Source organism: Hydra vulgaris, chromosome 06 (assembly GCF_038396675.1).
Source record: "Hydra vulgaris chromosome 06, alternate assembly HydraT2T_AEP".
In the NCBI taxonomy this organism is placed as follows: domain Eukaryota; kingdom Metazoa; phylum Cnidaria; class Hydrozoa; order Anthoathecata; family Hydridae; genus Hydra; species Hydra vulgaris.
Window position 1 is genome coordinate 7,531,031 of NC_088925.1, and position 72,089 is coordinate 7,603,119.

The 72,089-nt window shown below is 28.5% G+C and overlaps 2 protein-coding genes across 4 annotated transcripts; both read right to left on the reverse strand.

Moving 5' to 3' along the window:
• Nucleotides 1-5,222: 5,222 nt before the first annotated feature.
• On the reverse strand, nucleotides 5,223-16,490 carry LOC100203992 (Golgi SNAP receptor complex member 2). Its single transcript, XM_065799108.1, has 8 exons — nucleotides 16,367-16,490; nucleotides 14,476-14,540; nucleotides 14,299-14,407; nucleotides 14,142-14,220; nucleotides 13,987-14,040; nucleotides 6,616-6,762; nucleotides 5,447-5,533; nucleotides 5,223-5,377 (listed from the first exon to the last, which is right to left on the reverse strand). The coding sequence occupies exons 1-8, from the start codon at nucleotides 16,393-16,395 to the stop codon at nucleotides 5,303-5,305; spliced, it is 645 nt and encodes a 214-aa protein (XP_065655180.1). The 5' UTR covers nucleotides 16,396-16,490; the 3' UTR covers nucleotides 5,223-5,302.
• A 6,911-nt stretch (nucleotides 16,491-23,401) lies between these two features.
• LOC101236216 (histamine H2 receptor) lies at nucleotides 23,402-49,243 on the reverse strand. 3 transcript variants are annotated; one of them, XM_065799111.1, is made up of 4 exons: nucleotides 49,106-49,243; nucleotides 31,225-31,555; nucleotides 24,886-25,054; nucleotides 23,402-24,364 (listed from the first exon to the last, which is right to left on the reverse strand). In XM_065799111.1, the coding sequence occupies exons 2-4, from the start codon at nucleotides 31,460-31,462 to the stop codon at nucleotides 23,581-23,583; spliced, it is 1,191 nt and encodes a 396-aa protein (XP_065655183.1). In that variant the 5' UTR covers nucleotides 31,463-31,555; nucleotides 49,106-49,243; the 3' UTR covers nucleotides 23,402-23,580. The 3 variants fall into 3 exon arrangements, with proteins under 3 accessions (XP_065655183.1, XP_065655182.1, XP_065655181.1); XM_065799110.1 differs by lacking the exon at nucleotides 49,106-49,243 and adding an exon at nucleotides 44,079-44,296; XM_065799109.1 differs by lacking the exon at nucleotides 49,106-49,243 and adding an exon at nucleotides 43,122-43,228.
• Nucleotides 49,244-72,089: the final 22,846 nt, after the last annotated feature.

Consider the following 72,089-nt stretch of genomic DNA (forward strand, 5'->3'; position numbering starts at 1 on the left):
ATGAAAAGTATATTTTGAAAAATATTTATTTGAAATATATTTCGTGCGTTCATTTGTTCCAGTAAGGATTGAGCGTAGTAAAGTAAAGTGGTTGTAATTTAGATTTGTGAGTACTGCCCCATGCTATAATGGCATACATGAGATAGCTATGTATGAATGAAAAGCAGAAAAGTTTTAGACTTTTTTGTGACAAAAATGGTCTAGCCTTGTAAAGTAAACCTATGTTCTTTGATATTTTTGTGTTTATGTAGTTTATGTGGGGTTTCCAGGAGATTCACAGCTCTTTTGATGGTTATATTTTTTATATTAATTGTTGGTAGGTTCAGGGGTATTTTTTTAATTTGTTGATTAAAGTGGAATAGTATATACTTAGTTTTTTCTATATTGAGTGACAGTTTAAACCATATAATAATTTTTTTTAGTTTAGCATTTGTTTTTTCAAAAAAGTCTTTGATTGTCTTTGACGAGTAAAAATGTCAATCTATCGAAAGCCTTTGATACGATAGACTATGTGATTCTTATTATAAAACTTAAAAATTATGGAATCTGTGGTAATTTTCTAAAATTACTAAAGAGCTATTTAAGCAATCGTAAACAGTTTGTGCAAATTGGTGAATCCTCTACAACAAATTTACTAGATATAACATGTGGTGTCCCCCAAGGGTCTATACTAGGAACACTTCTTTTTCTCATTTATATTAATGATTTTTATAATGCCTCCAATTTTAAGACAGTAATGTTTGCAGTTGACACAAATTTTTTTCTGTCTGGTAATAATATCATAACACTATTTAATGACATGAACATGGAGCAAATTAAAATTTCAAAATGGTTCAAATCAAATAAGTTATCAATTAACATAGAAAAAATAAAATGAACAATATTTCATCCAAAAATCCAAAAAATATCTTTTTCCAAATGATATACCTTAAATATATATATAGATGATATTCGAATAAAACAAACACGAGTTATACTTTTTCTTGGTGTTCTTATTGATGAAAATCTTCCCTGGAAAAATCCAATTAAAACCTAGCGCATCAAAGTCTTAAAAAATTTTGGAACATTATACAAAGTGAAATATGTAAATTATGCAAATATCGTATGAAGTATTTGGACAAACAAAAGTCAATAAAATCCTCTTTATTGGCAACAGAAGTATCTAGCACGACTAATAAACTTTATAGTTCGTTTTACTCACGCAAAACCACTTTAGTTCAAAATAAATATTCTTAATATTTACCAACTGTTTTTAATGTTCTTTTCTTTATATTAAAATGTAAGATAAAAGTGTTATCTAAATGTAATTTAAAATATTTAATTGTATTTTTTATCGTGCTGTTAAAGGGTGTTTTATATCTGAAATACCTAATTTTATTTGTATTGTTTTCTTATACGGTATTTACTTTTCATTTTTTTTGTTGTAGAAGCAATTGGTTTATCATTATTGTATTATTTAACAGTTCTCGGTGACAGGATCTTACGATCCTCTTCAAGTTTCTGTATTCTTTTATATTATGTACAAATGCATTTACTTAATATATATATATATATGAATATATATATATATATATGTATATATATATATATATATATGTATATATATATATATATATATATATATATATATATATATATATATATATATATATATATATATATATATATGTATGTATAGATACATATATATATATATACATATATATATATATATATATATATATATATATATATATATATATATATATATATATATATATATATATATATATATATATATATATATATATATATATGTATATATATATATATATATATATATATATATATATATATATATATATATATATATATATATATATATATATATATATATATATATATATATATATATATATTTGATCTTGTTATGAAGTTTTATGTTATCTTTTGATGAACACTTAGTATTGTTTTTTTCTTTAGTTTACTTAATTTGACAAGGGTCAGGGCCAACGACAACGGCGGATGCGAAGAAGGCGGGGTAAAGTTGTCAATTTCGATTTAAAAAAAAATAGGTCCTTGCTCACTGTTTATATCAGTTATGCAGCATAACAATCTTTCTTTGTACTCTGGATGATTATTTTTTTGTTTATACTTTAACCAATTTTTATAAAAGTCTTAATTAGCAGTTTGGACAGATTGCTCACTAAAGAGCCCCAAAGGGGATCCTTTACGACTGTTGAAATCTTTGATGTGGTAGAAGACGGTGTTAATTTTGGGTAGTTACGCTTGCACCAGTTATCATCAGGTAAGACTTTTTGAAAATTTTAATTATTTAAAGAATATCCGCCTGAAGGATAAATCCAAAGCTTTTGTAAGTTAAACCTTTTGAATGCTTTAATTATGTGAAGTTGGAAAGTTTAATTCAGCAAGTTGCTGGAGCTCATACACATATTAAAGAAGCTTCCTTCCTTTGAACTGGCCCCCAAGATACGGGCTTAGTTAAATGTGGAGAGCAGCTGTCTACTTAACACCTTCTATCCAAGCAGTTTTGAGTACCTTAAAAAGATTATTGAAAATTCCTATAAGGACTTGCAATTCCAGCTGTGAATTTATTTCCAAAATAAGAACATTGTCAGGTCCACAGATGATTGACTTTCGAATGGCATTGCCAAACAACGTTACACGAACAACAATCCCACCAGATTGCTGAAAAGGCTAAATTTGATTGAGCCCAGTATTCGCAAGTTTTGGCAAGACACAAGTTAATTCGCAAGATTTGACAAGACACTTAGATTTGATGTCACATCATGTACAAGGGTGCATAGTTGAATGGGTTTGAAGACCACAAATTACATTTGCAACTCTCATATTGCAAACTAAAGTTAGTTTAACTTCATTTGCATTAGTCAGTGACCAGCTTTGTTGCTGCTTCCGCAACAAGATTTTGTCTCTTAACATCTGTGTCTTTACCAGCCCCTTGAGTGAGAGTTTGTTTTCGAGAAGGTGAGCTGGTATCAACCCTTAAAGCAGTGTCAATAATGCTTTGACAGAACGTGACAAAACCTTTACCACCATTAATTTCTAGCTTAACAAAATATCCACCAGAAATTTTTTCGAGATTGAAGAACAAGATTCACAAGACTTGATAAATCATTGGAGTGAGTAACAACTTAAACTGTATTAGAATCTTGTTTTCTATCCGTAATTTTTAATTCACAGCAGGTGAAGAAATCACTCAATCGTTGACCTGGTTTCAAGAAATTCTTATAAAAATTTGGCTCTACATCTTGCTGCTTGAGGTTTGGTTTACAACTCTGACCAGTTTTTTAAATCCGCTGTTTAATATTATCGTATCGTACATTTACAAGAGCTAGAGTGGTCAATTTTGGAGCACTTGATAGTGGCTGGGCACTACTTTGATTTGAAACCAAAAATACATATTTTATCTTTATATTAAACTTTGTTCAGAAAGTTCGTTTAAAACTTTCTAGTTATTCGTTTTTAAATTGATTAGAAACTTGTTAAAATATACATTCCAAAACCTTGTCTTCCCAAAATCTTGTCTCTTATTTTAAAGATTTTATTTGAATATATATGTATAAATTATTCAAGTATAAATATTAACCTGGGATAATTGTAAGTAAAGGCCCGCCCGTTGCTTTAGCAAGTCGAATAGTTGGGGATAATTCTTTCTTGGAAATGACTCAAGATGCAATTTTTTTGACTGCTCTGGCATCTTTTGCAGCTAAAGATTGAGGGTTTCCCTGAACTTTATTTAAGAGCATTGGTGGAGCAAACCTTTTTCTAACGGGCAGAGGCATGTGTTGCAAAGTACCTTTGGTTCTTTCTCAATGGTGGTTAGCTCTTCAAGAGGATATTTTTCTTGCAGCTTTTAATAACTAATATAGTAGATTAGGCAATAACACGTTATGCCTCTTGTTTCAGGTCTCACTTGTATTGAATTAAGATTAAACAAAGGAGGTCAAGAGGAGGACACGATTCGCAGAGTCCCTTTGGTACCCGAGAATCACTGATATTATCTGATATTGATCTTTGTCTCTTACAGTTAGGATATTCAATATGCTTGGAAAGCAGTAAACTGTTTTAAACATTTTTTCTGACAGAGCAAGCACATAAATTTTTAATTTATTTTTATGAAATTTGTGTATTTGATGACGCATTCCTACAAAAGATTTTTACTGCTCTTCAAAGGACTATTCTCAAGGGTCAGTTAAAATTTTTTGTTGTTAAGTCAGGAAAGCAAATTTAACATTCCTATTTCATTTCTAAATTATTTCAGGTGTTGACGTCACTAACGAATGCATATATCGCACTGATAACAACTACGCTATCGATGATAAGCCAAGATCAGGTTACGGATGCAGCGCTCAAAACCGCGTCATCTTGATTATGGCTTTGCGAATTGTAAGTGCGCTTTCCTTTAGAATTGATAAACGAACGGTGTGTCTTTATGAAATACTTTTATATCAAGATTTTTATCGGACACAGTTTGAAAGAGATAAAAATTTAAAAACTTTTTTGATATATGCATAGCTAAACGTAAAATGCACACCTAAGATACTTTCAAATTAGGTAATAATCTCATATAAACATATACATGTGTACATGCGCGTGAGTTGATGTGTGTGTGTGTTTATCACAGATTTTTAGTGTAAGAAGTAAGGTTTCCTTCTAGAAAAAAGGTAAATTCAGGAAATTTTTTGTTTATACTTGTGTGGTGTGAAGATGTTATACTCAAAGTATTGCGCTTATCAAAGCATGGAAACAACGTTACGCAAGAAAGTATAAACATTATAAGGAGTCTTCCTTAAAGTACGTTCGCAGGTATATTACTCACAAACGTAAGAATGCGTACTAAGGGAAGGGAGTGTATTTGCTGTCTTTAACACTCCCTGTATCTTTTGTTCTCTATCTCTTCTAAGACTTGATTTTTTTTTTAAAACAAAGCATTAAATTTCACGAGCTTAAAAAGTCAATATTATGTTATTGTAACAGAAAAATGTTGATTTGACTAAAATTTATGTTGTTTTTAATGTTTTTTAAAACTATATAATAATATATAACAATATATAAGCGCGCAAAACTTTAAAACGCCATTAAATATTTTCCATACATTATCAAGATTGATACACAAGTTTTTATTATATTAATTGGATTGATACAAGTTTTTTGAAAACTAAAAGTAATTAAGTTTAAATTAAATACGGAAAATACAAACCTGACACCAAAGAATTTTTATTTTTTAAATCTACAAGTATAATATATTTCATTACAAATTTAAATAAAAATGCATCAGTTTTTATGTAAGGTATTTTAACGTCAAAAAGATTATAATCAAAGTGACTACAATGCAACCATAAACAATCCATTTATCCTAAAGGCACACAAAATTATTTCAATAGCGAGTAATAATAAAATATTTAAAAGAGGTTTAAAAAATCACCTGCGTTCCACGTTTATCAATCATCCGCATAACTGTGTTAGACAAACCTAATGTATTACCAATATCAAGAATTCTCTTTCGGACACCCTAAATTAAACAAACAAGCAACCTCTTGAACAAGTTAAAACAAAAGTTTGATAAATTGTCTGCACCTTGCAAAATCTCATTTTACACAATTAATAAAGTTAACTTTATTAATTACTATTACAAACTAAAACTATATTAAAAAGTTTATATATAATAAAACAGGTCAACAAAAAAAAATTTTTTTTCTGGTGCCGAGCAAACAATTTGTTTTTTGTATAGCATTTCTTATTTTGATTTCAAATATGTAACTCTTTTTTTACCATCACGTCAAGTTGTAAAGATATTTAGGTTCAAATCTTAAGTATTTAGGGTAAAGTCCCTAATATTGTCGAAAAAAAAGTTATTCAAAAGTATGTCAACCTGGGTCTCAAAAGAAGCGTATTTTCATAGAGATTTTAGAAAACATAAATATTTTTCCTTAAAATTTATTGACAAAAAAATTATGTGAAAAAATGCTAAAGACTCTTAAAAAAAAGTCAACAGAATGTTATTCACCAAAAATACACAAAATACTTATTTTTATTACAAATGAATAACATTTTTAAAATCTCTATGAAAATACGCTTCTTTTGAGACCCAGGTTGACATACTTTTGAATAACTTTTTTTTCGACAATATTAGGGACTTTACCCTAAATACTTAAGATTTGAACCTAAATATCTTTACAACTTGACCTGATGGTAAAAAAAGAGTTGCATATTTGAAATCAAAATGAGAAATGCTATACAAAAAACAAATTGTTTGCTCGGCACCAGAAAAAAAAAATTTTTTTGTTGACCTGTGTAAATAATTACACTATTATAATTATATAATTAGACTATTACAATAACAAATAAACTTAATGCTCCTGCTAATTACTAAACTATCTCTGCAATATTAAAAAATAATACAGATATCATTGTTATAAAGTACATTAAAAAACTTAAAAAACAACAAGTTTTTTTTTTTTAAATATAATTAGTGATTTTTAACAACTTTTAAACATGTATTTGATAACATGTATATAGTTTCCAAATCCCTTAATAAAAAAAAGACATTTAGTGTACCTAAAATCTTTAAAAACAAAAGTAAATTTTTTTTACCTTTAATGACATTCGCTGGTTTCTCATCTGATCTAGCGCAGCACTACCAGTGTAAAGCATCTGTCCAATATTTTTATCCGCACTTTGCAAGGCATCATGATGTTGTAAAGCATAATCCAAAGCAATTTTTGTATCATTACTTTCTGCCTTAAAAAAATAGTTCAGTAGAGTTTAGTCTAAACCCAGAAAAACATGCTATAAATCATTAGATAGATTACACTTTAAAAATAAGTAATAAGTTGTTTTCTATTAGAGGGAAAAATAGTAGTGAAGTCACAACGATTTAGAGGTTTGGACACCAACAGAATATTATGTATTTCAGCAAGTATTCTAAAAATTTCATATAAAGTAGAATGTATCAAATTTTTCATTATTTTACTAATTTTAAATGGAATTGTTTATAACAAATAAAGAATTTTAGAAAAATTTTTTTTTTTAATTCTGAACATAATTTTTTCTGCATAAATTTAAATGAGCCTTTACACCCACTTCAAAAAACTTTAAGGATATCCTCAGGACCTAGTTTTTTGCTTGTTGCGATTGGTGAAAATATAACATCAATTAATTTCCATCCCCAAATTAGTGATCAGTGTTTCTACGACTTAAAGATCTCTAGATACACACTTAGCGAAACACTCCCAATCTTTGATAGAAGGGAGCTTTAGTAGATAGTGAAAAAATAGAAGTATTCTAGCTTCTATCTAAAAACTGAGGTTTTTCTGAGATTGTGCATAGTTGATGCCTTATCAAAAGTGTGCATGCAAAATAAATGTTATTAATATGTTTAACAAGATTGCCAGCTCTTTGATGTTATAAAATTTATACTGGCAGTTCTGTTAATGATTAAGTCTAAAAACATTTAAGTCTCAAAGTCAAACTTTGAGACTGTTAAAAGTTAAAGGTTACTTTAAAAGTTTTAGGCTTAATCATTAACACTTTTTAGCATTTTTAGAAATGGCACTATCTCTATTATAAATTATACCATACTTTATTTTTTTTTTTGTAATTATAAAGGTGCTCCCACAGTTCTAACGGTCTTTCCACAGAACACTGCAAAAGTGCATTTAACAAGGAATTTCATGCCTCCTTCCTTACCAATGTCGCTTATTCTGCTAGAGTCAGTGTCAAACCTTGGACCTCGTGGTTCTGAACCAGAACTCTAACCACTGCGCCATAGATATTTAACATCAATATTTTTACATTCAATAACCAACATTATTTACAAATCCAAGGTAATTTCAACTGGTAACACTAATTGCTTTATAGATGTTTTGATTCTATAATCAAGTCATACACACATACAAACTTCATGAACATATTATTAACAAAATTCAACATTATTATTAATTTGAACATTTTATTAACAAAATTCAACATTATTATGAACTTGAACATTTTATGAACAAAATTCAACATTATTATGAACTTGAACATTTTATTAACAAAATTCAACATTATTATCAACTTGAACATTTTATTAACAAAATTCAACATTATTATCAACTTGAACATTTTATGAACAAAATTCAACATTATTATCATCTTGAACATTTTATGAACAAAATTCAACATTATTATGAACTTGAACATTTTATGAACAAAATTCAACATTATTATCAACTTGAACATTTTATTAACAACATTTTAATCATTATCTTAATATAGAAACTTCCAAAGAAATTATTATCTCCATAATATAGAAACTTTCAAAGAAATTATTATCTCCATAAGGAAACTTCATTCTGTTAAAAAATGAACGACCTTCATCGTGCTATCAAGTTTATTTTTAATCATTTAAATTGCATCATTTACTTTTAACAAATTTAAAAAATTCAGAAAGAATTTTTTAAATTTGTAAAAAAGACACGATCTTATTACAAAACCCAAGCCACTCACAAAAGCGCTGATTCTTTGGAGGATTTTGCTCATCATCAATAAGAACATTTATAGATGAAAAATAGCAACACATAATCTTAGCTTATTAAATTAAATTAAAAAACTTTGTCCAGATTTCTATGAAATTATGATCCACCATATGTAAGCAATGGCATATACAGTATGTGCTAATTAATTGCATCAAAAAAAAAAATTTTTTATTTATTATTTTTATTATTAAAATTTACATTTTCTCTAATTTAACTTAATTTAAAAGGATAAGTAAACTTAAAAAAAGTAAATAAATAAAGATGGACACAACACCAAGAAAAAGATCTAAAATATTAACTTTACTTCAGTATTCTGAAAAATCTCAATGGGAAATAGCCACATTATGTTGAGTAAACCGATCTAAAGTTAGCCGGGTCAAGAAGCATTACTTCGCAATAGGCAACTTATTACCATTAAGACAAGAAAAATGTGGTTGAAAACGAAAGGCCTCAGTGAGAGATGACCAATATCTGATGCTGGAGAGTATCAAAAATCCAAAGAAGACAAGTGAGCAAATAATTAATGATTTAGTTACACATGACATCCATATCTGCTCGAATACTGTGCGGAGAAGGTTGGTAGCTGATAAAGAGTTTGCCAAAACCTTTTAAAAAATCATTACTTACAGATGTCATGCAGAAGAAGCGTATTTTATGGGCAAAGGAATACAGAAAGTGGACTAAAGAACAATGGAGAAGGGTACAACAAATGTAGTTGTTAAATTTACTGCTACTTTATTTACTATATTTTAATAATCATACAATTTTTAAAAACTGAATTTATTAAATTGAAGAGAATTGATAACAGTATTTTAGATTTGATAATTTTCTTTAACAACAGACTTGATAATTGTTAACTTGTTTATTTATTGATTGTAGGTTTTATTATTGGATGAATCATATTTCAAAGTGAAAGACCAGGAATCAAAGTTTGTTTGTCACTCTGATGGTGAGCTTATAAGACCCGGACACATTAAACTAAATGCTAGGTGTCCAGAAAAGATGTTTTGGTGTTATTTATATGCTGTTGGACCAGGAGCACTCTACCCTACATGCCACACATCCAAAAATGTCAAGAAATTCATGGTAGAAAATAATATTAAAACACTTAAATAGCCCGTCAACTCCCCAGATCTCAATCAATTTGAGAATCTCTGGGCAATCGTAAAAAAAAGACTGCACTACTAAAACTAAGCTTACCACCACTATTCTTCAGATTTGGTTTGAAGACCCAGAAATCTAAAACATTTGTGAAAATTTGGTAGATTCTATGCTAAATCTGGTGCAGAAAGTTATAGCAACATTAGAAGAACACACAAAATGTGTCCACGTTTTTATTATATTGGAGAAATTTTTTTCTAAAAAAACTGTTTGGATTAAAGTCAATATTTTTAAACTTTAAGTGTGTCAAATTCTTTTTTTCATTTTTTTGTTAACCACCTCCAAAGCTAAAAGGGCCACTACAGTTGAGGAGGTTACTTGCAGTTACAACCCTCTCTCAACTCTATTACTCCAAAACACAAACCTTGACAAACAAGGTTGCTGCACGGTGAGACAAGCATTAAGAAACATTAAGAGTGCTAATTTACATTAGTTAGGATAGCAATATATACATTTTTTCCTGACTTAAACTTATACAGATATTTCGTCTATTTTAAACTTATAAGTTATTTTTTCACAAAAATAGCGAAAAAAAAAAAAAAAATGCTGATAAATATATATATATATATATATATATATATATATATATATATATATATATATATATATATAATATAGCAGTAATATTGCTGAATGTAGGCATTTTTTCACAAAAAAAATATTTCCTAAAAAACAAGACTTCAATTTTGAATTTGGGCGCTGCCCAAATACAGTCGGCACTGTTGAAAACAATCTAGAATAGACCTGTATTTGTGTATATATATATATATATATATATATATATATATATATATATATATATATATATATATATATATATATATAAATATATATATATATAAGAACAAAAATGCAAAAACGTAAAAAATGTAAAACTTGATAAAAAATAATAAATGATATAAGATATTATTTATATTTAATATGTTAAATTTTAACACACTAAATTTGTTTAAAATATAACAGTGTTGAAGAAAATAATTTTTTTTTAGTTTTACAAATTATTATTAATATTTAAAAATACTATTTTTAAATAATATTTTTCAAGTTTTAAAAAACTTTTAACTTTTTAAAAAATGATTTTTTTATTTTGATTTCATTTTTAAACATTTTTCAAAAATTTGCAAAGGAGTAAAAAGTGTAGAAACAAACAAATGATTGGGTATCTTCTTGAATTGCTCTAAAAAGTTTAACTTATACCTGAACAACTTAATTTTTTCTTATTTTTAAATTTTTTGATAAGTGATGCAAATGTTATTGAGAAATTGAAAAAAATTAACAATTTATGCAAAAATACTTCAATTTACTGATACAAACAACCTTCAAACATTACCACATCATCAAAATGTTGCTTCTCTTTCTCTTTTCTATAAATTCTATACTGAGTCATGTATAAATACTGGACGCTGCTCTAAAGAGCTAGCATCTCTCCTGCCATCTACTAAAATTCATTCTCGTGTTACTGGTCATTCTATTAGGTCTCATCCTTTACCTGTGACTGTTCCTAAGTGCTTTAAAAATTCTTATTTATCTAGTTTTTTTCCACAAACATCTGTTCTTTGGAATTCGCTCACATCACCTTGTTTTCCTGATTCATACAATTTGCATTCTTTTGTTAATCATTATCTTGCTTTATAAATTTCACCCTTTTTTTTCCAGTAACTTCTAACTCTAATAGTGGTTGCTTGCAGCCTTGTTGGAAGTAAAGATGTTAACATATATATATATATATATATATATATATATATATATATATATATATATATATATATATATATATATATATATATATATATATATATATATATATATATATGTATATATATTAATATATATATATATATATATATGTATATATATTAATATATATATATTAATATATATATATATATATATATATATATATATATATATATATATATATATATATATATATATATATATATATATATATATATATATATATATATAATATATATAATAGCAGATACATAGATATATTTTCTAAACAATTAATTTTACAAAAAAAACTTGAGAAGGAATGCTATCAGAATTCCTGTACAGAATCGAAAGTAGTTTATGTACATTGTACATTTATAAAAACTTGAATATTATTTTTAAAATCCAAGACAATCAAGCTACAAAAGGAAACCACAAAATTCTTGTTGTCACTTAAATAACAATAACTTAGGATGTAATATTTTTCTTCATGACAATCATATTACTCTTAAAATTTTTTTAAACCTGGAGCATCAATAATTTTCCCTGGCAAAGAGTTTTCCTGAATTCCATTTACTTCTGTTTGCAATGCTTTACAAGCTTACAACTTATTCGCATAGCATGACCACAAGTACCACTAGCTCGTCCATCATATAAAGAGGAGGGAAGCAACTTTGGTAGGTGATGCCAGTTAATGACATCAATCCTACATATTATTTCAAACTGCTGTATCACCTGATCCTTCTCTCAATCAGAGTGGTAAGTCCTACTGTCTATTTTTGTTACACAGTTTTAATATTGAAAAAATTACTTTCGTAGATTTTTGTTGAATGCATTTTAAAACCTGAATATCTGATATGATTGAACTGCAAATTCTAAATGTCTTCTAATGTCATGCAAAGCAAATTTAAATGTGTTAAAATGCTTTTTTAAAAATCCCAAGTATTCGATTGGCCTTCATAGCAGCAGAATGTACTTGCACTTTACCTTTAAGGTCATTTAAAATGAGCATACCTAAATCTTGATTAATATGGGTGACAACTAGAGTGATTTCTGTGGCATTGTCATTGTACATATTGTACTTATGATTTTATTTGGTTGATTCTTGACCTACATGCATAACCTTTCATTTGGGTATATTAAATTTCATCAGTTAAATTCTTGACCATTTAATAGCTTTATTGATATCACCTTAAAAATTTAACATCAGATGATAAGCTGATGACCCCCAATGATTTTGCTATCATCAGCATATAGTTTTATATTGTGTGTCAAACTATCCAGCAGGTCATTAATATACAAGACAAAAAGAAGGGGTTCAATGGCTGATCCTTGTGGGACACCACTATCTACATCTTTTCAGTGTGATGTACTTGTTCCTAATTCAACCCATATCAATCCATATAAGGTGCTGACCACAAATTCCATACGCATAAAGTTTATGCAGTAAAATTCTGTGAGGCACTGTATCTTTTTCAGTTCTGTAAAAATAACGTCAACAAGGTATCCTTGATCTAAAGCATCTGTCAAGGGTTTCTAATAAGTTAGTCGCACATGCTTTTTTAAACACAAATCCGTGTTGAATATGATGATACCTGTGCATTACAGTGAACTTCCCTAAAAATTACATTCATTACTTTTCTAGGAGTTTATGTCAGTGAGACTGGCCTGTAGTTTAAAGCCATTAGCCTAGAGCATTTCTTTAAAACCGGCTTGACATTTGAGAGTGACCATGGAAGTAAAATATTATTGCTTGAGGCAAAGCCAAACTTTTGGAGCAATTTGAGAGAACACAAGGTTGGATGCTATCAAATCCAGGGGACTTAATTGGATCAATTACTTTAAGTCTCCTTTTGAAGTGTTCATGATTGAAAAGATTCTAAAAAAAGTGCAATGAAAAAAAGATTCTTTTAATTATTGTACTTCATTTTGATTCTTGAAATATCTGATGAGTCTATCTGATGAGTCTATCTGATGGTTCCACAACAAAAACTGAAGTTATGCCATCGGTTATGATTATTCCATCATCGTTTTTTAAAATTTGGATTGTCTATTGCATTTCCTTTTTTTTCTCACATAGAATGGAGTATTTTTGGGATTAATTTGCTTTTTGAAAAATAGTCTCTTCATATTCCGAAACTGCTTTCTTTTCAATTTTTATTTTTCACTAGCTGCTTTATGCTCTAATTTTAATTTTAATGTGAGCAAATCGTTCAGTTGATTTGTATTCAGCCCAGAGGTCTTGTTGAATAGAGGCTTTGACACCATTTGTTATCCAATAAAAATGGTTCATAATCCAGAAACAATTTAGAGTTAGTAATATAAAAAGATAATAAAAGATAGATGTAAAAGATACTAATTTCAGAATTTGTTAATTAAAGAGTGACAAAAAATTTTTTTTTGCAAATCTAGTCATATGTTCCATTAACAATATACACATCAGCTTCATCACATCAACTAATTAGTATATATTTTTTTTGACGAAATATTCAATAGTCTTAAAAATAATAAAAAAATGATTTAAAAAATTATAAGAAAACAAAATTAATACAGACAGTAAAACAATTACATTTGTTTTGAATTTGGTATTCAGTAGCTGTTGTCTTCTATTTTCATCCTCCTCCTAAAGGATAAATAGATTCATGAAGATAATTCTTTCTGGTTTCTTTTTTGTTTATTTTCAAGATAACAAACCATGGGCATGATAAAAAGTTGTCAACAAACCCTCTGTTTGCGTTTGCGAATATATGAATTATAGCTGGCTTCAATATGCCGAACATCGTATAAAATCTGATCAACTTTTCTGCAAAATAAAAAAAAAAATAAGGTCAAAAAAAGCAAAAAATTAACATATTAAAAACTAATAATTCCCTGATCATACAATTTTGATGTTTGCTTTCTGTGAGAAGGTTCTTTGAATAAATAATCTTCTAATCTGGTGCAATTTTCATACAATTCATTGATTGCTTTTACGATACTGGACTCTAAATCTTAAGTTAAAATGCTCTTTCAATAAAAGTAATCTACAAATATATAATAGAAATGGTCAAATATTTACCATGTACTCCGCTTCCAGAATATTTAACTAGAGTGTCCATTTGATGATGAAGCTCCAAAAGAGACCTTTGAAAAAATAATTTTAAAGCTTTGAGAAGGTAAAAGTTATCAAAGTCTTTACATTTAAGTTGACTTTAAATTAAAAATAATTTTATACTTTATATAACTTTATAAATTTTAGTTCTAAACTAAAATTATAAAACTAATTTAACCATATACTGGTTTCAGAAAGAAATAAAATCCCATTTTGAAACCAACTTTTAGTAATCAAAAATTATATATTTTGCTATTAACACAAGTCAGGCAAGATTGAGTTTCGATTGATGGAACAAGTGACAAAAGCTTGTTTATGCAGTGAACGAAGTGAAAAGAAAAGAGATGCTACCTAACAACAATTGGACAGAAGTTGAAGCTTGGTAGCTAGAGGCCCAACTACATAAGCATTGCATATTTTGACTTTGTTGAAAAGAGCATCATTAGAAAAACCATTTCAGCTATGACAACATTCTTCCATACAAAGATAAATAAAAATTTTATGCGGGTAAAGAAATAGGAGTTGAAAAGTGGCAATGTAAGCAATCACTTATGTTTCAATTGATTGTGTAAATCAATTCAATGAGAGGTCAGTCGTGAAAAAATAATTCGAGAAAATATACAGTACTCATCAAAAGTTATGATATAGGAATATCAATAACATTGAAATAACCAAAAAAAAAGAAATCATTTAAAAGTCACCAGCAGAGAATCAAAAACAAAGTTAGAGAGTAAGTTATGATGATAATTAGAGTTGTTTAAAACTAGATTTGGTATTATTATTATTAGGTTACAATTATTATTAGGTTTGTTAGTTAAAGACTCAAAAATCTTGCTGACATTTTTTAGCCAATTGGAAAACAAGATTCAAAAAAACAATTATTAACCAGTTTAGAAAGTATTGAAGTCTAGCATTTGTTAAATTGTAAGACTGTGACAGAATTGTTATTCATGCCACAAGCAAGTTTAAGTAAGAAATGGCTTTAGCAACAGAACCCAGATTAAGTTGTCTAAAAACGAATCAATCATTTTTGCTTGAATAACTAAAAAAATGTGATCATTAGATTCAAGACGCAAAATTGAGGTTCTAGTTAAGTTTTATACTTGGAAAAGGTTACATGGACTATAGAGTCAGACACTTATATACCTCATTGTATAAATTTCTTGGAATAATAAAATTATGTTGATTCTCAAGAAACTTGTTTTGGTGAAAAATATAAAAGAAATGATTATTATTATTAAACCAAATGACAAGGACATCATAGGGTAAGCCAACTTATAACTCACAAAAAGGAATAAAAGCATCGTTACCAGTCTGAATTCACAATGTTACATAAGAGATTATGCTGTTTTTGTTTACATAAGAGATTATGCAACTATGCTGCAACATATTACTGAAACAAACTACTGCATTTTTTACCCCATTTCAAGTGAACAGAGTGAGCAAAGTTTAAAACAAACAATAAATGTTTTTAAAAATAATACTTAGTGTTGGAATGAGAGGTTTTATTTTGTAAAAAAAAATTGTCTTTGTACATAAAGTTTTTAAGTATATAGAGTTTAATTATAATTTGGTAAGAATACTATATAACTTTTTTAAATATATAATTTTTCAAATAAGATAATTTTATGTTTTGTTAGAAATCCTTTCGAAGACTAAAACTTCTTACAAATTATTATCATTTATTCAAAAAACTTATACAAATTATGAATAATATAGAGATGTGATAGGTATTAAGCATAAATTAAGATAAAAAAGAAAATATCCTACGGTTTTATACTTAAATGTATTTATTTAATATGAAATTATTCGAATCATAACAAATAAACTCAACTGCAAATAGACAAAGAAGGAAAACCTGTTTGTTTGTTGCAATAATAAATCCATTTATAATTCTGTTATATTTATTTTAAAACCATTCAATCTTCATCTTTATAAAAATTTTTGTTCTAAACTAAGTCTAAAAAAGTAAAAAATTAAAACCAATGTATATAAAAACCTTCTTTAAATTCAGTTGCATATAAAATAACATGTTTCCATCGAATTCACTTCCGAACAGTGACTTTGATGCAAATATTTGTAAAATTTATTATACCTTTCTGTAAAATTTATTTTATAAAAAAAATGCAGCCAATTGAAATTTAGAAGTTATGAGAAAGTTAGCAATAGAAAATGCAAGAAAAATTACATTAATCAGAAAAACCCAGAAAAGAAATACAAAACAGACAAACAAAAATTAGAAAAAAAGATTTTAAGTATCATAAATTGGTACTTCCTTTTTTTTTTAAAGTACTATTTTATGTTAAAATGATACTTCTTTTAAGATGAGAAGTACCGTTTTATGATACTAATAATCATATAAATTAATACTTGTATAAATTAATACCTATATTAGTAATTAATATATTGAAAATGATTATAAGGATATATTATAATATATAATTATTATAATGATATAAAAAGCATTTTAAATAATAATTAAAATAAAAAATTTTAATTATAATTTAAAATGCTATTTTAAACAACTATAAAGGAAACTGCTCCTGCAAACTGACAAAAAAACTCATACTCTGTCAACACTAATTAACACTATCTACAAATAAAACTCACTGAAGTTATCCTTTTTCTAGACTAGAATCTAGTCTATGCTTTTAGATATGCTTAATTTTGTGTAAAAAATGTCATGTGACATTTTTTACACAATGTGCATCATGTCATCAATGTTTTTTGCTTTGCTTCAAAAACATATAAAAGTAAATTTACCATTAACTCTAAAACAATTTTGATTTAAAAAGATTCACATTTAAACTAAATTTCAATAACCCACTTTTTAATTAAATCAATTTTTATTAGATCTATTATTATTTTGTATGCTTTATTACCTTCACACACACACACACACACACACACACACACACACACACACACACACACACACACACACACACACACACACACACACACACACAGATATATATATATATATATATATATATATATATATATATATATATATATATATATATATATATATATATATATATATATATATATATATATATATATATATATATATTGAAATATAATATATTGAATATATATAAATTTGAAGTTGAAGAAAAAAGTTAGATAAGTGTTTTTTACTAATTTATTATTGCTCTGTTCTTTAAGAACATTGAGCACTCTATTTGTAAAATTCACTAACATAATTTACCCACACACACACACACACACACACACACACTCACACACACACACACACACACACACACACACACACACACACACACACACACACACACACACACACACACACACACACACACACAAACACAGATATATATATATATATACATATAAAAATATATATATATATATATATCTATATATATATATATATATATATATATATATATATATATATATATATATATATATATATATATATAAATATATATATATATATATATATATATATATTTATATATAACATTTAAGTTATAATACCTATATAACTTATAATAACTTAAATGTAGATTATATACATATAACTATATATATAAATGTAAAATACTATACTTATTATTAAATACTATATTTATATATAAATGTAAAATATTTAAATGTATATAATAATACATATAACTTTAATGTATATTATATACAATAATAATATGAAACAATAAACTCTACAAAAAAAAATTATAGTGTGACCTAAATATCAACTTTTTTAAAAAATAACTTATTTGAAGACGTGTTCTTTAAATATTATTATTTATTTTTATCTTTGTGTCTAGTCTCGTTTGAATACGTCACAGAGTAGACTTTAAAAACGCAAGTACTTATACTCAAGAGTAATCATCATTCTTAACGTGAGTGATAACGCGATAACTATAAGACGGTGCTGGTGCACAAACCAGAGGGGCGTAGTGTTTGGCTTGGGAAGCTGAACAAGTGCGAATTGCCTTAAGTCCGAACTACTATAAGTGCGAAACAGTTGCAAAAACTGGCATAAGTGCAAGTTCGCCAAAAAATTTGGCAAACATTGGCATAAGTTCGAACTAGCATGGGCAGCCGTAGCATAGTGATTAGGGCGCTCGCCTCAGAAAACTTATGCCAGTTCGAACTTATGCCAAGGTTTGCAAATTCTTTTGGCGCACTTATGCCAATTCGTACTTATGCCAGTACACACTTATGATAATTTGTGCTTATGCTAATGTTCTGATGCTAAGATTTTGATGCTATTACCAGTTTACTAAATCTCGTATCTTATCTCAGTTAGGCTTTAGAGACTTTTGGAAAATCTTCAACAGCCTTCTTTCTGTTATTAGTAAGGTCTTCTTTCTGTTATTAGCAAGATCTTTGAGTCTATGACCAACAAATTTCTAACATTCCAACTTGAGTCATATAACTTACTGTCAGACAATAAATACGGTTTTCGATCCTAAAAGACTTTATCGTGCATTAGATGGGGGCGGCGCGGGTAGAGCTATTGTTCTTGACATACCTAAAGCTTTTGAAAAAGTTTGGCATGTTGGTCTTTTATATAAGTTTGCTTTATATGGTGTATCTAGGAACATTTTTGTGATTATCCAATCATTAAAGTTGTTCTTCAAGGCCAATACTCTTTTTCATTTCCAGTAACTTCTGGGGTACCTCAAGATTCTATAGCTAATCCAGTTTTGTTTCTTATTTACGTTAACAATCTTCCTGACAACCTTACAGCTAAAGTGATTCTATTTATTGATAACTCGACTTTATACTCCTATCTTGACAAAAAGTCTACTCTTTTTGATTGCTTAGAACAGGCAGCCGGTCTGGTCTCACTTTTGTAACAGATTGGGGCATGCAGTGGCATATGAATTTTAACTCCAGCAAAACAGTTATTTAATGCAAAAACTATTGCAATACTGTCAACATTCTATATTAATGAATGGCAACCCTCTCACTGAGTCTTCTTCTTTACGTCTTCTTGGGTTATCATTCACTACTGACTTCTCATGGAAACCATATATACAATCGATTGCTTAATTAGCATCTGCTGAAGTTGCTTCACTTTATTGAGTTCACCATTTTCTTACTCCTGAATCATTTCTCTACCTCTACAAATCTCCTATTCTTCCCTATGTGGAAACTGTTATTATATTTGGGCTGGTTCTTTTAATGATGCTCTTTCTCTTCCAGAGAAGGCCAAAGTTTTGAAATGTCCAAAGCAACTAAAAATCTCCGTATAGAACTGCCTACTAAATGCAATACATTTTTATGCGTATACGCATAAAAATGTATCTATCTACGAGCATACTTGTAGATAGACTCGGCATTGCTAAAGAACGGATTACCAAATTAAATCTAGAACTTTACTTCCTCAAAAAATACTTTAGTGTACAATGAAAAAAACTATCGGTTTACAACTCTTTATTGTCGGTAAACTAAATTAATTCGGAAAAGAAGAAAAAAACAATAGTTTTCTTCATATTTGAATTTTTTTACTCTCAAAGTATTCAAGGGTTCTTGCATTATTAACTTATTTCGCTTTTTAGTAGGAGTGCGATGCTTTATTGTGCACCAGTTCATCAACCACAAAATCTCAGGACAAAACCAGTCTTACTTCTTCAGAACTGAACGCAAAAAACTTAACGCCGCTTTTAGTTCAACTGCTACTATTAACTGCTACTACAATCCACATTAACTAAAATAATAAAACATCATTAGCCACCAATGACAATCAAAACAACAACATGTCTGAATTATTTGCTAATTACCTTATAAGTTTTAAATTACAATGAAGATAAACCATATCCGAGTGGTTAAAACGCAATCCTACATTGGTTGCATATGAGTTAAGTGTGGGATTCATTGGAACCCACATGAAACCCATGTGGGACAAAGGTTTTTTTTACTGGGATAACTATTTAAACCAATTAAATATTACCAACACTAATCAACTAGCAACCCCTCCAACAATACTTTCATCAATTCAAAATATTCAAGTAAAATGGTCCACCCATACATATCAATGAAACATAATTCTACAAATGAAAAAAAAATTTACGGAGCCTAAATAAAATAATTAATTGCATATATATTTAAAGATTTATTGCAGGTTGAAAATGCAATTTTTTGTAAAATAATAACTTTTATGATTATCTTTTCTTGCTCCGGCCAGAATTTTTTATTATTGTCGTTTCTTTTTTGTCGTTGTAAACAAACGGCAAAATAAATAAATAAAATAAAAACTTCAATGCAAGATCACTTAACAACAAACTAGATCATATACATATTTCTCTTCAAATCTGAATATTCTCATTACGGAGACCTGGCTTAACGACAAAACTCCTGATTTGCTGTTGTTAAATGGAAATAATTTTCAAACACGTTGACATGATCGTAATCACAAATTTGGTGGCTCGTTTGCACTAGTCTTAGGAAAAGTGACATTTTTATACAAGAAATGCTAGTGTGTATAAGATGCCAAAGTGATAAAAAGCGCTATTAGTAAAGAAAAAAATATTTGTAATAAAGAAAACATAAACAAGTTTTACTCTTTTGTAAAATCAAAATTCAAGTGTCATCATTCTGTTAAACCACTTGTAAGTGCTGATTGTTTCTTTTGTTTAGACGATAGTAAAAATTTGCTTATTTTGAGCAACTTGTTTGCTTCTGTTACATTTAACAGTGTTAGATCCCTGTTAAATATATTTAACATAATAAAAGAAATATATTTCTTTTTATCAAAACTACTTGAGTAACAAAATTCCCAGCAAAAATTTTCAAATATCTAGATGATTACCCTGCCATATTTTTAAAATCGATTGAGACTACCTTACCATTTCTCTTTTAATTTTTTTTTTAATTGCTAATGACCACAAGTACTATATCAAAAGTTTGGATATCAGCCACAGTTTGTTAAGTTTTTATGAAAACCGACTAACCAACTACACAGTTATGAAATCAATTAATGCTTAAAGCATAAAAAATTATTGGTTATTAAATGATTTTATTTCACTTCATTAATTTAGTTTGTTAAATTACAGAACCACATGCACAAAAATGTTGGTAACTCTAAACAAATGGATTTCTGTCGTAATTAAAAAAGTGATAGTTGACGTCATCTATATTGATCTTAAAAAAAGCATTTGATTGTAAATTGGTTTCAATTTTTTTTTTTGATTTGATTGTAATTCTATTTTTTCATTTGATTGTAATTGGTTTCAAAATATTGGGTGTTACTTTTTACACCAGACTGAGTAATACTACCGATTTCAACTGGCTAGTAACTCTAAACAAAATAGAGAAAAAACTCAAATTTCTGGGACTTCTTACTTTGTCACTTAGGGGAAAGACTATGTTGATAAATACGTTAGCAATGTCAAAAGTGTGGTTTCTGTCAAAGGTGCTGCCGTTCCCGAATGGGCAATAGAACTTCTGCACAAGGCCATTTTCGAAAATCTGAGACAAAAGACCAATTTCAATCCGGTCAAGAGAGAGACACTTTTTTTACCCGTCAAAAGCGGGGGTCTCGGAATTTTATCTCCGAAGGGGCAAAGTCTTGGACTTCTCCTCAAAACACTTTTTCAACTAAAAGAATGCGAAGAGGACAAGAGCTCACGATTATTAATACTTTTCAAAGTATTGGTTGGCGAGTTCACAGAATAATTTTCCAAAACGCTGGGACAACAAAGCGTCTTAGTACTACAAAACAACATTCGAAATATTAGGCAAAAACGGGTCCTTTTTTAACATCCCCCTAAAAACAACAAAAAAGGACAGTCGTGCCAGCAGAACTTTTCTGGAACGGTTCAACAAAAACAACAATGCCGTGAACCCAAATTTGGAAAAAAAACTTCACATCCCACGCACGCGGACCGACTCAAAACATCCTCTTTCGTTTTTTACACAACAGTTTACCTTCTGCGGCCTTGCTAGCCAAAAGCACAAGGCAACAGATAGTCAAAAATAACAAATGCAAAACTTGTGGTAAAATCGAGGACAACATCCATTTTTGCCTACTGTTCTCCTTCTGTTGAAATTTGGGAGTATTTTAAACATAATTTTTATAAATAATTTATTTTAAACATAATTTAAAAATAACGCATATACATCTTTTGTAGGTAATGGTTTCATATCTTTAGTAAGTAATGGCTTCATTTTTTTTTAAATTAGTTATAATCAATAATTAAAAGCTTTTTGTTCCGTTAATTATCAATCTTTTTTGAAAAAACTTCTCTTAATTATCAACTTTATAAAAAAAGATTTTAGTCCGAGGTTGTTTATAGATATATTGGAGTTAGAGTTGTGTAACTCCTGAGTATTATGTGGCTCAACACCGCAACCTAAACTGAAATACCATAATTTTTGTCCTAACGGTCCGTCAACAAAATAGAAGGAGGGGAAAATTTTTGACAATCATTGACAAATGGGAGGGAGAAGATCAAATTTTGACGTAATTTTACAATTTTATGAAAATTGACGTCTACAACGTTACTGATTTAAAAAAATTCAATTACTAAAAAAAAAGTAAAAAAATGATGTTTTTCTCCATTATAATTTTAGTTGGGGTAGGAAGGGGGAGGGAGTTTAATCAAATATTGACGTAATTTTATAGGGGGTCTCTGGAAGTTTGATAAGTTAAGAGGGGGAGGGAGGTAAAAATTGCCAATAAATTATTGACATAATTAATGGACAGCCCCTAACAAAAAAAATGTAATTTTAAAGAAAGTTTAGTTGAGCATTTTTGAAGCTACCCTCTAAGTTAACTTTTATTTTAATTAGCGTTTTTTTATCAATAAAATCTAATAAATCTGTAATCTTATAATAGTTAAATGTAAAAACTTAAAGTATAAAATAAGTATAAATTGTGTAAAAAATTTCCTTATTTTTAACAACTGCTCTATTAAACACAAGCTTTTTTTATAGTATTTTTCCTTCATTTACAAACTTTTAATACCAAATTAAAAAAATGAGATTAAAACAATCACTGTTATACCAACAATCTTAAAAACAATACAAGTTAAACAGTCTTTTAAAAAAAGGTTAGTTCATCAGTTTGAGTAATTTATTGTTTTGTTTCGCTTAAGTATAAGAAATATTATTATTGATAAAGCTGTTTATAGTTACTGAATCTAAAGAAATACCACCTTCTAAACTTTGGGTTCGAGACTGTCGGCTTTTGTTGAATTGTTCTTGTTCTTTTGTTCGTTTATAAAGTCTAACAAACGATGTTTTGAATGGTTTGTTAAAAAAGTTGTATATAATTGGATTGATAACTGTATTCAGCATGGGCAATACTTTAACAAATGTATAAAATATAAAATCAAATAAGTTTTCATTTGTTTTCTTTAGTTCCGGAAAATAATTTGGATTTATAAAAATAATCAAGTTAATAACCAAACTCGGAAACCAACATATCACAAAAGCAAAGTAGACTACCGCAACTGACTTAGTAGCTTTAAGTTCTTTACTAAGTTGTCTCTTCTGAGAACTTTTTTCTTTACCGGTTGTGCTCAAACCATTGTTGCGATTTAATGTACTAAAATAGTTCGGTAAATTATCAACTTGAGTGGCCTCAATAGCTTTGATATGCAAAATTGCAACTTTTAGAATTATAAAATAAATTATTGTCATTATAATCAACGGAACCATATATAATGCAAAAAAAGATGCAACGTAGAATTTATAGTTTTTGTTTGAGCAGTAAAAATTTACGTTTACGCTTGTAACTGAATTTCTATCCCAATCGAAAACGCCAGCTATCGCCCATACAAAGGAAAAAATCCAAACAAATAAAAGCGTTACTAATACTACTGTTCGGTTTAACAAACTTGCATATTGGAAAGGCATTACAATGGCAATAAATCTAGAATAAAATTGTTTGAAAATTTTAAATTTCTTAAAATTTTGAATTGTGAACTTTTTTATCAAAGTTATAAAAAACTACTTTGACTAAATACTAAAAAATAAAGCTAAAAAACTTTTTCTAATCTTATAAAATAAACAAGAAATTATAATAAAGTTTTGTAAAATATTCCCAGTGGACACAAGACGTGTTTAAGACGTTTATACAAACGTTTAAAAATGTATTAATACGTTTTATAAACGTATATAACACGCCTTGTCCTCTCTGAATTGACAGAAACAAAATCTAAAATTTTGTTACTGCCAAAGAGATTTTGTTAAAATGAGGTGTGTGCAGTTTTTAAAAACACGGTTAAATTTCTAAACAGATAAACCGCTCTTTAAAATGAATTTCTCTACCTAACAGTTATTACAAACTTTGTTACAAATTTTAAAAACTAAATATAAAATAAATAAAATTTAAAACACATCAAACAACATGAAAACGTTTTAGATAAAAAAAAAAAAACTTCAAAAAGGTACCTGTCTATTCCGATGAGAAGAAGCGCAAGTATGCTAGAAACATTAAACAATGAATCGCTAATCAAATATATAAAACAAAATGATTTGTTAAAACAAAATTGAAAATCGTATAGCTTTTCACCAATAATGTAAGGAATACAGGTTAATGCGAGAAGCATGTCTGATATCGCTGAAAAAAAAATAAAAATAAAAAATAAAAAAACTAGATATCAAAAATATTTGTAGCCTAACCTCCACTTTAACCTTGTGTCGTAACGTAATATTGCAATATTACAACCTTGTGTCGTAACGTAATATTGCAATATTACAACCTTGTATTATAATTAAATATTATCTTAAAGTTGTAACTTTATTTCATCAGTAATGCTGTTATTATATTAACTAAAATGGCTTTATATTTTGATTAAAATTTTTTTTATGAAGGAATGTGTTTGACTGTCCTGTAAAAACATCTACTACCGGGGCAAATATTTGACCAACTGACCTCAACAGCTTTTCGTCTACAAAATGACCTATAAATACCCAAAAAAGCAAAATAAAATTGAAAAAATAATATTGTTACTAAAATTAAAAAATTAGTGATAAAATAAAATTATTGCAAAAAAAAATTATAGGCACGCGGTAATTTATCTTAAAATTTATCAGAAGATGAGTTAAATAAAAAAAGTTCCATTCGAATTCTGGAAATTCATGGCGAAAAACCGCCAAGTTTAATGTAGCGTTAAATGAAATTCCATATAATTTGTGTAAATTTAAGTTATGATACCTAATTCTTAAAGAGTGGGTAAAAAAAATTACACTACACTACTTAGCAAACATTTGTATTGTGGATTTGTGATGGACCTATGTAGACATTTTAAACGTTTCCTTGGAGTTTTGCTAATTGGTTACTGAGTGGACCGTTAGTGGCATCCAGTGGTGGATTAAGCACACAAGGGGCCTGAGGCTAATAATTCTACGGGGCCCTTATAAAATAAATTAGTTTAGTACCTGGACGTTGCTATACTTTTCGTTATTTTATCGTTTATTTTAGACTACAATATTATACAGAATTCCAAAATTAAGTTACTTCTTAGGTTTCATTTGACATCATTTTTCTCTCTTTCTTTATAGCAAATATTTCTACTACTTCATCGAAATTTATTTCATTTTAAATTTCACGCTCAATTGACATCAGTGACAGATTATTTAATCTATTATGTGTCATTGTTGATCTCAGCTTATTCTTAATTCTACTCAGTTTAGATAAACTTCTTTCTCCTGTACACTTAAACACAAATAAATACGAAATGCAATTTCGACATTGGGAAATGCTTCCTTCAGTCCATGCTTCCTTCAGTCCAACAACTTGTAAATTAATAACTTTTTACTGTAATCTTCGTCCTTATACTGTTCTGCAAATTTGGCGAATTTAATTTTTAGATTGGCGGAAAAATGAATCATTTCAATTCTTTAACTTATTTTAATGTCTTTACTGTAAGCCATCCTGACATTTTCACAATGTTCCTTTATTGTGTTAGGGGATAAACTAGTTAAATTAGTCAAAAAATCAAATTTGCCACACACAACAGAATACGCATCTGCATGTTGAATTAGGGCATTGATAAGTTTGTCGAGAATGGGGAGAAATACGTTTCTTCTGAACTTAGTCTGACCCGAGTCCCCCGAGCATTTATCCTTGACTAATCCTTCGTCAAACTGAACTTTCCTTTTCTTCTTTCTGCTACTATCTTCTTTATAAATCTTTATTTTACTTAACATTATGCCTTGCTCCTCAAATAGGCTGAATTCTGTGCGGAGTGATTCTATAAAATCTTTAAAGGAATGCAATAGAAATGCAGCTGTATTTAGATCCACTTTTGAACTCTGCAGAAGCTTTCTAGTTTTGTTCATTCTCTAAAGAGTTTTATCCCATAGCGCAGTTAAAATTCCAGTTTCTAGCATATTAAACCGATTTAATAAACTAACAGCTTTCTGCCAAGTAACAGCTTTCTCTTCATTATCTTTTGAAATTGCACTAAGAGCTAAGCAAAAGTCCTTGTAGCTCTTTGAAAGTGCTCGTGTTGCATTAGCATGACTGGACCAATGTGTATCAAAAAGTCGCTTTGGTACCGGTACGTGTTTACTCAAATTGACGAGAAGAATATGCCAGCGATGTGTTGATGCACTGAAAAACGTGTATATATTTTGAACAAAATCAAAATTTGGACAACAATCAACAGCACTGCTTCCTACTAAATTTAATGAATGTGCAAAACACGGTATAAATACAGCGAGTGGATTCACTGTTTGAATATTTGCTTGAACTCCATTATATCGACCAGACATATTTAAGGCATTGTCATAGGTCTGACCACGTTATCAATATATATACCATTATCATCTAAATAAGACAGCAGTACTTTTGCTAATTCTTGACCAGTATGGGTTTGTAAATTAATAAATGTTAGGAACCTTTCCATAGGCACAGTTTTATTTGCATACCGAACTGTAACAGACAACTGGTTAACGTGTGATATATCACGTGTTGAGTAAATTGAAACTCTGTTATATTTTGTTTCCTTCATTTCATTAACTATAAAAGTTAGCACTGCTTGACCCATTAAAGCAATAAGTTCTTCACAAACAGTCGATTACAAGTATGACACTTTCCCCCGCCCTGCGTTTCCTTTTTTTTTTCTATATGCATTGCTAAAAACGGATCACACTTTGCCACTACCTCTAAAATACCCATATAATTACCATTTTCATGTAAACCAAACTTTTCTACATGAACTCGAAACGGCAAACCCCTTGCAGCCAAAATATTAAAAACATCTACCACGCGCTCCAAAACTGATCTCCGAAAATTCGTTTGGCTCTTAACTCCTTCTTCATGAATGATATCAACTCTTCCAGCCAATCGCGATTGCTCTATGTAAGTCAAAGTTGCTGCTAAATGGCACATACTCTTCTCATGCATTTCAATGGCGCGTTTGGCATTCTTCCAATCATTGAACCCATGATATAAATCTGTTTGAGAGAAGCTTACAAATAAAACAGTATATCTTTCCATTTGTTGGGGAATAACAAAGCCAGGTACGGTTGGATTTTTTGTTAGTCAGAGGATGTATCCGTGTGAATATTGCAGAGGAACAATAACGAAACCGATATGGATTATCATAAACCCGTTTTGACTTTTCAAAATTAACGGTTGTGCTTTGACTTATAGCACTTCCTTTCCTGATGAAGTACCCTTGCACATCTTTAGAAACACTTTTCCACATTCCTATATTGGTTTGATATGTGTCCTGATGTTCTTCGTCGGTTTGATTATTAATTTGCTTGACAGCAACCATAGCACTACTATGTAACAAAGTATCTATATTGTTGTTTGCTTCTAAATGAGACTGCTCATTTAGAAGCAAACAACATATGAATAATGGTAATGTTTTGCTTCAAAAAACTTTTGTAATTACCTAAATAAAATACTTACACACTTCCTTTGAATGACTTGAATCACAAGAGAAAATGCTAACGCCAGATTATTCTTGAGCTTGGTTTTTTTGAGAAGTGATAACCTTGTATGGTAATAAATTCGTATAATTATACAATATGGCTTTTGTTTTTGAAGGTTGCAGAGAAATTATATAAAGAAAATAATATGTATACAGAAATTTTTTCTTTTAAAAAATTAAATTTTGGGGCCCCTTAAATTGTGGGACCTGAGACCATGGCCTCATTTGCCTGAATGGTAATCCGCTACTGGTGGCATCCACTATATGTGGATATATAATTGGCCAGTCAATAACTTTTAACATTTAATATATTGATTATACTATGGTCCACTATGTAATGGATGACCAAAACTGCAATGGATGACCAAAACTAAAAAACCGTCTAAAATCTCTATATAGGTCCACTAAAATTCCGCTACTGAATGTTTGCTAAATATTTACCAATCCCACTTTTTTTTTATTGGTATAGTTAATGATTTAATTACCTAACATCATAGTGTATTTATACATCTTATGAAATAAGATATTTTTGTAGTACTTTTAAATATTAATATGCGAAGTATTCAGTTAAACTCAAGTAGTTCGAAATTTCAAGGAGTCTCAAAGTATGTTCAAATTAAAAGAGTTTTTGAATGATTGGAGTTCAATCCTAAATATTAAACCCTGAATGGACCAAAAAGTTTGTTCAGCTTAAAAGATTTTTTAAATCAGTTCGAATTACAAGAGTTCAACTATAGTTAAAAAGTCTGTGTAAATATAAAGTACTTTTAATAATTTCTCAATTTTGTTTTTATCATAGTAAGAGCAAATTTATTCACAAAGTTTTCACAGTTTTTGTTTTTACAACCCTCGTAGATTTTTTCCTATGTTATATATATATATATATATATATATATATATATATATATATATATATATATATATATATATATATATATATATATATATATATATATATATATATATATATATATATATATATATATATATATATATATATATATATATATATATATATATAAATTAGTAAAAAACACTTATCTAACTTTTATCTTCGACTTGAAGTTTCACCATTGCTGGATCATCAGGAAGAGAACTCTTCCTGATGATCCAGCAATGGTGAAACTTCAAGTCGAAGATAAAAGTTAGATAAGTGTTTTTTACTAATTTGTTATTGCTCTGTTCTTTAAGAACATTGAGCACTCTATTTGTAAAATACACTAACATAATTTACATATATATATATATATATATATATATATATATATATATATATATATATATATATATATATATATATATATATATATATATATATATATATATATATATATATATATACCAGGTCTATAAGTATAAAATGAGCGTTTTTTTTTTCAAAATAAAACACTATATATTAATGGAAAAGTAAAAAATATTTTATTCAAAGTATTTGCCATTGCTTTCTACACATTTTGACCACCTTCCTGGCAATTTGTGGATACCACGCCAATAAAACTGATCATTTTTTGAGGCAAACCATTCAGAGACCCATTTTTTGACTTCTTTGTAGGAATTGAAGTGTTGCTCATTCAATGCGTGTCCTATCAGTGAAAACAAATGGTAGTCGGAAGGAGCCAAGTCTGGTGAATACGGCGGGTGAGGTAAATCTTCCCAGCCAAGTGATGTTATCGTTTCCTTGACCGCTTTTGCTGTATGACTTAAAGCATTATCATGCAACAAAATTACCTTTCCGTGTCTTCTGGCCCATTCTGGTCGTTTTTCTATCAATGCATGGTTCAAATTGATCATTTGTTGTCGGTAGTGTTGCGTATCAACAGTTTCGCCAGGTTTTAGAAGTTCATGATACACCACTCCCTTCTGGTCCCACCAAACACAGAGCATAGTCTTTTTTCCGAACCGATCAGGCTTTGCAGTTGATGTTGATGCTTCTCCTGGATTTACCCATGATCTTTTGCGTTTGGGATTCTTAAAATAAATCCATTTTTCATCACCAGTCACAATTCGATGCAATACTGACTTCCTTTCGTGTCGTAACAGCAACATTTCACATGTGGTTTTTTGCTTTTCCATCTGCCTGTCATTCAATTCATGTGGCACCCATTTCCCGCACTTTTGGATCTTTCCCATAGCTTTTAAACGGTCAGAAATTGCTGGTTGTGAAACATTTAACATTTCTGCCATTTGTTTTTGACTTAAAGTGTCATCTTCATCCAGTATTGCTTGCAATTCTGTGTCTTCAAACTTTTTTGGTGGTCTTCCACGTTCTTCATTTCACACATCAATATCATTATCTCTGAACCGTTGAAACCATCTTTTGCATGTTGCTTCCAATAGAGTATGATTACCATAAGCTTCGACAAGCATTCGATGCTACTCTGCAGCACTTTTCTTCAATTGAAAACAAAAAATTAGTGCTTTCTGCAAATCATCATTTTCTGGTACAAAATTCGACATTTTTAACACGATTAAAAAATATGATGTTGTTTATACAATGACTTGATGTTTACTAAATATGTTTGACAGATGTCATAGCAATAAAATTAAAAAAAAATTAAGGCCCGTTCACAACAAATGATCTCTATCTATATATTATATATATATATATATATATATATATATATATATATATATATATATATATATATTATATATATATATATATATATATATATATATATATATATATATATATATATATACTTAATTTGTATGTATACAGATTAATATAAACCGTCCCTAAAGGTACTTTTCAGTCTTCAAAAAACAGGCCATTGTTCTGTAAAATCAACATAAAATACAAAAAATAACGGAAAATTAAATTATAGTTTAAACTGCTCACCTAAGCTAACAATAAAGTGAAAAGTAAAACGGGACCGAAGTTGTTTTGATAGACAGAAAACAACTAAAACAATCATATTTCCAACAACACTTCCAATTAGAATGAAGACAAAACCCACGGTATAAAGAACGTTAACCCAAGTTGTTTTTATTTCGCACCACATATAACTTGGAATAGACACATTTGGCAAACTAGTTGTTGCAAGTATATATGGAGTATTTATATATGTAGTATTCATATCTAGATTCTTTGTTCTAATGACGATTGTATATTGAAGTCAAATATTTGTTCAAGAAAACAATTCAGATTTTATACCAGTTGATGTCAAACTCTAAAAAAAAAAAAAAAAAATAGTTTATTAACATAGAGTTTTTTGCTTATGTTAAAAAATGCAATAAATGCAATTTGACCTACTGAGGGTGAACTTGTTGTATAAAACACTTAAATCAATAAAATAAGCAATAAACAAAAATTAATAAAATCAAACAATTAAAAACACCTTACAACTATTTATGTTTTGTTAACTTTTTAAATAAAGCTGTTTTGATAACAATCCATTGTCAAAAAAATAAAATTTTATTTAATTTAAGTCATTAAATAAGATTGTGTTGAACTACTAAATTTTAGTTTTACAACTAAACTTTTCTTTGGTCCTTACAGTTTGTACAAATATGTTAGTAACAAAACATTGGTCTGCGCAAGGTTTATATAGAAACATACCTATATTAATATTAGTCGGTTTTAAAATAAAAAAGATTTATCAATGAAAAGATTACTTTCAAAAGCAAACCCGCAAGCAATTTAGTAGCATATTTTTAAATACAGCGTTAGTTTAATAACTTATCGGATATGTTAATGGAAAATAAACTTTCGCTTAAATTGGTCGGAAAAAAATACATATTGAAACTCTTTATCCCAGTGTTTATCCGCATGCTGTAATTAGGTGAACCTAATTAACAGCATGTATTTCACTTATTATACCTTCCAACATCGCTTGCAATCCTGTCCGCTATCTCTATGCAATCTTTCTAAATCAACTACTTTTATCTTTCACTCAGACATATCTTCGTTCAACTACTTCTATCTCTCACTCAGATATATCTTCGCTTTTTTTGGAGCCGAACCTGTCTTTGCGGTCCTTGGTAATGTGGCCTCTATGTGGCATTTAGCCGGAGGAGGATAAACCACAATACCAAATTTTCGCTATGCTATCTTTCTAACACGACTACATCCGTCTTTCACTTTATTATACCTTCGTTCTTCCCAAACTTGGTCCGTAGAGCAGGTAATGACTCTCCTTGAGAAGCTTAGCTTGTCTTTGCAGGCCTAGGTAATGTGGCCTCCACAAGGCAATTAGCTGGCGGAGAATAAACCACAAAACCAGTTCGTATCAAGTGAACACCATTTAAGTCTTTGTCGGCGTACATTAATTAGATGACCTAATTAACAGTACGTATTGCACCTTTTAACATCGCACGCAATCTTGTCCGTTTACTCTATGCTATCTTTCCAATTCGACTTCTTCTGTCTTTCACTCTAATATGTCTCCGTTCTTCCCAAACTATCCTTACTCTCAGTCCGTAGAGCGGGTTTGACGCTCCTTTAGGAGAGGAACTAGCCTTTGCGGGCCTTGGTAATGTGGCCTCTATATGGTAGTTAGCCGGAGAAGGATAAACCACAATACCAGTTCATATCAAGTTAAAGAAAAGATTATAAAAAAATTGAACATTGATCAGTAAGCTAAACGCTTTAACTTCCAAAAATGGTGAGTGTAATTATTCCTTTAAATTTTATATAAAATAGAACAAGGCACAAATCTATTAACTAGTTTTTTTTATATTTTAGTTGAGTATGTAAATCAATAGATTTAGAGAAAAACAAGACATTTTTGTTGCCCTTATTAGCATGTTTGAATAAACTTTGAATTCAAAAATAATATTGATCCAGGCTAAAAAAGTCAAAATATTCATTCAATTGTGAGTTTAAAAGATCAGTAGTAGTCAAGACCTTACACGTATACACAAACTTATTGGGCAAGCAAGTTAATTATCCACAAACAACTAAAATTCAAAGTTTTATTTTATCAAGTATAACATTGAAATTTTTTAAAAATTAATTTTAATAATAAAAACTATTACATTCATTGTAAATTTAATTTTTTACGTTAGTTGTTAATTTTTTTAAATTTATTTATTTTGGTCCTCAAAAAAGAGCACCTCACAGAGCACTGTGGAAAAGCATTTAACCAGGAGGTTCACGCCTTCATCCCAGTGGGCACGGTACGTTATTTTAAACAATCTTTATACGTTTTTATTTGGTTTAAACCTAATAAAAACGTCCAAAAAACGTTTTAAAAACGTACTGTACCCACTAGGATCCTTACTAATGTCTGGCCAAAGTCGGCATCGAACTTTGAACCTATTGGTTCTGAGCCAGAACTCTAACCACTGCGCCACGAATGCCTAATTAAAATTTACGTAAAATTATGTAAATTATTAATTAAAATTATTACGTTTTCTAACTTTCTTCTGAATATTACCGTTGGACAGTGAAATTCATATTAGAGAGCCCGTACCTTGAAAAAGCCCACAAATTCCCTTCATTGCCCTCGTAAATTAAAAAAAAATGAATTCTAAGCAAAATGTTATGCAAGTCTTGTTATATATTGCTATATTTTGAAGGGTTGCTGGTGTAACTAATTGTAGCTAAAGCAACCAAGCATAACTGAATTGAGTTAAAATACAGCACAAGAGTTTATTATGATACTTTATGGTATTGGGAACAAATATGTTCTACTGAAACTTATTTGAAGCATTAGCACAAACGCAATAACATATACGCAACGAATGAATTGAAATATGATAATATTCCTTATTTTTATAGTTAATTCAAATTCATTTATAAAATAATTTTTTTGGCTGATTAAAAACACTTATTAAAGGCTAAATGTGATGAATGAATTATGGAACCAATGGTTGTAAACAAAGCTTGATATCTATTAGTAAACTTTTCTTAAATTCTTAAATATAAATTTAATTAATTTTAGGTTAACTTTCTAGGCTAAGTAAGATTAATGTTCTTAGTTTAGGTACGGCTGTTTTGTTAGGTTGGGTTAGGTTAGTTGAAACTTTCATTTTATGCGTCTGAAACATGTCTTGTGCCCACAGGTAAGTATCTCTATTCTAATTAAATATCTATTCTAACCAAATATTTGTAGCTAAGTTAAATCATTACTTAAATGATGCTTTTAATAAATATATTAATGATAATTTTGTAAGCTTAGGTAATATATTTTAATTAATGTAGTAATGCCAGTAACATACATTTTAGTCGTAGGAAGCCATAGGAAGTCGTAAGAAGTCGTAGGAAGTCGTAGGAAGTCGTAGGAAGACCTTTCTGAAAGTTTCTAAAGTTTTAGGGACCATACTTTATTATTATTATTTTTTTTTTTTCCGAATTTTTTATTTTTTTTTGCATTTTTTATAGTATACTGATGATTGTCAATATATATTTACCTTACATAGAATAGTTGGTTACACTATATTTTACATATTTAAAATAACACTTTTTTAAGCAACACTTTTTAAAGTGATTACAAGACAAAATGGAGCTTTTGCTTTGTAAAGAGAAAATTAGTGTTAATTTATATGCAATAAACAACGGCTCTCATTTAATTAAATCGCTATTTTTAATTTTTTGCGTTGTTAAAATATTATCATTATGCTTGAAAGAATCTGTGGCGTGAAATTTAGGGTAACGCGGGGCAAAATGAGACAGCGGGGCAATATGAGACAGTTCGCGTTTATCATGATGCCAGCCCTACAAATTATTATTTGCAAGATTTTGAAATATGCAGTTGTGTTTAAAAACTATTTTGTGTCAAGAAAAACATATTGAGTCACTTTGAAATAAAAAAGTTGAGTAGAAGGGGAATCATATCATCCCTCGGCTTCGCGAAAATTACGAATTTTTAAGTGTTGTTATTATATTTTTTCCTAGCCTTTTTTGATCTCACTGAGTGGAAAAGCTTTTTATGTTTAAATTTTTTTTTTATTAGAATCTTTAGGCCTTTTTCTATCATTTCCATTCTTTGGTATTTTATTTCTTCAATAAAATAGTCAGTAAATTAGGCAATTCGATGCCAACATGATGCGGGGCAAAAGGAGACATTCTGTTTGTATTTGTTTTGCCGATATCTAATATTATGTTTATTTAATGTTTTACATTAAAACAATAAACATAGCAAATATTACTATTTACGTGCTGTAGATTTAAATTTATTATACAGTATTTACTTACTTTTTATTTTATTAATTGAAATGTTTAGTTGTTATCCAATATAGAATTATGTTTTATATTTTGTTAACTTATATTTAAACATAATAAATATTTAATTAAATTGAAGCAAAATATTGCCTGATGTTTATATTTACTATGTTTGTATTTTATAATCTTATTGTATTGTATATGTAATTGTAATGTAATAAAGCAAGTAGTATATATACTATATAGTGAGTAGATTTAAGCATATAGGTTATTGCAGTAAACTATAAACAAAATACAATGAATTTCATATGTACTTTAAATACATAAGTTCAATATATGCATGTATGGTTTTATTAATTCTTGTAGTCGTTCTATATATATATATATATATATATATATATATATATATATATATATATATATATATATATATATATATATATATATATATATATATATATATATATATATATATATATATATATATATATATATATAGAAAGTGAAATATGGTAAGAAACTATATAAGAAAAACTGATTGTGGCAATTTTTCTGAGCAGAGCATGTTATGGGCAGCATCTTCAGAAAATATTGATTTTAATATAACACTATGCTTTTCTAATATTGTACCAATTCCAAAGATCGTTTTACCACCAAAAAAGGGAGAAGAATCACAGATAATAACAACATCACATTACAGAAAATCACTATTTGAATCCTCTAAAAAATCAAAAAAGTTAAAAGAACGCAAAATAGAAAATAAAAGTGCATTAGGAAAGTGTAAAGAAAAAGTTAAAAGTTTAAGTGTTGAAGACTGGGAATGTTATGTTTGTAATGGTTTATGGAGTAAGGCTGCAAAAGGAGACAAGTGGAGTCAATATTCAAAATGCACAACCTGGTCTCATTCGGACTGTTGTTCGTTTCAAAATACTGGTCAAGCAATATGTGATTTATGTGACTAATGACAGTTTGAGTATAGCTGTAATATATTATAAAATATATTTCTTGCTAATCCTCTTAAAGATCTGTTTTGTTTATCTTTATTTATTTAAATTACTATAAAAAAATCTGTCTTATTTTGCCCCGAATATGAGTTGCAAAACTGCAGTTTTGCAACTCATATTTTGTAAGCTTCAAGTAAGATGGTAAAAGATTTGAAAAATATCAATTTATTTTTTCAAAAGTTATTTTTTCTTTAAAATAACTTTTGAAAACTTTAAAATGAGACACTTAAGCACTAATTTATATAATAAAAATATTAGATAAATTAGTGCTTAAGTGTCTCATTTTGCCCCTCGTTACGCTAAATGTTAAAAAATGAAATTTAATTTTTCATAAAGAAAACTATGTTAGCTAAAAATCCGTTCCATTTTTGTTTGAAAAACAATGCATGGAAACATTTATTTTTGACTTATTTTAAAGATACCATTTTTGTGTAATTTGCTTCAAATTACCCTGTTTTTCATTGAAATTATCTAGTTTAAAGTCCTAACATTGCAGTGGTTTTAATTGCGTCATGAATAAAAGCAAAACATAAAAAAAAATTTATAATTTAAAAATACTAAATATTTTTCAGTTATCTAAATTTAATAAAAATGTTTTCTTATCGTTTAAAGGTTAATAAAAATGAAAAAAAATTTTTTTGAGAGGGGAGGGAGAAGGGTAAAACAAAGTAGAAATGTTTTAATAAAAAGTGACTTAAAACTTGATCTTTCAATAAAAAGTCTTAATTTAAAGTGCTCATATTACCAAATAATCTAGTTAATATGAGAACTTTTGCTACTTTTTTAAAAATTCTGCGTTTTTAAGAAATAACTTTTCGGGTACTCATATATATAAGTTGTAAGATCAGAGTAATGATCCCTAAAAATTTTTATTTGCAAAATTTTTAGATCCAGCATAATTATTTTTCAAAATATTTCAATTTTCGCTTAAGGTGCTTATAATACCCTAATCTATCCTAATTGTTTTTTGAATACCTTAATACTAGGTATCTAAGTTTAAGACAACTTCTACTATTTGTTTGAACCTTATCTTTTGCTTCTCGTTTAGTTATAGATTTGGTACATTCTTCATGAACGTTTCTTCGGTAGGGGATTTATCATATCTCTCCTGGATTTTATTTTGCGCTGTATTATTTTTGCAAGATTTGAAAACTAATTATCTTTCTGTAATTTAAATTCAAAAAATTTGTGTTTTTATCGTTTATAGGTTTGAGTTAATAAAATTGAAAAAATAACGAGTTAAATTTTTTGTCGTTGTTTTTTTTTTTGCGTAAAACAAAGTAGTATTGTTTCAATATATAAATATAGCAAAAAGCTATATTTAAATAAAGGGCTATATTTAAATAAAATAAATTTAAACAGCTTTTTGCAAAAAGCTATATTTAAATAAAATAAATTTAAACACCATTTTGCAAATCCAGCAAAAATATTATCAACTCTTATCTTGAAATTTATTAATTCAATTCAATCTAAAAATTTATTATTAGTTGCTTTAAAAAACAAAACATAGAAAAATAACAATAAAACTAATTTCTAAATGCATTGAATATTTGTGACGTTTTAAAATGCTATAATTGGATAGCTTTTTTTTAAAGTGGAATGTGATTCTAGCTTTTAATAATGAAAACTACGCGATATTTAATTGAAAATTATGCTACTAAATACTTTTTGAACTGTTTTAGTAGTAATTAATACTACTAAAACAGTTCCTTGAAAAATGACGTATTTTTACTCCGTTTTCACTCCAGCTGCATTTTAACTCTTTGCTTTAATAAGATACAACTAAAAAACAATGTTTTTAGTAATTATAAATTTAAAATTATATTTTGAATTTAAAATTACTAGTATATTTTACATCAAAGTTTTTATTGTTGTCTTAAAAGAATAATCACGAAAGTTAGGTCTCTTTTAAAACCTTTTAAACAAAGTTTTATGATTCTATTGGGTTTTAAATAAACTTTAAAAAAATGTGGATTTTTAATAAACTAAACATGAACCAAACGTTTTCTTTAATACTTGTGTTAAAAATGATTTTGAGAAAAGCTTTTTAGCAACATCTAGACAGCAACAAAAAAACCTTGATCAAAAAAAGTGCTTGTGGAACCAGCGTCTAATCCAAATACTATGAATGCAACTTTATTAAAACCATCGTAGTATCGATATCATTTAAAACTATTTTAGAATCCAAAACATATTGTTCTAAGTATTTTCTGTATTTTGCATTTGTCAATAAACTTTTGTATCTTAGATGGCTTAGCAAAAAATACAGATATTTTTTTAAAAACCGGACGGAACAAAAATTTTAGATATACTTTGCAATTTTTTGAAGTTCTATCTTTTGATTATTTACTAATTCATCGGGAAGCTGAAAATTTATTATCAAAATATTTAGCTGTAGCGCAATAGTGGGAGCAATGGCGTCAGAGTCAAAAAAGAAAAAGTAAATCTTTAGTCTGGCCATGCAAGCAATACTAGTTTAAAGGCGGCGTGAACTTCCTAATTAAATGCTCTTTTACGGTGCTCTGTGAGACCTTTAAGTCTTTGTGTAGAAATAGGTAGTTTAGGAAATAGAATGTGCATAAAACACACGCTCTGTATCTTAAAATTGAAACTTAGGAGTAAGTTTCAATATTTTAACTAATTATGGAAACTTGCTATAATTGTGGAAAAGTGGTTATCCAATAGGGGTGCATAGTTATCTATTAGAGGTGTATAGTTATTCATTAGATGTGCAAAAATTTGTTTTCCCAATAACTAAAAGTTTTAAGATTTTGTAACAATCTTTTGTTTATGTACTTTAACCATAGCGATTATTTAGCTTGGTTTAATTACATAATATAAATCTTTGAAAATTTTGCTTATTTATTTTGATTACAAATCTGAACAAAATTAAATAATTGTGCGTGTTTATAAGAGAGTGAGGATATGAGAAAGAAGAAGAAGAAGGTATACCTTCTTCTCGCCTATAGACGAGAAGTCGTCTATGTACTTATTAAGTAAATTGTTGTTAATTGTATTGAATCGAATTAAAAAATGTTTAAAATAACTTGTATTATAGTTAGACTTAATCCTATAATAAATATATAAGTGTTAATAAATAAGTAAAAATAAGTATTAATAATAAATTAGCTTATAATAATATTAATAATAATTTAGCTGGCATTTTTTTAAAACTGCGAAAATTTTTTTAGACTTAAAAACAAGTTTATATATTTTAAATATATAAACTTGTTTATATATTTTAAATATATATATTTATTTATTCATTAATTAGGTTATTTTAACATGCGTTTATTGATTTAATTACTTATCTTTTCATATTTTTTCTTTCACGGTATTTAGAATATAATTTTTTTTTTTTTTTCAACATATGTACACTCAGTTGCGTCTATCCCTAAAAACTAGTCTAGCTAACGGATCTTTAGCTAAACCAGACTTGTAAGAGCTTAGACTATTCATAATCAAACATTTTTATTTAGAAATAAATCCATCATTTCCAGAAAGAAAAGCTCAGACAAAGTGTGCATACTGGGTATTTTGTTTCAACGAAAATAAACCCAACTAAGGCATGTCACCTATTTCAAAAGCATTAAATGAGTCACATAGTCTGCATTTTATTGAAACATCTTCTGCAGCCACTGCTAAAAGCAGAAGCTTTAGCATTTTAAAACAAAACATACAATAAGTGGTGTCTTGTGAGATAAAAGATTTCAAAATATTTATTGTGTGTTTACTACACAGAGATGTTAGAAAACATCATACATAAGAAAAAAACTTCATACATAAGAAAATATTTTTATTTAAACAAGAAACAAAAGAACACGCCAATTCATTGTTTTTTTTCATTGGTCTGGTTCATTGTTTTGCTATTTCCACAAACAAAAGCATTGCTATAATAAAAAGAACTATTTCAATTAAGTCAACTTTTAGTTGAATTTTAATTTAATGCATTTTTATAATTTTGTTTTGTTCTTTAAAAAGGAAAAGGCTTTTACAGCTATTGCAAAAAAATCTAAAACTTATTCAATGCAGCAATAATCCATTCACTATTTATTTTTGCACATTAAAATATACTCTATTGGTAGAATCCATTTTCTGTGTGAAGTAAATATAACATTAGTTAGTAAAATAAAATAAAATTTTGTTTTTCTTCAGACATAACTGTTGCTTTATTTTTACACATGTCAAACAATCTTAGTTTAATGTCACTCAACCTCATATTGAAATATCTTTAAATGTTAAAGTTGAAAGGTTCTTAAGCATTTGTTTGTTTTAATGAAATACAACCTTCATTGTTGGAAATATATATTGCATATATGTGTATATATATATATATATATATACATATATATATATATATATATATATATATATATATATATATATATATATATATATATATATATATATATATATATATATATATATATATATATATATATATATATATATACAGAATTGGACAAAACATTTGCAACCAACATCGAACAATGCTAAAAAGTGTTCTTAATTTTACATGTCTTAAAAACAAAACGAACTATACTACCACAGCAAACAGTTCAGGAGTCCGGAGTCATAGCATGCCATGACTTGAGCAATTAGCTGACAGGTGACAGCACACAGGCAGAATTTCGTTGACAAGTGCCATTTTGCAGCGGACAAAACAAGTGCAACTTTTTTGGTTTGTTTCATTTTCTTAAGTCTGGTCCGTGTCAACGTCACGGAAGTTTTTTAATAATTAAAGGAAGTATCCAGAAGTTTCCAGAAGTTTCCAGAAGCATGCAGAAGCTTCCAGAAGTTTCCAGAAGAAGCATCTGGAAGCATCCAGTAGCATCCAGAAGTATCCAGAAACATTCAGAAGCATCCAGACGCATCCAGAAGCTTCCAGAAGCATCGAAAAGAAGCATCTAGAATCTTCCAGAACAGGTTCACACAGGTTCATTTTACTATATAAGTGACATGTAAATCGACATGTAATTCAGTCAGTATATGGTCAATCAGTCAGTATAATCAAGACAGTTTATCAAAGTGAGTTTTATTAAAGTGTTTTATCGAAGAACATCAATACAAGAAGTGAAATACAACAAGTGTTTCATTACATCAATACAGTCCACATCCAACCAAGACGTTTTGTTCCACAGAGCATTATTGTATCATCACAAGGTAAATGTAACACGGTAAGTCTTGAAAAGTGTGATTATTTATTTTTATTATTTTTATGACTTCAAGTGCAAAAAAGGCTCCCGACAGTCTTGGATTGGAACTAAGAAAAAAAAATTATTGGCGATTACGTAAGAGGAATGTCACAAAAAAGTATTTGTGATAAATACCGCGTGAAAAAATGGACCGTATCAAGACTATGGTCCAAATATCGTTCTACGGGGAAGTTGGCAGCAGATAATAAAGGTGGAAGACCGCGTTCCACTACTTCTAGAGAGGATTCTATGATCGTCAGATCCGTCAAGAAGGATCCCTGGATATCATCAGTCGAGATACAAAAGCAATTAGAGCTGCCTGTATCGGACCAAACAATCAGACAACGTGCTGTTTAAGCCGGATTGTTTTCTTGACGCCCTGCAAAGAAACCGCTGATTTCACTAAAAAACCAGAAGAAAAGACTTCTGTTTGCTACATCTCATATTGACTGGAATGTGCAGAAATTGCGAACTGTCCTGTTCAGTGATGAATCGAAGTCCAACATCATTGGGAGCGATGACATTTGCCATGTACGTCGACCGGCCGGAAAACGCCTCAATTTACGTTACTGCCATAAGACCGTGAAACATGGTGGAGGCAATGTAATGGTCTGGGGGTGTTTTTCTGCTAACGGTCTAGATCTAATACATCGAATTGATGGAATAATGAACCGTTTTTGTATAAAAATATCCTGAAAGATGTTTTGTTACCTCATGCTGAATGGAATATGCCAATAAAATGGGTTTTTCAGCAAGACAACGTACCGAAACACACTGCAAAAGTAGTCAAGCAGTGGTTTCAAGACAACCACCTATCGGTGATGGATTGGCCGCCTCAATCTCCGGATCTCAACCCTATCGAGAACCTGTGGGAGATCGTCAACCGCAGAATTAATCGTGAAGGTGTTCGTAATAAGGATCAACTGTTTGAACAAATCCAAAAGGCCTGGGCAGCGATTCCACAAAGTTTCATTGATCACCTGATCGAATCTATGCCTCGAAGATGCAAGGCTGTGATCGACAACAAAGGATTCGCCACGAAATATTGATAGCGAAATACAGCTTGGTTAACATTTTGTCGAGTTGCACTTGTTTTGTTCAGAAGGAAATCAACTTTTTTTAATACTTTTGATTAATTTATTAATTTTCGTGTACAAATAATGAACTTTGTGATGAATAAAACTTGAAGAACTTTGTCTCTAAACAGTTACATAGTTATTTCTCTAAATTGAAAAAATGCAGCACTTTTATGTAAAGAAACTAAATTAGCATTATTTGGTTGCACTTGTTTTGTCCGATACTGTATATATATATAATATATATATATATATATATATATATATATATATATATATATATATATATATATATATATATATATATATATATATATTGAATAAAATTAACAACACTTTAAAAAAATTAAAGTAACCTTTTCATTATTATTTCTTTCTTCTGACCAAAAAAACAATTATTTTTGCTTTTTACTAAAAATTCTTGATCAATCTCAACATTACACAAACTTTTTAACTAATAACAGAAATAGAAAAATTTATCCCCGCCTCCCTGGATTCGTTACTGATATATCTGACATATATCAGTAACGGATCCATATATATATATATATATATATATATATATATATATATATATATATATATATATATATATATATATATATATATATATGGATTGTCATATAATGTTGCTAAAAAACGGTTTTATGAAAAAACAAGTATGACTTTCCGGTTTGTATTTTGTATATTTTGTTGTTGATTTAAATACGAGAATACGAATACAAATTTGATCAGCCTTGGCACAGTGGTTGAAGCGCTGTCTTTAGAATCGGGAGGTATAAGGTTCGATGAATGCTTGGAAAACTTATTGATTGTTAGTTAAAAAAAAAAAAAAATCGCAGTTTAAAAAAAACAACGTTTAAAACACAGACCAGATAATCGGTTGAAAATTCATGAATCTCAAATCGGTTGAAATAGAAAATCTATAAAATAGGTCGAAAAACAAATCGGTCGGAAAATAATAAAAAGACTATTATTGGTTGAAAACATTTTTGGCCTCAGTAAGTTATCTGAAAATTAGTTCCGCTTTTTAGTAGATGTTCTGTTTGCAGAACAACTTAGTAGGTCGAGATATTCGCAGGTTTAACTATCTGACCCGCAAAACCTTAGAAGCCGCTTGTGATATTAAATTCTAATTATAAATTAAATTTATGTTTTGCAAAATTCCTTTTTACCTAGCGCGCTCCACACAAAAACATACGCATTAGAAGTACGCTTGGAAAAAAAAATCAAGAAATTCGATTCTAATGACTAACACTTGAAAGCAAAGTGCTGTTTATTTTATCCAAAAAAGAAAAAAAAATTAAAGTAACCTTTTCATTATTATTTCTTTCTTCTGACCAAAAAAACAATTATTTTTGCTTTTTACTAAAAATTCTTGATCAATCTCAAAAATAATATATGCACATTACACAAACTTTTTAACTAATAACAGAAATAGAAAAAGTCCTGTCAAAACAAATTTGTTTATATTTCACTTATACTAATCAAACATTTTGCAAAACTAAAAAAAAAAAAAAAATGAAAAAAATGTTTTTCTTTAGAGAATGTAAATATAAAACATCGGAAAACACGCGACATTTATTTGAGCAGCTTTACTCCTACCTCTACCATTTGTTAACTAAAAATTATTTCACACTACATTACTTTTAATAACAACTGGCATTTGCTATCCTGATTTCAAACCTAAAACCCACATGCAAAGTTTGTTTGTTTTACCTTTACATTATATACTATATTATAAATATATATATATATATATATATATATATATATATATATATATATATATATATATATATATATATATATATATATATATATAATATATATAGTTCTTTTAGTAAAAATTAATTTAAAACCAACCACTTTTATCTGACTCGTATAATTACATTTAATAACTACATGTAATTGTAATTAACAATAAATGAATGATTTTAACTTTTCATCTCAGTAATATTTATTTAATCTTTTGTATATTTTTTTTTATGTTGATCAACATAAAAAATTATACAAAAAGATCAAATGATAAGATAATCATTAGTGTCATGTTTAAATTTGTTTGTTCAAGGATTTTTTTTTTTCGAAGTAAAGTAAAATCAAGATTTTTATTTTGTAAAGTTTATCTCCGTTGCTTATGGTGATCTGGGCATAAGCTTAAATTTCAACTCATGTTTCAAGCAAGAAAAACGGTTATTGATATTATTGACGCCAATATAAAAATATTAAACGAGCTATTGGACAAAGATCAAGAGTCAAACGACAACTTATTCTTTTTTTAAACGTATATTTTGCTGCTTCTATAATAAGATAATAAAATTATGTTTACATAAAAAATTTTTAAAAACATGTGTTCGGTGTAGTTAAGGCAATTTTAAAATATTATTGCGTCTGTATGATATTTTGTTGATTACAACATATTTTCGTTAAATGATCAGGTCTGCGAATTATGAAAAGAATTACAATGATAAATTTTGCGGTATCATAAAATATAATTGTTTGTAGTGAAAAAATCCAGACCGAAGATTCTTATTTTTTTTTTTAAATCTTCTTAAAATCACAATCGCTTGTCCAAATTTGAATAAGATTTTAAATAAATAAGTTTTTTATGTGAAATGAATATCATATTTGAATAATATGATCTTTATGATCTAATATTTTTTGTGAAATAGATAGAAATATTGTATTTGGACAACTATATATAGTTAACATACGTCAGAACCGATTAGAACTAAGATCGATAGTGGGTTAAGGCACTTTTACAAAAAATTTTAACTAAACTCATGTTAAGCCGATGAGCGAAAGTGATCTAAATACTTCAAAATGGTGTTCTTTAGATTTACTATCAGGAGTAGTAAAAAGATTTTGAAAATTATATATAAAAAAGAAAAGTTTCTTTAAATATTAAACTTGAGGCAAAAAAAATTACAACATCTAAAGCTTTTGTTTGGACATAAGACGCTCATAAAATCATGCTAATTCCAAATAAAAGAATTCGAATAATTTGTAAACCGCCTTAACTACACTGAGTGACCATAGGCAAAGTATCTTCTTTGAGCTCCTACCTGTTTTTATAAATCCACTTTTTTTATGCAGATTTTCCGTTGGTTCGATGCGAGAACCAACGAGAATACATATTTCGCATTTTTATAATTTGTAATTAAAATTTTTCGAAACCAATCTTTTATTGCATTTATACATTAAAAAAATGTTTGTAAACATTTATTTTGAATATATATTCATCATTTCCATGTCTCTAATAAATGGTTTTACATATTTATTTTTATTTTTTCTTATACAAGTCTAAACGTGTGTTTTTGTTGAGAAAATATTTTTTTAAGTTTTGTTGGTTAAGCTCAAGTATTAAAATAGTTGATGAAACAATGTAATGCCAAGATTAGCTAATATTAGTTTCAGACTTGTGAAGCTATATATGGACAAGTTTGGTACATCCAGACACTTTTTTAAAAATTAATTTGTGATAGTTAATTGTAAATTATTCTTTATTACTTTTACCATTATATATTTGTTAAAAAACTTCTATAAAACATCTACTATACATGACCACTAAATATCATCCTTTATTTTATAAGGTAAATTACATTTAGAAAAAAAGAAATGTAATTTTTCTATATAAAACAATAATATGTATTATCTTTTAGTTTATATATTTACGTTCATATTATACGATAATTGTAAATCAGACAAAACTGTCTTTAACTCGTTAAACTTATTTTATTGTATATGTATGTTATATATATATATATATATATATATATATATATATATATATATATATATATATATATATATATATAATATATATATATATATATATATATATGTAAATTATGTTAGTGTATTTTACAAAATAGAGTGCTCAATGTTCTTAAAGAATAGAGCAATAAATTAGTAAAAAACACTTATCTAACTTTTTTCTTCAACTTTAAGTTTCACTATTGCTGGATCATCAGGAAGAGTTCTTCAGGAGATCATCAGGAAGAGCTCTTCCTGATGATCCAGCAATGGTGAAACTTAAAGTTGAAGAAAAAAGTCAGATAAGTGTTTTTTACTAATTTATATATATATATATATATATATATATATATATATATATATATATATATATATATATATATATATATATGTATGTATATATATATATGTATATATATATATATATTAGAATATAATTAATTTAATGTTAAATATTAAATTTTTTTATTATTTTAATATTATAAATAAATATTATATTTAATGCGGTAGTGGTGTAGTGGTAGAGCGCTTGCTTCATAAGCGAAAGGTTCCAAGTTCGATCCTCACCACGTCCTTGGTAGAACCGCGCTTAACTTGCTGCTCTGCGCAGCGGTCTTATTGGCCAAGGTTCGTGTTTCGGAGTTATAGAGTTAAGAGAGGGTTATAACCACAATTAAGTAGGCTCCTCGTCTGTAGTGGTTTTCTAGGCCTTAAAGGAGATAAATTATGATTAAAAAAAAAGGTATATAAAAACTGTATTTGTATAAAGATAAACAAACAAAAAAATAAGATCATTATGGAAAGATTCTTTGTAATTTTTTTTTTTAATGCTTTGTATTACATGCTTTAGATTTTTTTCATAACTATTGCACAACTCCTTTGCACCATCTAAAAAGTGTGTGGAGCAATGTGGAATGTGGAGTAATTTCAATATTTTTGCTGCGACTTAACAATATTAAGTATTATTTTATTGGTCACTGGGAAATAAATAAGTTTAGCTTGCTTTGCTGTATGATTGTTAATATATCCTGAATAAAAAAATAAGAGAAACAAAAACAAAAACTATACAACAAATTCTTAAAAAATAAAAGTAAAGAGAATGAGAAAATATACAAAAATTATAAGAGTTTTTATGAACATCTTTTTAAAAAAACAAAAAAAATGTATTATACAAATCTATTTTTATCTAACTGCAATATTAATCAACTTTATGCTGACATGAACATTGAGTTTGAAAAAGTAAATGATTGGTTTAGGTCAAATAAACTTTCTCTTAACGTTGAAAAAATATAATATACCTTGTTTCATAAAAAAACACAAGAAGAAAACCTTCCATTAGTATTATGTATCGAACTCGCCCATACATAAATTCACATAGTCTAAAGTTCATATACTTCAGCTTAATCCATTGTTACATTACTTATGCAAATGTTACGTGGGCAAGTTGTCAACCAACAAAACTTAAAAAAATTCTTTCCTTACAAAAACATGCTTGTAGAATTATATACAACAAAATAAGTGGGGACCACACTAAACCTTTAATGATGGATATGAAAATGATGAACATATTTCAGATAAATATTTACCAACACATAATCTTTATGTATAAATATACCAATAATCTAACTCCTGAAATCATTATAAGTAAATTTAATAAAAATCTAAATGAGAAGTATTTCTTAAGAATAAATCAAAGTAACACATAAAAAAAACCTAAAAAAGTAAACAAATACACAGAATATAGTATAACTTATAGAGGTCCCAAGCTATGGAACTCTTTTCTGAAAGGCAATTTAAATATGGCAAAATCTTTAAATTCATTTCAGTGTCAAACAAAAACTTATGTTTTAAATCTTACGGATTAATTTTTATTTTTGTTTACAAAAAAATTGTTTTTTAAGCATTATATCTGATTATATAACTGTTTGTATTTTTAAATATTAAATGTAATCTTTATATATTATATGCTGAATATGATATCATATATTTAATTAGAAATTTGTATTTAAATATCTTCTTTTTATGACCTTTTGTGACTATTAGTATCTATTAATATTATATCTTCTTCTTAACTATTTGTATCAAAACGTATATATATATATATATATATATATATATATATATATAATATATATATATATATATATATATATATATATATATATATATATGTATATATATATATATATTAAGTAAAATTTTTTCAATTTTTTAATATTATATCTTCTTTTTTGACTAATTAGGGGTGTTTGTACTTTCTCTATTTTTATTCTTAAATATTATATCTTCTTTTTTACAATTTTTTTTTTCTCCTAAAATTTCTACTTGATTTATTAACCATATATTACTATTATTGTTATGATCTGTAGGGGTTCTATGAAAAGATTAGGTTGGTATCTTGACATCCATATCTTCTTTGAGCCCCTGTCAGTTTATTATTTATACATTTGTAATTATATTTTATTTTTTGTGAAAGGGAATTGTAATTTATAAAAACAGCAAGATAAAATAAAATTTAAAAAATTAAAAAAAATAAAAAGATAGAATGTAATTTTTACTGTGTTTGAAAATGTTTAGGACTTACTTGTACCAACTATATCAAGCTTTTGCATTAAATCATTTTTATGTTCTCAAAGTACCATACATTAGTGTTGAAACGGCTAATTTTTTGTATTTCTAAAAAACAGAGCTTGAACAAGCAAATCGAGTTTCAGATTGAATTAAAGATTGGATTACTGCCCGGATATTTTATATTCTACAACTTGTTTATCTATTTATTTTTTATCCTCAATTTCAGCTGGACATCTTTGGCGTTAGAGGCAGTGCTCACAGTTTTTTTTTCCTTTTTATAACACATGTATTTTCATTTGTTTCTATATTTACCTGAGAAAACCCTCTTCCTTCCTCTTCTACCGCTGATTAGTTTAATTTAATTGTTAATATACTTTATACAGTTAGGAAGATTTCTTCGTTGTATAACTTTGCTCCTGTAATAGAGAATCTTATTTATTAAACCATAGAGTTTGTATGGTGCAAAAAAAAAAGTTAAATTTGTATAATAAGTGATGTAGACATCGATTTGAATGTCTGTCTATGATTAACTAAAAAAATTAAATAATCTTACTGGCAATTCTGTCAGTGCTTCACAACTCACATTTTTCAAATTTTCTGAAGAGATTCTAAAGGCGACCTTGGTCAACTTTAAGTAAGAAGAAGTAGAAGCAGTTTTTAAATTTTTATTGGATATTTTTTTTCAATTTGTAAAGAAGTACGTCAATGGTTTAGCTTTTAAACGACTTTCAAAACTAATAGTAAACTCTTCTGAGATTGAGTCTTTTTCATTCTTATTGTTTATAGTGAACAAGATTCTTTATATTTCTGAAAGTATTTCAAAAGTTTTTTGCATCCGTTTTTTTAATTATTTTTTGTAGAGGTTATTATTTGAGCATTTTTGACTGCGAAGCGGAAACATATTCATGACATCCGGTCAAGATTAAAAGGCAACAAGTTTAATTCTTTTTCAAAACCAGCTCCATTTCTTTAAAAAAAAGGCGAGAACTTTTTACTTGGACCAAACTCCGGAGTTTCACTCAAGATTTTGAATGCAGAGATCATTTTTTCTTGTATAAACAATGGTTGTAAGTTCTAAATCGTTATTTGTAAAGTTAAGACTTGCTGTTATCTTCGTTATTTGTAAAGTTAAGGAATGCTGTTATCTTCTATTATTGTGTAAATATTTTTTCGAAGCATTGTCTAATGAATCCAATTTCAATTGATACTGGTAAATGGTTACTGGTATTTTAAGATGAAAAAGGGGTTACGTCACAAAGGGTTAGATTACGAAGAGGTTGTATTGCAAATGATAATTCAATTGGAATACAAAACAGACGTAAAACTTAAAAAAGTTATGTGATCAATGTAGGACACCATTTGTAGTCTATGGTCTTGGTATATGACCTTAGAGTCAAAACTTTGATTACGTCCACTAAAAACAAAGTTCAATTATTATGTAACAACAAATAATAAATGTCAACAAAGACGATGTTAGTGTAATTTGTTTCGAGGTTTGTTGCAATTATATGATCATATTCGTAAAAATGTAATGGCGTTTTAAAAATACGTTTTTGAATAAGAAACACAGCATCATCTAACGGTCTACCCTGCTCGTGTTTATTAGCCTGGTAAAAGTAGGAAAAATATATTTAAAATAATTTTTTATTATGGAGTATTTTTTGAAATAATTTTTATTATGGAATAGTCATACTTTGATAATCAGTGTTCTCATATAATACTTATGCGGTTTTCTTTTGGTCGCTTTGTGATCAAGTCGGTTTGAGCTACAAAATTAGTAAATATTTTCAATATTTTCATCGTTGTTTATTCGCGTATTGTTTAAAGAACATTATCATAAGTTTGTTGAATTACGTTTTTTGTAACAACTGGGTTATGTGGGGAAGCCACAATAAATTTTTATCAATTACCATTTCTATTAACTGGACTACTTATTTGCAATTACTTTATCATTTAAAATCAAACTTTAAAATAAAAATTTTTTTCTTGTGATAATTTTTGGAATAATGATAAGAAATAGTTTTATTATCCAGAATGATTAAATGATACAGATAGGCATTTTATATTTAACTTTTCATATACTACTTTAGAACGTGTAGAGCTTGATACTTGAAGCTAAATCTGACTGTTATCCTCAAGATTTAGTTAAAACTAAAACATTAATTAAATTCCCTTTACTATAAACCACACACTATCCTGGATTCAAAAAGTAGCAGGGGTTAAGAAAAAATTTCATCTGAGGCAGAAGCGTAAACTTTATTTCTGTCTTTAAAGATAAAGGTATTCTTTCTAAAGTCTGTATTTGATGGAGCATCAAGTCAGAGTATTAACAAAAGTATAAAAAATAAAGAAAATGAGAAATATTTCCACTGAAAGTAGTCATTGATGACAATTTCATTTAAATTAATTTAAAACCCTATATCTCTCATTTTTTTAGACTTTATGACAACACAAGAAAGAATCATTCGAGTTTAGCAAGACAGAAAAAATCAGTATCGCATCACAGATAGTAAATCTACAAAGTTTGTATCTAGAATATAAATTTGAAGATGGCCTAGTATGCACTCTCAAAATTTATTTTAAAATTGGTCGAACTAAGTTTGATGATAAAGTGATCAATGCACTCATTGATATTTAATCAAAAACAACAGAAAACAAAAAGTTGTGCTCCTGAACCCCAAATGTGATAACAATAAATGTTATACATAATTTCTTACTTAACATTAAACTTATATTTATTGATAAGTTTTTAACTTTATCTAATAATATTTTAGTTTTAGAAAGATATAACCATGTAAACTTCCCTTCTCTCCTTCCCCGTCATGATCTTACGGGTTTTGAAAGCTTTGTGTGGTCACTTTCAAGAAATGAAACATTTTTGTTTCAGACAAATTAAACGAATTTTAAAATACAAAATTTAAAATCTGTTAGTAAAGGTCTATAAAGATCCAGTGAAACTCCATGGTAACTATGATAAGTCATTAAACACAGATAAATGAGCTATATTTTATTATCATGCCATCTTTTTATGCCTATATATATGTGCTAATAGAGATTATGCAAAAGTCTTTGCATTTTATAGGTATCCTCAGTTATATGGTACAATAAATAATTGTTTATCTAAAGACAATGAAAATGCAGTCTCATTGTCTTTTTTTTTTTTTTTCAATTTTTTATAGGTTTCCATCAAAATCAAAAACTCAGATTTAAGATAAAAAGTGGATAATCTACTTAAAAAAAAGCTTCTCGTAAATTAGTAGTATTCCAAGAACTTAAATAAAAAAGATGAAATAAATAAATCAAATCTGAGTTTAATTTGGAATTACTTTAAGCATTTTGCGAAACATTTTGATTATACATAAAAAAAACTTAACGGAAAGCATTAAAATTGCAAACTCCCAGGATTAAAGCATTAAAGTAGCGAATTACCTAAAATTATTTGTGCATTGCATTACAGTGCATTGCTAAAATTCACAAAAGTTTTAAATGGAACCGTTACATTCCTGACATTTGATAGCTATGCTGCTAACGTGTTCATAAAAAAGTATCTTTTATGCAATATTGATCCAAGACTTCACTTTTAAAATTTGTCTCCAACACTCAAAAGCTAAAGAACTGATTGTACGCTTTTTAAGCCCTTGCATATGCAAAAAAATAATGCGCGGTATGCTTGATGACAAGTGTCACTATCTGATGGAAAATTTATCAAGCACAAAAAATTAAAGGCTTTCATTTTCAACGGCTTTTTTCAGTATCAAAGGCAATATATTTGTGATCTACGTGAGCACTGATACAAATAATAATTGTTTACTAGATCCTCATGCTAATGATCTGAATGTTTTCAAATTATTGCAAAACATATTGCAAAGTTTATTGTTGTTTAAGTCGAGAAACTTGCCGCACTGCAATTTTAGCACTAAATGTATCAAACGTATACTAGCAACATGCATTGGTTAATCTGAAAACAACAGTTGTGTTAAACTTTCTCGACAAAAAAATTTTTTTGACATATTGTCAGGTTAGAATTATTTTTTTCTAACTCTTCATATACTAAAACTGAGATGAACTGAGGTTTTCCACTGCAATGCAGTTGTACTGCACGTTGAAAAACGTTTCATTTATACAACATTTTTTCAATACTCGGCCGTATACTTAAAATTACTGTTTGTTTTGAAAAAAAATCTCTTTTAAATTAAAAAAAAAAATTTATTTCCATTTTTTATTAAATGCAATTAAAACATAAAATGTTTGGCGAGACGTCCCAGTGAAAATGCGCACAAGTGGATTTTTTCCAAATGTAACCCATATGTGGATTATTATTTTGTGCCATGTGGGTTTTGTATGTTAACTCTCACATGGGTTTTATATGGTAAATCCTACATGGGATATAGGTGGAAAGTACTACATGTTATAGGTCTTAAATGCCACATATATTTTAATCCAAATGGTATAAAAGTAGTCAATACCAGATAAATGAAAGTCCGAATGATTCTATGATCTTGAATTGCTATTTAAGTAATTTTTAAATTAAAGAATTTTTAAAAATTCTTTAATTTAAAAATTACTTAAATAGCAATTTGAAGTTAATCATCGAAGCTTTCAGAGAGGCTTAATTTAATCTGGTATTTGCTACTTTATCCCATTTGGGATTTAAAATGTGTAGCATTTTTGATCTTTTACATGTGATGTTTTCCACCTATAACCTATGTGGGATTTACCATAAACTATTATAACGAAATTTTTTAAAATTAAAAAACGTGTAGCATAAAAAATTTATTTTAAAATAAATGTTATTAATAAATACATTCAAAATAAATATTGAAAATATTATTTTTTCTTTTGCGATTTACACGCCGTCTTTTGTCGATTGAATGAATTAAGTAAATCGCTTCGGCTTGCATTATACCAAGGTTTTTAGTATCTTCTAACTTTCTTCAAACATTTTCTAAAATAAAAAAAATATATATATATAAATACAAATATATATATATATAGAAAGAGAGATTTTAATAAGGAACCTTATTAGTCGAGCAATTTTAATTATTAGCCAGGTTAAAGTCATTAATGACTACAATATTTCACAAATAATTATTTCCTAATTTATTAATTACAATGACTAACCTATTATTGGTAATTGAACCCATTTTATGGGTAATGAGCTTGAACTCATGAAGAGAATCCTGAAAAAAAGTGATCAATTAGGATAAACCGTTAAACAAAACACAAAAACAAAATTATAAAAACCTACTTTACAATGATGTAGACATTGGGTGCAATAGACACTGGATTATTAGTTTATAATTATTAATACTGATAATTATCAGTTATATTATAATATAAATATAATATATATCATCATATATATATATATATAATTTAAAATACACTTATAATAACCCTGAGCCGTCTCATCATTAAACATAAAACCATAAATTGTTAGCACATTTCTATCAAATTAGATCCAATTTTTCATAAATTATCACATAATTACAGTCATCTATGCTCACTTGTCTCATATTAGAATAAACATAATGCATTTTTTATCGGATTTGGCTCAAATTACACGTTTCCGAATTAGAAGCTTATCACCTTGCACGTTTTGCAATTTGAAATTAACTACCTCATTTGTCTTGTATCACATTACACATTTTATACATTTCGTGTGAACTGGTCAGTTATACATACGAAGCAATCATGTCACAGTAGCGTACGAGTTTTCAAAAATGAAAGGTAACTTTATCTTATTTTTTTATTTGTTTCTCCGAATCAATACATACACAATCGCCAAATATTTTTTAGGAAACTTATCTTTAAGTATCCCAGAAACTAAAGGCTAAAGTTCCCCATCCATGCATACAATACAAGTTTAACACACCTCCTAGTGGATAAGTGTGTTTTAAACAGTATTATTTCTATACACAGAATACAAATTTAAAGCACATTCTAATGTATGAGTCTGTTTTTTAAAAAGTTTTTTCCACCATCCACCTCACAAATAATTTGATATAAGTATGTCTTCAGTGTTGCCATTTCATCATGTGCTACTAGCCTTTAGTGTATGTTAAACAATTGTTTGTTTAAGTTTTAAGCGTGATTCTTGCGTCTATTTGTGCTGCGTTGCTTATTTGCTTTTTAAAAATATATTAGTGTTTACATTTTAATGGAATTAATTTTTTTTTTTATGTTCTGTATTACAATATTTATTACAATTTAAATAAATAAAACTTTGTTACAATAATAAAAGTTAACAAGTGAAGATATCGTTAAGAAAATAAATATTAAAAATAAATATAAAGAACGCGGATTACTCAAAGAAGACCATCAGGTCTTGTCACAGAGAAACCGCTAATTGCTTGTGGATAAAAAAACAAACAAAAAAATAAATAAAAAAGAATATACATTAAATGTATACACATACTAATATAGATAAGCGATTTTCAAAAAATTTTAAAATTTAAAAGTAGATTAGTATATTATCAGTTGAAAAAATGAGCTTTGTAAGATTTTGTTTAAAGAATCAAAATTACATTCTTGAGAAAAATCTTTAGAAGTATTTAGAACTATACTGTTCCATAAAAATGGTTCGCGAAATGAAATAAAAAATTTTCCAAAATTAGTTTGAGAAAATGGTTGTCGAATTAAATTATCGTTCCTTAAAATATATTTATTTCTATCTCTTTGTAAATACAAGTTACGAAAAGAAACGAGTGATAGGTGGGTCTTGCATTTATACATAAAACAAAGAATATTAAAAACATTTAACTCATATATATTGAGTGCTTTCATATCATATAAAAGAGGCTTGGCGTGAGCAAAACGGTCTTTGAAATTTATAAGGCGTGCTACATGTTTCTGTTGCCGATAGAGAGGTTTAAGTTTACTTTTATAAGTGCTACCCCAAGCAATGTTTGCATAATTAATATGGCAATGAGTTAACGAATAATATAACTGAATGAAGGTATGTTTATCTAGAAAGTTTCTTATTTTGTATAAAATGCCTATACTCTTTGAAATTTTATTGCACAAGTTAGCAATGTGGCTTTTCCAATTAAGATTTTCATCGATATATGCACCTAAAAATCTTGTCACTAGAACTCTTTTAATAATTATGTTTCGATAAAAAGAAAGGGTAAGTTGCTAGGCAGCTGGTGCTTTTTACCATAAGGATGAAAAAGAATCCATTTAGTTTTATCAATATTTAATGATAGTTTGTTTAATCTAAACCATTCGGAAATTTTGGCTAGTTCAATGTTCATGTTGCTAAAAAGTGTAAAAATGTTTTTATGAGAAAGAAATAAGTTAGAATTATCAGCAAACATAATTGTCATTAGGTTAGAAGCTTTCGGTAGATCATTAATATAAATTAGAAATAGGAGGGGTCCAAATATGGATCCTTGAGGAACTCCACATGAAATATTTAACAAATTAGATGATACGTTATCATCTGCATAAACAAATTGTTTCCGATTATTTAGGTAACTTTTAAGCCAAATTAATATATTTCCAGTAATTCCGTACCACTCCAACTTTTTAAAAAGAATTTTGTGATCAATAGTATCAAAAGCTTTTGCCAAGTCAATGAAAACACCTAAAGTAAATTGAGAATTTTCAAATGAGTCAGATATATTTCTTGTAAATTGTAAAATGGCATGTTCAGTGGAATTGTTTTTTTGGAACCCATATTGATTGCTGTATAATAAATTGTTTATAGTAAGATGATTATAAATTTCATTGTACAAAATTCTTTCTAAAACTTTAGAGAATACAGAAAGTAGTGAAATTGGACGATAGTTACTTATATACTCAACGTCACTACCTTTTAATATTGGTATGACTTTTGCTAATTTTAGAGTTTGTGGAAAAATTCCCTATTTAATTGATAGCGAAAAAATCTTAAAGAGTATATCTTTTAAAACATCAAATGAACTTATAATAATATTGCCGTTAATACCATCAGGGCCTACTGCTTTGTTAGATTTTAACATTTTCTTTAAAAGATAATTCAAAAGAGTTCAAGTAAGAGTTTAAAGGGAAACGTGGATCAATCGTTAAGCTGTTTGCTATAGGAATGTTTTTTGCAAGATTTGGTCCTACAGACACAAAATATTTATTAAACTCTTCCGTAATTTGTCTTTTATCATATAAAAATTCATTATTATGTTTAACCATGTTTGGCAAAGGGTGAGATGCACTTTTTTTGCTGCCAGTAATTTCTCTTATTATAAACCAAGTGCGCTTAAAATTTAATCTATAGTTATCTAGTAAATTTAAATAATTTTTTTTTTTAGTTTTTTTTTGAGGCTTTCAAAAAGTTTAGCGTAATTTTTATATATAATTTTATTTTCATTTGTTTTACATTTTAAGTAATTAATGTATAATTTTTGTTTAATTTTTGAAGACTTACGTAAACCCTTTGTAATCCAAGGCGATTTAATACTTTTAGCTTTGAGATTTAAATTTAAATTTTAAGGAGTTTGGCTCCGAGTAGTGTGTCCTTTTAGTGTTGCAACATGAGCGAGGCTTGGTGTCGGATTAGGATTTTTATACTGATTTCGATGATAAGACTCCGACGGGAGTTTTTAGGAGCTAGTGAATTAAACATTCGAAACGTCAAAATACCAGGGTAGAGACCCCCTCAAAAGGGTCAATACCATAACCATTTCCTGATGAGAATCTGGTATTTACACTACCTAATTCATTTGCTTTTTACTTAAACACTAATGAGTTTTTATGCGTATCTTTTTGAGTCCCACATGCGCTAATTCTAATATATTTGTTTAATAATTATTTTATTTGCTTGTTTGTCCGTTTTTTTAATAAAAAAATATTTTTGGCTTTTCGTATTCCGAATTAGTAACTAGGTTTTTGTCTATTTACCGTTTTCAAAATTACACCATTATGATATGTTACCTTAAATGTTTTGTCGTTAGTAAGCACTAATCGTTGTAACAACACTCCGCTGCGCCTATCCCTATTAAAGTCAGTCGATGTATGTACACTAGGGTGTCGCAAAAAAAATTTTTATGCACGCATGTTTTTCCCATTCCGTTTTGTCTACTGAGTTCATATGTATGACTAAAATTTTTTTTTGAGGTCAATTTCCGCTATATGTAAAATCTGAATTTCTTCATTTTTGATAAAGTTTGACATTTTATAACACTATTTTATATACGGACCTAATAATTTTATATTTTTAATGCCCCTTACCCTAGAGGATTTGAAAACCAATGATTTTAGACTACATAAGAATCAATCAATCTGACATTTTTCTTTATAGAAGGTTCATTGAAGCGTGATTCACAGAAAATGTTGATAATAATGACTACTTGAACAACCTTTGTGTTCTGTATACTGTTTTGTTTATTATTTTGATTTTAACAGCTTATAGTAATTACTAGAAACTTATTTTACTGAAATAAGAACTAATTTTTTTATATATAATTATGTAATAGTAATGAATATCTTCAATAAACATATATTTACTTGAAAATTGTATCATAAAATGTAATTTTTTTAGGGGGAAATTAAAATTAAATTTTTTTAATATTGTTTTAGGATTAACTAATAATAAAATTAATAACTTAAATGGGTCGTACTCAAAAAAACAAAAAAAAGAAGAGTGAGAAGAGAAAGTACAGCCTGTCAACAAATCCAAGGAGGCTACTTTTTCTCTTAAAGTACACAATCAATGGGCTTCCAATAAACCAGCTGGCAACCATTGGAAATATTCTTAGATACATACTGTTTCTAAAATCTCCCAGGTAAAGCAAATAATTATTATTGTTATATAAATATACTATAAAACAATGATAAAATTTTTAAATGGTCTATTTTATGCAATACAGATTTAATCTAATATCACCCCCTCCCCTACAAGTGTTAAAAATGAGACACAATGAGGTAAAAAATTACATAAGAAAAAAACAAACATAATAATTAATACTTGTTTATTTTTATTTTAGATCTATAAGATTTCAATTTACTAAGTAGATAGTAGCCTGCCCTCAGAAACATGAGAACAGGGATCTGATCTGTAAAGATAGTTTCTGCAAGAATTCTGAACAAAGATGTGTTGCCTCCGCTGTAATAGACACTTGGAAAAAAGCAGGGTTTCAAGATTTTATCATCAGTGGATCCAGTCTCAGGGATAAGATACTGAAGCTCCATAATAAGTACATAAATTTGTATCATCTCAAATCATTGAACTGGAACTCTAGTGATGGCAACTTCTCTAAGATACAGACAGAGCTTTTAGAGGAGAGTAATACACTCTTTGATATTTCATTAGCAAATTTTGAACAAATAGTAAATCAGGATCGTTTTCGTTCTGAGAATGCCAAAGTTGAGGATATTCAGTTCTATCTAGATCAAAAAGGAGAGCGAAACATGTATATTACAGAAGAAATTGATAAAGTATTACAAAATTCAGTTGAAAATAAAAATATTAGGCTCAAGAAGATGGAGGAGGCAATAGGTAAAGGTAGAATCACATTGATTGCAGTAAAATCCAATGACCTTGAGGTTTCTTTGCATTCATCTGAAAATGAATCTGAATCGGAACCAAGTTTAGATTCTTTAGATGATGAAGATTTACCTAATAGATTCAGTCATTCTGCTAAATCTAAGATAATGATAAGTATAAGTACTGAAGATCTGGTTGACTGTACTGCTGCAGTTTCCGCCCGATACAGAGTAGGTATACGACCACAAACTTCCATAGTAGCTGCTATTTGCAATAAAGCTGGTGTGAATCTAAAAGATATTATTCTATCAAGAAGTACAGTTTATAGAAAGAGATTCCAAAAAATAGAGGCAGTAGGAGATAAACTCAAGCAAGAAATTATAACTACTCTGAAGGGAAAAAAGCTATGTGTTCATTTTGATGGAAAACGGGCGAAACAGATTGAAAAAGATCTGAAAGTAACTGTTTCTGTAGAAAGAATAGCGGTGAGTGTTACATCCCCTGATATGGATGAAACAGATGACGTACTGCTAGGTGTTGTTCAGACAGCAAGTTCCAAAGGTAGTGACCAGGCTGTAGCAATTTTGAATCTGCTAGAATACTTCAACATTGCTGATCAAATATTTGCTGTTTGCTGCAACACTATGGCATCTAATACTGGAATACACTCTGGAGCTGTTGTTATCCTTAGCTCCACCCTTAACACTTCACTTTTGAGGTTTCTCTGTAGAAGACATATGCTAGAAATACACATCTCACACTTTATGGAGGCTTTGACTGGAGAGAAGACGAAGGGCCCAAGAAAAGGGCTGTATGTCAAACTCCAAAAAAATTGGTATTCAGTCAAGAAAGAGGTGGAAAAGATGCTAGACCTAGTTAGGTTTGATTGGAGTCAGCTTCAGACTGGGTTACCTCTTTATGAAATTGCTAAGAAAGCTCTGGAGTTTGGAAAAGAAGCCCTTGCCTCAAAAACATTTGTCAGGAGTGATTACAGGAAACTATGTGAGCTTTTTGTTTTCTATTTGGGAGGAGAAGTACCTGGATTTTGTTTCCATCAACCTGGAGCCTGCCATGAAGCCAGGTAAAGTATATTGAAAAAATAAAACCTTATAGATAAATTATAATTAGCATATAAGTATTATAATTAGCATATAAATAAAAAATATGATAAATATTAATGGTAACTGATGCTTTATTCATTCTTTCCTTGAGAATAACAGATAAAATCACCAAGATCATGAGCGAAAAGGAAAGAAATATGATAGAGACAGCGGTATTCTTCACATCTGTCTGGTATGCACCTTGGTTTCTAAAGTCGTATTTGGTAGCAAAATCACCCTCATCAATCAATCTTGTCGCTTTCAAAAATGCATTTAGCATCAAAGATAAATATCCCAATCTTGGTTCAGCATTGGTTGCTAGTATGCAAAGACACAACTGGTACTTGACTGAGCAGTTGGTGCTGCTATCTCTGGCTGATGAAGATGTAGAGGAAGTGAAGAAAAAGATGTTGGACAGATTAGTTCCGTATGACGTTCCTGACTAGTTCAAAACTGGAAACCTAAGCTACCCGTCATATTAGAGTCCACTGAGCTTTGGGAATTGGTAGGTCCGGAAAGTTGGCATCTGTTAAAAATTGCTTAAGTCGCTGATGGTGAAATAGAACTGTGGAGGAAGGAAAAAGCCTTGAAGTCATTAGATTTATTCAAAAAATTTGTTAAAAATTTAACTTGCGTTAACAATTGTGCAGAAAGGAACATACGCCTTATTCAGGACTATGTTGGTGGATACAAATCTGACATTATGCAACAAAATTTAATGCTGGTGGCAAGGGACAATAGAAAGAAGCTTTAAAAGGTTCTTTCTAAATCCCAGTTAAAATATATATAGTTTATTATTCCTAAAACATATATTTTTTTAAACATTTTTGTATTTTTATTAAGAAAATGTGTAAAATTTAGGTTTTTTCCAAAAAATGGAATTTTACATATAGCTAAAATTGATTTCCGAAAATGTTTTTTTATATATATTTACTATCAGGGTACATAAGAGAATGGGAAAAAACTGCGTGCACATTGAAATAAAAAAAAAAGTGAAAATTTGGGACACCCTAATGCACACTCCACTGCGCCAATCCCTATTTAAGTCAGTCAATGTATGCACACTCCACTGTGCTTATCCCATATTTTTTTAATTAATTTAAGCATGAATTATCCACAGCGACTGCATCTATTTTTAAGCAGTAGATACATGTATACTCCATGACGCATGCCTCTTTTCCTTAGAAATTTGTCATATTAGCATTCCACTGCGCATGTCCATATATTTTTTACACATATATATTAAAAACAATTTAAGGCTCACATTACCATTCATATACCTAGTTTATGGAGTACTTTTTGCATACGTGTTTCTTTCTATAAATCTTATTTAAATATCTTCAAAATTTTAGATTATATATATTAAGTTTCAGCTAATTATGTGAACTTTTAGCTCATTCGGTTAAGGCATAGCATTTAACCGCGGAGACTCGGGCTCACATCCCGCTTTGGCGAACATATTTTTATTTTTTTACTTTTTTCACTTGATTCCATTTAGCCTTATGAGATTTACTCACGTATTGATCCATATCAATATTCACATACCTGTTGATTAGCTCATAGATTAAAATTTTTTCTCAGTACAAAAGACATAAACACACATGCATTTATTTAGTAGGCCTCAATTACCATATGTCGTCAACACCCTTAGCATCATATATTTGGTCTATCGCTATGGTGATTTATCTTGAGGTGGCATTCTGCTGCTGTTTATACGCACTCCTCCTTATGTGAGGTGTTGATTAAGGTCTGGCCGCGAGTAGATCAACCGACTTAGGGATAAACATAAGCCCATTCCACTTTATTGTACGCGCTCCCCTGTTTTTTGCTTCTACTAAAATGCTGGTGAAATGTACGTAATCAAAGAATAATATTTATTTTGCTTTAATTTTGTGCTCTGATACTGGACATCTGTCGAACATCTTCTAATTTTATTTCTTATGCTTACTCTAATATAATCTTTTTTCCTTCTTCCCTGATGCTCCTACAGGCTATTGTGTTCCATTAAAGTAACTGGTTTTCGAGTCCGGTTTCGAATTATAAATAGATATATTTAATTTTATTATAGTTATACAAAGAATTATAAATCATATATATGATATATATATGAGATAAAAAATCGCACGGTATTGTTTGTTTAAGATAATTAGTTATCGTTCTGCTTCTTGAGTGTTGGAGAATCTAGCGTGACTATCGTCGACTAGCGTGATTATCTAGATAGAATTTTAGGTCAAGAGGAGGACTTACTGCTATTGCAATTTTAAAAGCGGGATCCCGGTAATAAAAGTGGTAGCGGGACTTCCCGGGATATCACTGTTATATCCCGGAATAAAAAATTTTACATATGATAACTGTTTGAACTAATTCGACCAAAAATAAGAAAAATATTATTGCATTTAGTTACATTTTTATGTGTTTATATCTTATTAAAACCAAGCACAACAAGAAATGTTATTGAAACTATCTTAAATTATCTAACTCAAGAAACCAATTTGCAATGCGATGTTTTCTTTTTTCTCGTTATTATAAAATATAAAAAAGATTTCTTGCGACGAAAGCAGTAAGTTTGATTTTTAAACTTCTAAATTATTGAAAAGTTAAACTTTTTCTGTATTGAAATATTTAATAATTTTTGTATTTGTATTTACGTAAGATAACATACATATGTAAGAAATATTTATATCTTTACCTTTAGTTGTTTTACGATTTAATTTAGTTACACCATGTCAATTGTAAGTGGACCGAAAGCATAGCAGTATTTTTGTAAAGAAAAATCTGGCGAATCTGCTATTTGCAAAAAGTGCAATGTAAAGATAATGTGCAAAGGATTTTCGACTAGTGGGCTCCTTCTTCATTTAAGAAACGTACATAAAGATTTGGATTTAAATATGAAGCGTCAACATGAAGATACTGGTTCGGAAATTAAAATTTTGCAAAAGAAAATCACATTAAACAGCAGACTATCGAGGAAATTGTGTCAAAGCTATCAACGGTGGATGGCTTCTCAATAAATGCCATAACAAAAAGTGATTTTATTAGAAAATCATTGACTGGAAAAGGCATGTTATTACCAAAAAATTCATGTCATAAGAATGTTAAAAAAACAATATGATTTAGCTAAATAAACTGTGGTTTTAGAGATAACAAAAGAAATATCAAGCGGGTCGCGATTTTTTTATCCTTAGACGGATATACGTCTTTAAAAAATCGACGTTATTTAAATGTAAATTTACACTTATTAACAAAATTATGAAACCTGGGATTGACTCCGATAGCTGGATCACTTCCTGCAGAAAAAATTGTCGATCTGGTTGAAAATAAACTGTTTTTTAACTGATAAACTCAGATTTCAGTTTATCAGTTAAAAAGAACATCATAGTTAGTGTCACTGACGGAGCATCCGTAGTGAAAAAATTAGTACGACTAAGTGGTATTGAACACCAGCTGTGTTATGCCCACGGACTTCATTTGGCAGTATGTGATGTTCTTTACAAAAAGTCAGACTCTTCAGAAAAATATATTGAATCGCAGTTGCAAGATTCCGATGAAAGTTTGAGTGATTACGATGAGTTTGATGATGTCTTTGACTGTAATGATGAGTCATACAGCTCAACAGGCGTTACGTTTATTAATGATTTACAAAATAGCGTAAATATAGCCTTAACAATTCAGAAGGTTCGAAAAGTGGTTTGAATGTTCCGCAAATCATCTCTTAAAAATGACGTTTTACAAATCAACGTAAAATCTATGTTTCAAAAAGAACTGAAGCTAATATTAGATATCAAAACAAGGTGGAATAGTCTTGTTGCAATGCTAGAAAGATTCCTTAAAGTAAAGGCATGTATACTAAAAGCAATGATCGATTTAAAAGAAGTTCTGAATATCTCCAAAGATGAATATGCGATTATGAACCCCATAATAATTTCTCTGCAACCGATAAAAGTTGGAATAGAAAGACTTGGCAGAATTAATGCTACTCTACTTGACGCAGAAGGTGTTGTAATATTCATCTTGGATGATTTGGCGGAGAAAAAAAATTTGATAGCTAATAAACTGCTTCAATCTGCACAGCAGAGAATTGAAGAACGCAGAAATGCCAATTTAATTGGATTACTAAAATTTTTAAACAACCAAATTAGTTATAATCAGGAATCAAATATCAACTCCAAACTACTCTTACCGTCCAAACATGCGTTAAAAGCAACAGCAAAAAAAATTTATACCAGGTTGTACATAGAGGATGCTAGCACTAGTTCATCAAATAATGAAATAGTTGAAGTGAGTCATGATAATGAAAGCATGATTTCTGACTCGTCAATACCTCAACCTGTTGCTCCAAATTTATTAGGCAAAAGTATTTTGACATTTGAACAAAAATTGGATGCGATTATTTGTAATGTCAAACAAGTAGAAAAAGCAGCTCTAGAAAACATTAGCAATTTAAAAAACCTCACAAAAGAAATCAAACTTTTTGAGGCAACTAGAAAACGTAGCAAAAGTTCAGACAGAATATACTCCTCATTAATGACCATCAAGCCGATATCAATTGAATCAGAAAGAGCTTTTTCTGCCGCGGGTCTATTTATGGGAAAAATTCGTTCACGATTAAGTGACTAATCGATTGATTGCTTATGTTTTTTAAAACAATATTTTATTTTAAATAGTAATATAGATTAGCATAAGATAAATTTGTCAGAAACTACTTGTTTTTATATTAAATTTAATGCTGGGAAATCCCGGGATAAATAAGTTGCACACCGGGAATCCCGGAATGCTAAATTTACGGGAAATGAGAAACCCTAATTTCGTTGTTCCACAGGAAATAACAACGGTGTAAACAAAACTCTATGAGTTGTCTTGTTTAAGATATAGTAAGCTTGGTAGAATATTTGTACGAGTCATCCTTATTTAATTGGTTTGTAAGAATTAAAGTGGCTTCCTTTAGTCGTATAGATGGATACAAGTTTATTACATCAAATGAAACTTAAACCTCGTTTTTGTCAATCTACCATGAATTTTCTTTACTAATAAAACCAAAAATAATTTTTCAAACGTGTTTGGTTTTTATTTAAGACAGGTTGTATTTTCTTTACTAAGTAGTTCGATATTCCATAATTAGGAGTGCAAATAGTTAATATAACTATTCTCATAGGATAGGATTTTTCAGGTTTATGAGCTTAAATTAGACCATACCAACAAGGCGGGATGGGATCACTTGGATATTTACAATCATATTCCATTTTCGAAAATCGCTGTTTTTTATTAAGTTGTAAGAGACAAATTTTAATTTTAATTGCATAACTAGATGTGGGATCTTCATTTAAAACTCTCGTTAAGCCAATTTGTTCGCAAATTTTTTCAAAAGTTTTATCGTGTTTTATTCTTACATAACCGTTACCCTTATTGTGCGGCCGTGGCGCAGTGGTAAGAGCGCTTGCTTTATAAGCTGGAGATCCAGGTTCGAAACGAGCTCTGGACAAATTTTCGCGTCACGGTAAGGAAGGAGGCGTGAACTTCCTGGTTAAATGCACTTCTGCGGTGCTCTGAGACAAGACCGTTAGGAATTCTTGGGGCACGTAAAATAAAAAAAAAAATAAAAAAAAAAAATTTATCAAACGGATATATATCGATAATTTTGATGCTGGTAACCATAATCCAGCAAAAATTTCTAATGATAAATTATTAATTGTATTAAGGTGGCACTACCCTGCAAATTTTATTTTCTGAAATAAGATTTTTTTCTTAAAATGATAAACATTTTTCGATAGTGGTTAAAAAACTGAATATAAGAAACACCTTTTTTTTTACTTATTTGTCACAAATAAATGCTGAGTCAGCAAAAATAAGCAAAAAGCATGCAGTCACAAGAACATAAACAATTTGAGTAATATTTGAGATAAAAGCTCTACATTTTACAAACATAAAAGTTAACTGGTTGGTGGAGGGCTCTTAATAGAATTTTTTTTAAATACAGAGCCAATGTAAAATGGCAGATATTAACCTGTGAAAATCATAAAAAATGGTACGAGGGGTATTTAAAATTTTAAGTTCTGGTCAAAATAAAAAAATATTTTTTGATTATTTTACTACCAGCCCTTTCTACAACATCAATGAACAAACTGTAAAAATTTCGAAGAAAAAGAGTAAATAGTTTCTGAGATATCAATGTTCTAGTTTATAAATATATTCTGAGAAAAACAGCTTTTAAAATAAAAAATGTCATAAACTAAAAAAATCTCAAGCTAAAAAACATCAAAACCGGCCAGAAAAACATGATTAACCACCTTTAATATTTTGTTCTGTGTCAAAATAACTTTTTCAGCGATACCAATGAAAAAATTGTGAAAATAGGGCAAACATATAAACGGACGTTGTTGCTAAGGCCGTTGCTAGGGGTACAAAAATAACCTCGTTGCCTTTTTTTTTTTTTTTTTTTGTAATTATTTATTTTGCCGTTTATTGTTTACATTTCAAATATATTTATATAAACTATTGGCTGGAGCAAGAAGAAGGCGTATTATGCCTTATCGCCGAGCCCCATTTAAAAAAAAAATAATAGCAATAAATTCTACATTACCGTAACGTAAAAATATATATAAAATAACAAATAGAAATGAAAACCGAAAATAACTAATATAATTAGAAATAAAAAATAGTTTTTTTTTTTTTTTTTTTAAAGAAGTGTTGAAAACAATTGCTAAAATATTTAACAAAATATTAATAAAAAATAAAAAAGTCGAAAAAATAAAATTTCTTGAGGATAAAAGACAACAAGAAATGAAATTTCCTATTTAATATAATCACTAGATAAATTATTAACATCATCAGTGATATTTTATATATATTTTATTTTATTTTAAATATTTAGTATTAATTTATATTAATCACTGATACAATTAAATCTATTTTTTATATGATTGTTTTTAGTTTACACATGAATAATAGCAATCGTCCTTAAATTGCTCTAATGTAGTCTGTTTATTGTTAACAATATCTGGAAACTTTTTCCATAGATTAGGTCCGCGGTATTTAATTGAATAGGAAGTTAATTTTAATTTATATTTTGGAACAATAAAATTGTTATCTGAAAACTTTGTTGAGTATTTATGGTTAATTTTATTAAAATAAGATTGAAATATTTTTGGAGATAATCCATTTTTTGTTTTAAACATAAATAATAAAACTTGGTGAAATTAAGTTTATACACATTTAAAACACCGAGCACACGTAGAAGTGGTTCGCAAGGAACACTTCTACCAGCTCCAAATACTATTCTGCACGCATGTTTTTAGTTGAGTTTCTCTAGCTTTGTATGGTTAGTACTACCCCACACAATATTACAATAAGACAAATAACTATAGATAAAGGCAAAATACAATTTTTTCAGGGATGATATATTTAGAAAAGGTTTAGCCTTAAACATCATTACAATATTTTTTGAGATTTTTTTTTCAATACTATTTATATGTGAATACCACGGTAAATTTTCATTCAACTTTACTCCTAAAAAATTTATGAATGATTCTCTTTTAATAAAAGTGTTATTAATTTTAAGATCTGGTAATTTAAGAGGAATATTTTCAGATTTACTTACTTTATGAAAAAGTATATATTTTATTTTATCCGCATTTAGTGAAAGTTTCAAACCACTCACTAACTTTACATAGCTGTTCGTTAACTATTTATAAAGTGATTTAACATCTCTGCGAGAAAAAAAAAAGATTAGAATCATCAGAAAAAAAAAAGATTAGAATCATCAGCAAACAAAATTAGGTCTAAAAGATTTGTTGATAATTATAAGTCGTTTATGTACAACAGGAATAAAAGGAGTCCTAAGATAAATCCCTGAGGAACCCCGCAAGTTATAGAGTATGGAATTGTATTTGTTTGATCATAGTATAAAAATTGTTTTCTGTTTGTCCGATAATCTTTCAATCAAAGTAAGTTTTTATTTTTCACTCCGTAGTTTTCGAGTTTTGTTATTAGAATAGTGATTTACAGGATCAAAAGCTTTGGACAGATCAATGAATTTGAATTCCTTTGACTCCTCAAATGCCTTTGAATTCAAATTTTGAGAATTTCTGTTATTTTTTGAAGGAAAGGAAAGTGGTTCTTGTGATTTAGGATGTTCAAACTGTAAGAATTTAAATAAAAATATTTTTTTTTTCATTTTGATGATTTTAAAGGGTACTACCACCTTAAGAGAATTCATATTAATTGATGTTTTCTAATATAACATATACTCTTATTCACGATGACAACACTAAAGATGTATATATATATGCATATATATATATATATGTATATATATACATATATATATATATATATATATATATATATATATATATATATATATATATATATATATATATATATATATATATATATATATATATATATATATATATATATATATATAGTATATATATGTCAGGTCAGGTTATCCTGCTACTGGTAGCATGTAATACAATACAATCTGCTTCATGTCCTGCTGCCTTGTAAGATACGCCTTTTTAGGCAAAGGCTAGGAGATGCCAACTCTGGTGTCTCAATAAAAATACTCATCTTGGGTGGATGTTAAATGCATCCGGCTATTGTCTTGTAGAAGGCCTCCGAGGCAAAGACATAAGGGGTAAACAGATTCTATCTGTTGACCAGCCTCGCACCACTTCCTCATCTATTAGGCAAGCGCAGATGTATTTTTAATACATTGTTTCCAGTTTAGGATGTTGAAAGCTGGATCTTCTTGACTCAATGCATGTGTTTTGCTTGTGTCTCTGTTTTTATGACTAGGCAACTCATTCTATTATCTCTTAATGAGGGTATAGCTCTAAAACTAAGTTTTATGGGTCTGAGATTGGCTGGTAGTCAGGTTTCCCGAACTCTGAGGTAGCTCTCAGAGAGGCTGATTCCATCAACAGCTGAAAAATATCAAAGTAATAACAGCGCCCTGTTGCGCATGGATGGTGTCCCTGTTTGTACTTTTGGTGTGCATTGCTCTACTTGCTCTTTGTAAGACTAATTTGAGTTCAGCTGTCTCATCTTGCAATCTTAGTGTTGATGGTTATCTTCTTTTAATTCGTAAAGATTCCAATAATCACATGCTTGGCCTGGGCATTTACATTCGTAAGAGTTCACCCATTTGTCGTGAAACTAGGTTTGAATCCACAGACTGTTCTTTCATGTGCTTTCGTTTAGCACCACTTAACTCTATTGCTTTTTTCTTAGTTCTATATCGCTCTCCTTCATCCCAAGACTGCACTCTTTTTGATGTTATTTCTGATCATATTGACCAAGCCCTCTCTCTTTATCCGTCAGCCTATATTGTTGTTGTCGATGACTTTAATGCTCATCACACTGAATTGGTTGGCTTTAGTGTCAGAAATTCTGCAGGCATTAAAGCCCACAATTTTTCCCTTTCTCAATCCCTAACTCAAATAGCCAACTTTCCAACTCGCTTTCCAGACAACCTGAATCATTTACCTTCTCTACTCGACTTATGTCTTGTTTCTGATCCTAGTCAGTGCTCAGTTTCTCCACATTCACCCTTAGGTGCTTCTGATCACAGTTTGATCCCTCTAAAACTAATATCTCATTCTTCATCATTACCTGAATCCCCATATTATTGTACCTCTTGCAACTACCTTAAAGCTGACTGGGATTCTTTCCGTGATTTTCTTCGTGATGGCCCTTGAGTAGAAATCTTTCGTCTTCCTGTCAACAAATGTGCTTCTTGCATAATTTTGTGGATTCAGGCAGGCATGGAACCTTTTGTTCCCTCTTGAAGATTCCAGGTCAAGCCTCACTCCATCGTTTTACTCACACTGTGCTGCTGCGATTGCCAATCGAAATCATAACTTCCATATCTAAATTCCATAAAAAAAAAAAAAAAAATTTATAATCACTGCTTCAATTTAGAGGTTTTAGGTTGACCTAAATGGTACTCAAGATGTTTCAAAAGATATCAATACTTTGGGTGGGCATGAGATATATTCCATTGAAAACAAAATAAAAAGCGTTCCTTTTTTGGATTTATACACTTTTTTGAATAATCGCTTTGCAAAAGAAATTTTAACTCAGTAGCGGATCATGCGTTTTTTGGTGTTTTAGATACCAAATTATAAACATAGAGTAAACTCCAAACATTTATATGTTTATACTAGTGTCAAAACAAGGAAATTTTGTCAAAATATCAAAATATTTGGAGCCTGGGAACTAAAAAGCCCTTTAAATCTTGCCCCCTGCCCTAAAGTGGAGAGCAACAAGTTCATAATTTTTGTTATAAACTATTCTTAACTAAATTCATATTAATTTAAAAATTTCAAATTTTATGAAAAAATCTTTTATAGTTCAAGAATTATGTCAATCTTAAAATTGTAACCCCCTCAAATTGAGGAGGGTTAAAACTTTAAATGGCCATCATTTTTGAACGCTATAAAATTATTGCACAAAATTTAAAATTTTTTATAAATAATGACCTTAGTTAAGAATAGTAAAAATTTTTTTTTGCTTACTCGTTGCTCCCATGTTTGGGGCAAGGGGGGCAAAAAGTTAGGGTTGTTACTGTTCCCAGGCTCCAATCAACCCAATAATATGCAAAACATCCTTATTTGACATAAACCTAAACATATAAATGTTTGGATTTTATCTTATGTTTGGAAGTTAGCTTTCTCAGACAAAACAAAAACACAGAATCCACCCTCTGTCTTAACTATATAAAAATGCCTTTGTTGTTATTTTTAGCTTTATTTTACACCTGAAAAGGTCTCTGCATTAGAACTGTTTGAAAATTTACTTTGCATTTAGATATTAATATAAAAATTATACTAAAGATTCATTAAAAATACTCCCATTATTGTGTCGAAATGAGCTTAACAAGACAAAGGTTTCATAAAGAAAACAGGAATATAGTTTGTTCCTGCTGTCTAAATAAAGACGTAAAATGTCATAAATTAGAAAATAACCCAGCTCTACAAGAACTCATTATTCTATATGTGGATCCAGGCTTTTGTTTGGAAATCAATTCTCAACCATCTGGAGTTTGTTCAACTTGTAAAAAATGTCTTCATTTAAAAAAGGTTAAATAAAAGTTTGTCATTAATGCTAATGTATTGACGATATATGAAAATGTAAATATATATATAAACGTATATGAAATACTATATTAAAAAATTTTAGAATGAAGGGTATGTCTTTCAAAACATAGAAGATATGTGGAAGATTGGAAGAGTATTATTACGAAAACTAGGTAGGTTACAGGATACTAGTTTATGCACATGCCCAATTTGCTGTATTGTAAAAGAGAAAAGGAGTCATAGAAAAATCAATCTTTCTGAATTTATTGAAGATTTTGGTTTTAAGCATAAGTCCTCAGATGTAAATAACACATCTTTTTGCACAGATTGCTGCCAAAAGGTAGGTAAAGGTATCAG

Bases quoted from the DNA above. Each gene is read 5' to 3' on its own strand.
- LOC101236216 (XM_065799111.1), bottom strand. From the start codon at position 31,462: ATGAATACTACATATATAAATACTCCATATATACTTGCAACAACTAGT. The intron at 25,055-31,224 runs GTGAGCAGTTTA...TTTTTTTTTCAG, and splicing joins TCACTTTATTGTTAGCTTAG to CGATATCAGACATGCTTCTC. The intron at 24,365-24,885 runs GTACCTTTTTGA...ATTTTATTCTAG, and splicing joins CTTCTCATCGGAATAGACAG to ATTTATTGCCATTGTAATGC.
- LOC100203992 (XM_065799108.1), bottom strand. From the start codon at position 16,395: ATGGATTTATTATTGCAACAAACAAACAG. The intron at 14,541-16,366 runs GTTTTCCTTCTT...ATTTTTTCAAAG, and splicing joins TTATTGCAACAAACAAACAG to GTCTCTTTTGGAGCTTCATC. The intron at 5,534-6,615 runs GTAAAAAAAATT...TGTTTAATTTAG, and splicing joins ACCAGCGAATGTCATTAAAG to GGTGTCCGAAAGAGAATTCT.